We start from the raw sequence: 59,860 nt of genomic DNA on the forward strand, positions 1-59,860 counted from the left end.
TATGCGGACAGCGTCTCTCTGTGAGGCAGTGCAGGTCGAATGAGGGAAATGGGGAAAATCCTCTCTTCCGTATATTATCTTCTCCTGGTGACCAATAATTTTGTATCTGTTTGTTTCATGTCCATCTCCCCAGCTAAAGGGCAAGCTGTATGACAGTGGTGGCCATGCCTTGTTCGTTCTCTGCCAGATCCCTGGCCCCTAGCATCGTATCTGACACATGGTAAGTGTCCTATAAATGTTTGTAAATGAATGAAAAATTAATGAATTAACTGAGACCTAAATCCTGACAGGATGTGGCTGGAGACTAGCAAAAGGGGTGAGCAATCAACTGAGTTCTTCACTGGCAGCCGTGGGATGGCTGCGGGGACAGAATTGACCGTGGCAAGCAGCAGGACAGGCAAGTGGTAGTGGTTGGGAAGTGAGGGCGAGGGCAACGAAACTAACATTTGTTTAGCATCTTCTAGGCGTCTGGTGCTTTAACACGTCTGAACTCATTTACCCTTCACCACGCCAGGGCGGAGGTACTATTCAATATACAGCAAAACCTTGGTTTGCGAGCATGATTCATTCCGGAAACATGCCCGTCATCCAAAGCACTTATATCAAAGCAAATTTCCCCATAAGAAATAATGGAAGCTCAGATGATTCGTTCCATATCCTAAAAATATTCATATAAAAATGATTACAATACTATAATGTAATACAGAATAATAAAGAAAATGCAAAATATAAAGAAAAATAAATTAACCTGCACTTTGAGAACTTTCGTGGCTGGTGTGAGGGAGACCAGAGAGAAGAGGGTTATTGTGTAGGACGACTTTCACAATCACTAACGGGATCACTGCTATCTATTGGCTCAATGGAATCTTGTTCCGCATGGGGGCAATTGTAGACGCTCGCACGGATGTTGACTACAGTACAGTGTTAATACTCTGGTCCTGGGGCGCCTGGGTGGCGCAGTCGGTTAAGCGTCCGACTTCAGCCAGGTCACGATCTCGCGGTCCGTGAGTTCGAGCCCCGCGTCAGGCTCTGGGCTGACGGCTCGGAGCCTGGAGCCTGTTTCCGATTCTGTGTCTCCCTCTCTCTCTGCCCCTCCCCCGTTCATGCTCTGTCTCTCTCTGTCCCAAAAATAAATAAAAAGCGTTGAAAAAAAAATTTAAAAAAAAAATACTCTGGTCCTATGCTGTATTTAATGTAACTGGCAATAAGGCAGCAGAGGAAAGGGCTATATCTGCCGGCAGCCTGACCTAGAATGAAGCAAAGCATTCCGATGCTTCCTCTTGTCTGGAGAAGCAAAGGACTGTCCAGAGGTGCTTTGAAGGTACAAAAAAATACACTAGTGCCAGTTATGGGCACCTTCCAGCGTTCTGAAAAATCACTGATTTCTGCCAAACACCGTGGCTTGAGACCAAGCATCCGAGCATGAGAGGTGATCACCCATAATCCTGCAGTGAGAGAGAGAAAGAGAGAAGAACCATTGGCTCAGTTGTGATCATATGATATTTGGCATCTTGTGCTACTCATATTGCAAGACATCACTCATTTATCAAGTTAAAATTTATTAGAAATGTTTGCTCGTCTTGCGGAACACTCGCAGAGCAAGTTACTCGCAATCCGAGGTCTTACTGTACGTGTTACTGATGAAAACAAGATGAGACTCAGAGAGGTTGGAGCTTGTTCATGATCACTAACTAGTGTTGAGGCCGTCGTTTCCCACGGATCTCTCATGCTCCTGTGCAGTTCTGAGCTGACTGACACTGTTCTGGAGTAGCTTTTCAAGAGGATTTGTGGCGTGAACGGCTTTGGAAGACCCGGGGTCTCCCTCTGGAGCAAAGGAAAGGCACACTTACCACCCACCGTGAAAGACTCAGGTTCAGGCAGCTCAGTGTTGCTCTCCTGCAGCACAAGTCACAACAGGTGTTGGGTGTCCCCTGGCCCTTTGTGAGGAGCTCCTGTGAAATCTGGACACAAAGGGAATTGACCCAAGAAAATCTTTATACTCTGGCTACTACTATTGCTGTGACAAATAAAGTCCCTCATCACTGACCTCGGAGTCAGGCTTTTGTCAGGCAGATTCGTATTGACGGGCAGGAATTCCCAGAGGACATAAAAGCTGGAGTACCTTAGATACTTCATAAATAACCAGCTAGTTTTAGCTCTTTGGGGGATACCATACAGTGGTGAGATCCCAATATCACATTCTTGTATATTTCTTTTTTTAATGTTTATTTATTTATTTTGAGAGAGAGAGAGAGAGAGAGAGAGAGAGAGAGAATCCCAAGCGGGCTCTGTGCCGACAGCACAGAGCCCGATGAGGGACTGGATCCCAGGAACCATGAACTCGTGACCTGACCGGAGATCAAGAGTCAGATGCTCAACCGACTGAGCCACCCAGGCTCATTCCTGTCTCTTTCTAACCCCCAGATATATTGTATAAAGTGGTGTCAGTAAAGACTTCTAATCTCAGGGATCTCAAGTAGCCCTTTTGTTTAATACAGGTCTTTTGCTGGCGTCATTTACAATCTCTTTTTATCTTCCGCAATGTCGGGATGTTAGGCAATCATTTTCTCCGTTCACTGAAGCAACAGCTGCCCGCATGGGGCGGTGAAGAGGAGAAACGGGAGGCTGTGGAGGAGTGAGGCCACTCCCACTCGGCACGTCCCCGGAGGACGGCTCTACCAGAAGGCCTGATGATTTGCCTAGCGCTTCCCCCAGAGCGATTGCCCGCTCTCCTCCTAACAGCCCTTTGAGAAAACCGGGGTCTTGAGTGTCTATTCCAACAGCAGACTGTGTATTTATAGCCGGTCTGGGGCCAGCAGTCCTTTCCCTGCCGCAGATACTTAGCGAGCTCAGAGGAGAGTGCTTTGGTTTCGAGAGGAGGACGAGCAGGAGCATTGGGATGAACCCCTTCCTTTTGACAGCATCCGGTCATCCTGCCCGGAAGACCGAACCTCAGGAGACACAGGGCGGGGCAAAGTCCGTGCCAAGCCGAGTGGCGCTTCCTCCCACAAAGGCAGGGTGGAAGACTGGCACAAGGCACTGGTGTACTGCAAAGAGCCAGGGACCGAGAATCCCCCGCGTCTGACTGGACCATGACTTTTTCTTTTTCCCTGCGTCCAAAATCTGCAATAGGTAGGGGTCTCGTGGCCTGAGATGGTTAGTCTTTCCCTCCTGGAGTCCAGCCAGGTGGCTGGTCCCTCTGGCCGAATGGCCCACTGGCAGGGTTTCTGGCAGTGGAAATGAGCTCCCCACGGCCTTCGGCTGGCCCTTCCCCCCTCCCCCCCCCCCCCCGCCCCCAGCAGCTGTTGCCCTTGTCCGAACAGAGGACGATTGTTTCACTTCTTGACTTCTGGGCATAGATTTACCAAGCTGAGCTCTGCTTGCATCGCAGCCAGAGGTGGTGGGAAGAAACCGGTGCATAAAAGGACTACACAAGTTGGGGTTTCCACCATCCTGAACCGAGCAAGGAGGACCGGGGATCGGAAAGGGAGGCCTTTGAGACACAGGCATGTATAACATAGAAAGGGTCTCGAGAAAGTGGGCTCGGGGTGTCTTTTCTTGACTTGTGTGTTTACCTAAAGAGACAAGAGACAGGAAACGAGGAAACAATCGGCTTATTTCTGTCCTGCCCGCTCCTCAGGTGAGCCGCAACATGCCCTAAGGACACTTTCTTTTCTTAGTGTGGGCATTAGGCATTCTCTAAAACAGGGAACCTCACAGAAGGTGCATTAATGTAACCCCTTTATCTTAGGGTTATCAATCCACTTAGGATGCCTCAAGAAAAGGAACATTATGTGAGGATACACATAGCCTGGGAAACACTAGATTCCAAAGCTGCTCCAGTATCAGCATCTTGTGTCCTTTCTCTTGTATAATGTCCCTGCTTCACACTATAAGTCTGCTCTGTTCTCCCCTCAGCACTCTGGAAAATTCTCTCCAGACTCTATAGAAACAGTTCCACAGGGTGCTGGTCCGATCGCCTTAGCTTATTACTATAATCCTATTGAGCAGAGCCCTTTGTCCCTGGCCGTGTTATCTGTCACCAAATTGTGGGGCCCATTCCTGGTACGGTTTTGTGCCACAACTAGCTGGATTTGCCTTCCTGAGCAGGAAGCAGTGAGCAGAGTATTGGACATGGCAGGCGCCATGACTCACGGGTCTAGTACAGAGGGCTTTCTTCCGAAGGTTTACGTCAGCCTTGGTGACAATTCCCCTATGACAGATTCAGCTGACCGGGAGACAGACAGAGCCAGTTCTCTATGTAAGTGAACTAGGCAGCTGCTCACGTCAGCGTGTCCCAAGTCGTGGTCCTCAGACCTCTGCATCAGATTCATCTTAGGGCTTAAAAATATATTTTAAAAAAAGAATCATGGAGGCGCCTGGTGGCTCAGTCAGTTGAGCAGCCGACTTCGGCTCAGGTCGTGATCTCACGGTTCGTGGGTTCGAGCCCCGCGTCGGGCTCTGGGCTGACGGCTCGGAGCCCGGAGCCTGCTTGGGATTCTGTGTCTCCCTCTCTCTCTCTGGCCCTCCCCTGCTTGTGCTCTGTCTCTCAAAAAAAAATTAAAATTAAAAAAAAAAAAAAGAATCACGGATTTCACTTAATTTGGTTTTGGTTTTGGTTTTGTTTTAGTCTTTAATCTAGATCCTAGAACAGTACCTTGGCTGTTTTCCTTAAAGATACTGATATTTTTGAAGAATCCAGGTCAGCTGTCCTATTTGTAATCTGGACTTGTCTGATTGTTTCTTCATGATTAGATCCATATTCAACACCTTTTCCTTTTTTTAAATTTTTTTAATGTGTATTTATTTTTGAGAGAGACAGAGACAGAGCACGAGCAGGGGAGGGGCAGAGAGAGAGGGAGACACGGAATCCGAAGGAGGCTCCGGGCTCTGAGCCGGACGCAGGGCTCGAACTCAAGAACTGCTAGATCATGACCTGAGCCAAAGTCGGACACTTAATGGGCTGAGCCAGCCAGGCACCCCTCTTTTTAAAAAATAAATAAATAAAAAGTTGATTTATTTTGAGAGAGAGTGTGTGTACGAGGAGGAAAGGGACAGGGAGAGGGAAAGGGAGACTCCCAAGCAGGCCCTGAGCCGTCAGCTCAGAGCCTGATGTAGGGCTCGATCCCATGAACCATGAGATCAGGACCTGAGCCCAAATCAAGAGCCAGACGCTCAACCGACTGAGGCCCCCGCCAGCGCCCCCATATTCAACACCTTTGGCAAGAATACTACAGAAGTAATATTGCCTACTTCACGTTGCATCACATGCCATTGCCCTATTACTGGCGATGCTAAATTTGATCACTTATATAACGTGTGTCTTCCAGAACTCTTTATTGTAAAGGTACTTTTTTTTCTTTGAAATTAACAAGTGATCTGTGGAGTAATTAGGAATGTGCATATTGAACAAGCTCTTATGTTGATTCTTGAGTTCCCTGAAGTTTGAAACACTGTTTTCCATGTCGTGATGTGAAAGAAGGTCCTCAAAGGCCTTATCCACTTCCCAAACACGGACTCACCCTGGGCTTAGAATGTCTTCACCATTGGGGCCCACGAGGGCCCATTGGGGCCTTCATCCATGAGGGGCCCCCTCATGGCTCAGTCAGTTAAGCATCGGAGTCTTGATTTCCCTCAGATTATGATCTCATGGTTCATGGGTTCGAGCCCCGCTTTGGGCTGCACGCTGATAGCACAAAGCCTGCTTGGCATTCTCTCTTCCTCGCCCTCTGCCCCTCCCCCACATTCTGTCTGTCTGTCTCTGTCTCTCTCAAAGTAAATAAATAAACATTAAAAAAAAGACAAGGTATTTTTGTTTGGTTGGCTCATTGGTTTGTATCACTATCAACAGTAACAATCCTTTTTAAGTGAAATAAGCAAAGCACTTGTATAAATGATATCATCTGATCCTTATACTGATCCACTGGCTGTATAGATGGGAAAATTGAGGTTCAGAGAGGTGAGGTAACTTCCCCAAGTTTCCACAGCTATTAAATAGAGTGGGTACTGGATTCAAATGCAGTTTCAGTTGTAGAGCCCATGCTTTTAGGTATTATGCTGTCCTCCCTAAAAAGCCCTCAATTCACCTGACTTCAGAATTCCGTCACCATCGTCTTCTGAAGCCTTCTAGGCCCTCAGCATTCCCAAGAGTAAGGAAGCAGGGGCGCTGGACTTATTCTCTTTCAAGGCGGAGAGACGGTGCAACACAGAAATCAATAGGCACTCCTGTGGTCTTACGGCAAGTGAGTAACCGAGCGGGGCTGTTGATGGAGAGACCTTAAGCTCTTGCTTATGAATTTGATTTTGATTTAAGAGGCAGCTGAGAGCCACTGTGATTTCTGACTGGTGCTTGCTGAATCCAGAGTGGGTTCAGGTTGGATTAATATCACTGTCCTTTGTGGGGGGGGGGGAATGCTGCTGCTCGATAATAAACAGGTTTGCAGGGTTTGGTGGAAAAGACCAATGTTGCCTCACAGCCCCTTCTGTGCTTGGCACACGTGATGGACTGTCTTTAGGTTTACAGCTCTCTGTCCAGACTGTCTCGGGGAAAAATGCTACCTCTCAGATTCCAGTTAGTTCAAGAAAACCTCTCGCCGCCCCCCACACACACCCCATCCCCAGTAAACTGAAAACAAGCCTTGTAAAGGTGCTCCGAGTTCGTGCGGCCCACAGTTTACCCTAGTCTATCAATTCTCCAGGAGAACGCCCGCGCCACCACTGCAGTGAAAGGAAAGCGACCCCACAAACCGCCCCGCGGAAAAGCAAGACTGTCCCCTACTTGCACCCACTTGTAATTTGGGGGGTTATTGCCCAATTTATCTTTAGTTTCAGGCTGCCCATTTCCTAGCGACCGAGGTGTCAGACAAATATCTCTGCACCTGTTGCAAAGTTTCAGCCGCGGCTGGAGATAGACACAGACAAACACATATAGAGTATCATCCCAATTTTAGCTTCTGCACTGTTGAAGCAAGCCCATGTACATATAAAGTATCATCCAAGTTCAGGGTATGTCCTGATAAATTAAGCGGCGTCATATATAGACCCAGAGGATTTCAAAGTTGGAAGAGTCCTGAGAGGCCCTCCAGCAAAGCCCTCCATCCTACTCATCACCCCCTGGCCGGGATACCAAAGTTTGGGCCACTCCAGGGACAGGTTGCTCACTAGCTTCCAGAGGCAGCCGGCCTCTGTGACCAGCTTTTCGACAAAGGTCTTTTAGAAAATAAGGTGAAATCCATTCTCCCGTTACCTGCTAGCCGTTGGGGGCGACTTCCTTCCTCTGGGGCCCCTCAAAACGAGGGACCTCCTTTTGCACCCAGGCCCTTCCCCCTAGCCAGAACCCTGTCTGCAATGACTCTTCCCCTCCGACGGCTCCCTTTGGTGGCATGTGTCTCTGAGGCCCATTCCCTGGCTGGTGCTGCCCGACCTACATCGCTCTGCTCCTCCCAGCCCACCCAGCACGCACAGGGCTCCAGGGAAGCCGGGCCTCTGCGGGCCCACCGCAATGCCATCACTCTGGTTGCCAAAAGCCATTTGATGGAGCAGGTAGGCGAGCAGTTAGAGAGGTGCATTGGGTTTCTGAGCGGCGCCAGTCTAGCTAAGGCAGAAATAGGCTCTAACTTAATAATCTGCTCATCACACACAGTAAGAGACACCCTGACTTATTCAAAGACACCGTGGGCGGTGCACTCTGGCACCCGGGGCACGAAGAATAATAAAACGCAAAGAATTGTAGCCGCCTGAGTAGTAAATTAAGAGATCCGGGGCTCAGCTAGACTCTAGACATCAATGTTACCATGGCAACAAGGGCCCCAGCGTTCAGCAGCTATTACAGACCAGGCATCTGAGAGGCTGGTCTATGTCACAGCCGAAGCCCACGGGGCTAGCAAAGAAGACCAATTAGCATATCCATTCATTAGGGGCCTCTGCACACTTCTTCTCTTAATTCCAATTAGTTGTTTGTTTGAACCAACGTCTCTTGCCTGCATTATACTCAATTAGTGCCTTTTAGCCACTGGAAATAGGCTGGAATCCCCACAAGGACCTCACAATTTCCCAAGCCTTCGTGTCTTCCCCCTAGGGGTCGAGGCTTATACAGTCACAAACCCATGGCCTTCAGTCCCTCGAAATGAAAACATCTCTCACTGTAGGACTGTACTCGACAGATGGAAACTCTGCTCAGGAATGTGATGCGCTAAGGGTTCTTCCTGGAACCCAGCAAAGTAGGGATCTCGGGCCATTATCTGGACCATTCAGGTCAAGGAAACCCTCTGGCCTTAGCCAGTGAGCCTGCTGGCTACACTTGCTGGCCACTACTCAGAGGCTAGCTGTTCGGGAGGGGGACTTTCGGGCACCAGGGACCATCCTGGCATCATCAGAGTCGGGCAATAGCTGTCCCAGCTTGAAGGACTGCCCTTCAAGGTCCAACCCAAGCCCCGCCCACTCTGGGAAGCCTTCCCTGATCTCTGCAGCCCCAAATAAGTTCCCCCTCCTCCACGCACTTTGAAGACGACACCTTGTGCTGGCAGTATTCACGGGCAACTTCAGGCCCTAGGCTGGCCTGGAGCTTCCTCACCCGTGACTTCGGAGTCCACAGGTCACTACTGCTGGATGGGTCTGGGCTTCTAGAGTGTGCCCAGCACTGCCCGGGTGACCCCAGTGGCAAACAACTCTTAAGCTCCACTGCACATCATCTCCCAGAGGATCCCTGAAGATTTAGCCAATCCATAGGTAAGGAAAGCACACAACCACTCTTTGATGGCTCGGGGACACACTCCACCCTCCCCCCACCACCACCACGCATACAATTGTGGGAAGTGACCCACAGGAACAGATGTCATAAACTAGCCCATCTCATGGTAGAGGCAAAACCTCTCTGAAGAATGCCACCATCTCTTCCTTCCTTTGAGGACACGAGGACCCAGTCTATGGGCTTCTGTTCCCCATCGGCAACCCGGCAACCACGTGGTTTTACTGGAGCAGGCAAGCAGGAAAGGAGGCTTAGAGAAGCAGGTGCTAACTAACACCCGCGCCCAAGGACAGGGCATTCGGTCTGAGAGACTTGAGTCATTTGCCGTTGAATCTCCTGTCAAAGCCTCTCCTTTCTCCCTCCTCTCTTGCATCTGTAGTCACCATTCTTTTGCAGCCCCATTAGCCACTTCTGGCTCCAGTCTGCTGTACCGTTTAGCAGATGGCTTTTTTCCTCCCCAAAATCAGCAGGAATGGTTTCTCCTGTAGCTAGAGTCTCCTGGGTGTGAACTCACACCGATTTCTGTCTTTGAGACCCTATGGGATTTTGTTATTTTACCCCACCCAACAGCTGGCATTCCAGAAGGCAGCCTGAGCTATAGTCAAAATATGTCGCAAATATATAAAGTATATACCAAACCCCAAGTTACCCAGAATGCTAGGGCGTGAGAGATTCTGGAGAATGGAATATTTTGTTGCCTGAGGTCACATTACTCCAAATCTCCTTTTGTCTTCCCACTCTTGGGGTTTTCCCCCAGCTTTATTGAGATATACTGGCATATAACATAGTATAAGTTTAAGGCGAACAAGGTGAATCCACTTCTATATTTGAAAATGATTATCACCAGAGTGTTAGCCAAGAAACCCTTCATCACATCACATGATTGCCATTTCTTTTCTGTGGCAAGAACACTTAAGAGCGACTCTCTTAACTTTCAAGCATATGATACAGTGTTATTAACTATAGTCACCACGCTATGCATTAGATCCCCAGAACTTATCCACCCTATAACTGCAAGTTTGTACCCTTTGACCAACATCTCCCCAATCCCCCTACCCCAGCCCCTGGCAACCACTACTCCACTGCGTTTCTATGAATTCAGGTTTTTTTTATTTTATTCATTTTTTAATGTTTATTTATTTTTGTGTGTGAGAAAGTGTGTGAGCAGGGGAGGGGCAGAGAGAGAGGGAGACACAGAATCTGAAGCAGCCTCCGGGCTCTGAGCTGTCAGCACAGAGCCTGATGCGGGGCTCAAACCCACGAACCTCGAGATCATGACCCGAGCTAAAGTCGGGTACTTGACTGACTGAGCCATCCAGGCGCCCCGAGTTCGGTTTTTTTAGATCCCACTTAAATGAGAGCACACGGTGTTTGTCTTTCGCTGACTTATTTCACTTGGCATAATGCCTTCAAGGTCCATCCGTGTTGTTGCTAATGGCAGGATTTCCTTCTTTGTCATAGCTAAATAATATTCCTGTGTGTGTGTGTGTGTGTGTGTGTGTGTGCATGTGTGTGTGTGTATCACAATTTCCTTATTCATCCACTGATAAGCAACTTTGGTTGCTTCCATATCTTGCCTACTGTGAATAATGCTGCCTCCCACTCTTGTTTTTTGAAATCTTGTCCAGTTAACCTATCTTCTGGTTTTTGAGGCTTGCAAAGGATTTCAGGATTCCCATATTTAACACTAGGAATCAGGGGCACCTGGGTGACTCAGTTGGTTAAGCATCTGACTTCGGCTCAGGTCATGATCTCACAGTTCATGAGTTCGAGCCCCGGGTTGGGCTCTGTGTTGACAGTTCAGAGGCTGGAGCCTGCTTGAGATTCTGTGTCTCCCTCTCTCTCTTTCCCCTCCCCCACTTGCATGAGCACGCTCTCTCTCTCTCTCTCTCTCTTTCTCAAATAAGTAAACATTAAAATTTTTTTAAAAAAAGGAATCACACAAAATACTCGACTGGAGAAAGTGTAAGAGACCAGATTATCTATCCCTTGGAATATATTTTGCTTTTATTAAAACCCTAGAGGTGTGAGCTTCCCTTTTTTCATCAGTGGCCTCTTTCTCTTCAAATAAGTGTATGGTCGGGGTTGGGGACTCTGTCAAGGAAGAGTCCTAATTAGTGACATTCTGGTAAATGGAATCTTTATTTTAAATTAACCACTATTGGGGCACCTGGGCGGCTTGGTCAGTTAAGTATCCAACCTCAGCTCAGCTCCTGATCTCACAGTTTGTGAGTTAAAGCCCCACATTGGGCTCTCTGCTGACAGCTCAGAGCCTGGAGCCTGCTTCGGATTCTGTGCCTCCCTCTCTCTCTGCCCCTCCCCTGCTCATTCTCTCTCTCTCTCTCTCTCTCTCTCTCTCTCTCTCTCTCAAAAATAAATAAACATTAAAAAAAATTTTAATTAACCACTATTAAAGCTGTCTTCATTAGAATAGCCTGGGCTTGGAATTACGAATAAGTCAATCTCTCTAAGCTATTGTGCTAGTTTTCTTGGTTATGCATATGCCCAGAATCTCATTATCTCCAACATTCTCAGCCACCTGGGTGTAATGGGGGTGTGATTTATGAAGGATCACAGACTCCTCGCAGGCCTTTTAGCCACCCAGGCTCCAGTGGGGTGGACCGAACAGACCAAAACTGCTATACAATGTTTTTGGCTCTTTCTACTAATTTTCCTTTTGTTGGATCTCACATTGGCTTCAGGAGTTATATATGTCTGGGAAACTGACACTGCAAAGTTCTGGCTTGTTCCCTGCCCTGATGCTAAGGGATAAATATAGATCTCAACCACTACAGAAATGTGGCCAGGATTCCAAGGGGTGTGTGCGTGAGGGGCAGTGACTGTTCAGGCTATTCTGACGTGTGGGCTACAGAAAAGCTTCTTTATGTCCAAGACCCTCTTTGGGGAGGGGAGGGGCAAAGCAGGAGCCTGGCCCCTAAAATCAGAACACATAACCCACATTTCAAGGGGCTCATGGGTCGACACAAATAAGGAATATTGTAGGTGGCTCGGTGTGTGTTGGGGGGGTGGGCAGAGCAAAGAGAATCTCTCCTGGATCCTTTTGCATGAGATCAGGCTTATGAAAAAAGAAAGTTATTCTTGGCCATGTCCCCTCACCCCCAACTCCCACCCACGCCCCACCCCCTGCACACACTGATACTCAGCTCTCAATTGAGAAGAGCAAGACTTAAGCTTTCCATTGGGCCCGTAGTATCTTGGGCGCTGGAGGAGAGCAGAGGGCGGGTAGAGGCATGAGGTGAGGGGGATGGGGAGTCACTCATCCTCGTGACCCAGAATATCCCCCCCTCCCTGTGATGATGAGCTTGCTTTTCCAGAAGGGCTTTCCTTTGATTCAGGGAATGGGCCAACCAATGAGAAAGGGGCATGTTAGATTATTTTGGGGAAGGGCTCGTGCCAGGAGGGTGCACTTTTACTAGGCGACAAGTGTCCCCAGCAACCAGTGTCTCCTGTACCAGCAGAAGCTCGGGAACTCTCACCCCCTTGCCTGCCTCTGCCGCGTCTTTGCCCACTGATCAGCCATGAGAAGGCAGCTCCGGTCCAGAAGGGCTCCGGCCTCTCCTTACGGTTATCGCTACAGACTTGTGAGTCCCAGGGAGCAGACTATTTTGCTGTCCCTTGTTAGTGGGGTTGTTGTGGTGTGCATAGATCTTGGCTTATGGCTGCTTCTCCTCGGCATGGGCAGGAACAGTGAGGTTTATGGACGCCTATAGTTTCAAGATCGAGCAGCGACTCCTGGCACCCCACTGAACCCTACATTGCTGCATTGAAGGAAGAAGCCCCTCTTCCTGGGGAACAAAGATAAGGGAGGGGAAAGATGCCAGAGAAGAAGCGGCCTTCTAACATTGGGGGAAGGGGGGAGTCTAGAATTTAAACAGACCTTTTGGAGTCTGAGAATAGAGATTTCATTCCCATAGCAGGAAATTCAGCCAAGGGAGAGGGAAGGGGAAAGAGGAAACCACAGACCCAGCTGTCTTGGTCCCTTTGGGTGGGAGCTTCTCAGGAACCCGGCTGCTCTTTTCCTAGAGCGGAAATTCCAAACTAGCGCTAAAATCACAGAATCGTTGCTAGAAGCTGGGAGTAATCTCAGACATCATCTCTCCAGAAGCCCTCGGTGTAGAAAGGAGGCTGCCGGGGCTCAGAGCGCACGAGTGACTCACAAGTTAGCAGGAGAGCCACAGTGAGAATGCAAGTTTCCCCACTTCTAATCTTGTGCTCTCTCTGTTATACGTGCAGTGTGCAACTCCCTAGCCCCCTGATCCTCCGCCACCCGCCGCCACCCTACGTGCCACCCCACCCTGCCCAACACACACACACACACACACGCCCATGCACAGGCACACGCACACATGTGCACACACACCTCCCTCTAGTTGCCATTTATCTCCAGGGTGCATTACAGAGTTCTTTGAACCCAGAGTTTCTTTGAATTTACTTTGCTCTAAATCGTTATATATGCCCCATGCAGTACTTTTTTGGGGGTGGGGGGAGTGTAGTCTGAAATCTCCCCTAGAGAGGGCTGTGATCCGAGCCCCAGGAGGAAACAAAGCTTAATCCATTTTTCTTTGGAAATGGCCACTTGTATAACCAGGGATTTAAGTAAAGACTGTCAACAGCCAGCAGAGGAAAACACGAATCCTTCTAACCCCAAATCACCCTACAGAGGGCTTCCCTCAGCTTTTCAGCCATACGGTGTAGAAGCCTTCTTTTCACATTTCCAAAGTCCCTCCCAGCTTTCAGAGTGGTCACGATCCGCAGGGCACATATAACTATTCCTTCCCTGGCTTCTTTTCTATGTAATGTTGCTAAAATGTTGTGTATAATTTCAATTCTTTGTCAAGTGCACCAGAAGATCTTGCTCTTTGTAAGAAAGACTTGATTTTTTCAATCTTTTTTTTTTTTTTAGTAGGATTCGAATTTTATTTTTTTTTTAACACGAAATGTATCGTCAAATCGGTTTCCATACGACGCCCGGTGCTCGTCCCAACTTTCAAATGCGTCGGGGGAATCTCGCTCTTTATGGGGAGTACTCGATCAAATTTGAAAACAAACTCTTTGACGCCGTGAATAACCGGATGCTAATTTCCCTTTTTAAAATTAACCAACCATTCAAACGTTTACGGGGTGTTACTCAATGCAGGGCACAAATTTATCCTTTGGGTCATACTGTTTGTTTATGTGTTTATATGTTTATATATTTAGAGTGCTCAAAATGGAGCCACCCTCTGCCCTTCAGATCTTCCCTTTTAGGGCAACAGGATGGCCACAGCACACACCCACTACTATCTTCCAACACATTCGCACACACCATCACATGAGGGCAGCGCCACTTTAGGAGACCGGCAAAAACAGACCCTCCCATCACCGAAGGATTCCCCGCAGGATCCGGTTAAACAGTTGCACAAGAGGGTCTCTCTTGCACCATATGACGTTCTCCTTCACTTGGAAGCAGAGGGGAGGAAAAAAAAGATAGTCGAGGTTCCCGAAGCCCGGGCACTGTGAGAGCCGTGGGGGAAATTAGCTCTGAGAAGGTTAATTCTTCCCGGGAGGGTAAAGCTTTAATGACAAGCCATCTTTAATGGGATTATCACGAAAGCTCATATCTACAAATAAGATCAGGCTGAGGCCAAGGCCAGCTGCCTCTTCTGCGGAGCGGAGGTGGAGGGCGGGCACACAGGCGACGTGGCGAAAAAAAGGAAGTTGTGCGACAAATATAAAGGCGATACAAATCCCTCCGCGATGCACTGTTACACTTCAAATTCCCCGAGGTTCCCAGACGCAGGAGATTCTTCGGGGGCCCTGATGACCACCCACCACAGCGCCCAGTCCTGCTGAGGTTAGGGCGACAGGCTCTGTGGGAGCAAATTTCCCCGGGGTCCAGCCTCAGAAGTTTGAAGTCAGGCGGTTATCCCCGGCACTTGTTCAGTACCTGCTGGTCACCTAGCTGTGGGCTCCGCACTGTGGAGGGCCGTCCAGGAGTTACAAAATACTGACTCCGGGGGCCCCTGGGTGGCTCAGACGGTTAAGCGTCCGGCTTCGGCTCAGGTCATGATCTCGGGGTCGGTGAGTTCGAGCCCCGCGTCGGGCTCTGTGCTGAGCGCTCAGAGCCTGGAGCCTGCTTCGGATTCTGTGTCTGCCTCTCCCTCTGCCCCTCCCCCCCTCAAAAATAAGTAAACATTGAAAAAATTAAAAATTAAAAAAAAAAAAAAAAAAGAAATACTGACTCTGCCCCCTGGGTGCTCAGAATGTAGTTTGAGAAGCTAGATGTGTACCTGTGTTCACGCACAAGTGAAAGAGATTTACGAACATTTAATTCACCCATTCAACACAGAGTCCACGTTAGAGTCAGAAATCCTCGATTATAGGCACCTGCAATCTCTTGGGAACACAGAACCTAACACGTTGTGCTCCAGAAATCTGTTAACCACCTCTAGGCACTTGTCTTCGGTGCGACAGAGGAGAAACGTCATCGTCCAGGGTAGCAAGACCTAGGTTCTGAGATTGTCAACTCTATCACACACTTGCTGTGTGGCTTTACCTACATCCAGTCCCCTCTCTGGGCCTCCGATGGGCAAGGGGATCTTCAAGGTCCCTGTCAATTCTGATACGGTGTGTGATATGAAGCTGTCCATTTATACAAATTAGAGAGCAATTCAAGAGTGCTTATAATCAGGAGCCAGACAGCGCCGGGCAGACTGAGTACCGAGCCTTGTCATTCTGTGTCACTTTTACTGATTCTGAACAACCCGATTTTCCAAGTATCGCCCCCGCCTCCCCCCCCCCCCCCACAACTAATGGCAGCATTTTTAGCTGAGTGTCCTCTAAATGGCCTTTGAGGAATCAGACAGGGAGGGGGAGGCACGGAGCCCCTGGCCTCTATCATTTGACACATCCAACCCCAACAGGTGCACAGGCCCGGCCACTCTTCAGATTTGGACAGCAAGAGAGAAGGGAGGGTGGCCTCATTTTCTGCGGCCGCAGTGAGCCTTCGCAGAGCCACAAAGAGCAAAGAAAGATCCGCCTCTCCCGCCTATGGCCGGGAGGCATTTGAAATACCGTTGGTGACGTCTGGGTTTCTCTTTTTTTGTTTAATTTTCTTAGAACCACTCAGAGAAGATTACGGTTTCAGATCTCCATGGCTACAGTCAATCAACAAATATGTGCTGAGCGCTCACTACGTGCCTAGATTTTTGCAGAGGGTTATGGGGTGCGGGGGTGGGGGTGGGGGTGGGGGTGGGGACTAAGGAACTATCTGTTGAAGTTCCGGCCCTCAGGTGGTCTGTTCAACCAGCTTAAGGCAGGAAGAGGTTCCAGCTCAGGGGACAGAGAAGTGACCAATAAACCCCTATGTTCTTCTGCTGGGAAGGGAGTCTAAGTTTTGAGGACGGGCACAGCAGCTGGCCTCTCCTCCTGCTGTCTGTCCCAGGCTACTTTTTGCACAGCTTGGGCTGGTAAGGTTGAGCACCCGCAAGGGTGCAGGACCGAGGGTGGAGCTGGCTTAGACTCAGAATTTGCCATCATGGACTCAAGTGCCTAAACTGACTCCATCCTCCGGGCGCCCGGCTGACTCAGGGGGAGCACGCGACTCTTGAGCTCGGGGTTGTGAGTTCGAGCCCCACGTCGGGTGCAGAGATCACTTGAAAATAAAAATCTTAAAAAAAAAAAGTCAATAAAATAACTCCACCCTCCAGTGTCGAACTCAGCTCTACCCTGAAAAGCCAGACAAAGGGAAGCGGGAGGCCGAGGCCCCAGGACAGAGTAGTGACATAAGCAGTCCTAGGGGAAGAGCCAAAAGGCACGAAGGCAAGAATAAAACTTACACCTCTGCGGAAAGAATATTGGGTCAAAAGTGGGTCAGAGAAGGAATATTTCCTCCCAATGAACAGAGAAAGAAAACGTGCCTCTTGTAACAACGGGTACGTGAATGGGGAAGTGGAAATTCGAAGCATCTCCAAATCTTGAGTCACTTTCCATTTATTTTTTTTCAATTTTTGAAACATTTTTAAACATTTTTTAAGCTTATTTATTTATTTTAAGAGACAGGGTGAGCAGAGGAGGGGCAGAGAGAGAAAGAGGAGAGCGAGAATCCCGAGCAGGCTCCGCACTGCCAGGGCAGAACCCAGCGCAGGGCTCAAACTCACGAACCGTGAGATCATGACCTGAGCGGATATCCAGAGTCAGACACTTAACTGACTGAGCCACCCAGGCGCCCTGTTTTCCATTTCTTTTTGGCTGGCAGGATGTGCCGCTGGAAGTTTTTTTGTCAAAAAGGGGATTGTGTTTTGTCACCATTCCAGGACGATCAGGATGAAGTAAACCAGAACTACTTGGCAGATGAAGAGGAAGAAGCGGAAGAAGAGGCTCGGGTGATGGTGGTACCCGATTTGGAGGAGGAGGAGGAGGAAGAAGGACAGGAGGAGGAAGAGGAGGAGATAGAAGAGGAAAAGGAGGAGGAAGAGGGTCAGGGTCCGCCAACAGGCAATGCCTGGTGGCAGAAATTGCAGACCGTAAGCGAATACCTGTGGGATCCGGAGAAAAGGATGTCTCTGGCCCGAACAGGTCAGAGTTGGAGTAAGTCCCAGTTGTCCCCATGCCCCAGTCGGGTGTCCTTTGCTTTTGGCTTGGTGTCCAGGACTCCTTTACCATACGTTGGATGGGCTTGTGTGCAAACTTCTCTTAGATTTCGTGTAAAGGGCTCAGTGCCTAGGGACATGCCTGGATGTGGGCAGATGCCATGGGAAGAAACTCCGACCGAGTAGGTAAACACACTGGCTTGTGGAGCTGAAATCCGCTGGGCTCAACCTCATTCGCGATACAGAGACAGGATGAGTTGAAAAGGCACAGATTTTTTTTTTAAGGAAGTCCCAGCCCTGTCACTCTCTATCTGTGTGGCCTTGGGCTCATCATTTACCCTCTCTGAGCCTCCGTTTCCTCACCTGCCAAATGAAGGAAATGATCCCTACCTTGTCTCTCTCACCCGGTCGGCCTGAGGCTCCGATGAGATGTTAAAAATGGAAAGTTGAAAGTGCAGTTGACTGTTGAACAGCACAGGTCTGACCTGCACGGGTCCACACAGGGTTGCTTTTGGTTTTGTTTCTGTGTTTTCCGAGAAGTACGGGCTAGCGCTGTAAACGTTAAGAGTTTCTTTCCTCTAGCTTACTTTATTGGAAGAAGACGGTATATAACACAGGTAACATACAAAATAGGTGTTAACGGACTGCTGACGGTATTGGTAAGGCGTCTGGTCAACATGAGGCTGTTAGCACTAAAGGGTTTGAGGATAGTCAAAAGCCAGACACAGATTTTCGACTGCACGGGCCTGCCGCCCCTGAGCCCCACATTGTACAACCGTACGGCACAGGGGACCGTTTCTAGGATACAAGCCCCAAGTCCCTGCCGACTTGAGCAAGGGTTTACAGGATCTCATCATTTCGCTCAGTGACGTCAGAGAAGGAAAGCCGGGGGGCCTGCCCTGGGCGCCAGCCTGTGGGTGCCTCGTGCTCCCACGGCGTGTGCACAGAGAAATCGGGTTTAAAGGGAGCGTTTCCAGCGATTAAGGCTGAGCCCCCGTCACGCTTCATCAACGGCGGAATTGCATTTCTTAGCTTTTCGTCTTTGTGCCACACGCCGCCACCGCTTGTACCTCACAGCTTCCCCAGACTCCTTTCCCAGGGCCTTGCTCACCTCTTGCTCTACAAATGCAAGAGCCTTCTCCTCAGGAGGTTTAGCCTGGGATAAAATTCACACTTGCCACAGTCTCTGCATGGCCCAGAAAAAGAGCGGCCGCTGGTTTGGAACTCAGTTAACCCACAGGAGAAGGGCAAAATAGATGACTCTGTGGATGAAATAAGAGTCCCCTAGCGCCCAGGGTCTGGGTTGCTAAAGTTGATGGTCATGCCTTCTAAAGTCCCCTCTGGCTGAGAATTCTCTCCCCTCCTAGTTTACGTCTCTAATTCAGCTCAGTCAAGGTGAACCGGCCAGCCCTCCTTCCTGGAATTAGGAATAGCAGGTGTGGCGCCGTGAGCAACACCCACCTCCCTCCACCCCTCCTCAGTTCCCAGCCCCACCCCTGCCCATCCCTCAAACTCTCAGCTGGAACAAATGTGCCATTCAAGGTACATTCCGACATTCTGGAAGCTGTAGGCAAATGCTGGACGCTCGCTCCAAAGGGGGCACAGCTGTTTCTCCCTTGCCTAAAGAAGACTAGAGACACGGGCTGTGAAATGCAAGTGTGATTCTGGGAGAGAGAGCCATGCTTTAACCCCTAAACAGCCAGCCATTGGAACCTCACCAGAGAAGCTGATCCAAACTGCTCCTGTGGAGAATAACCCGTAGGCCAAGAAAGAGCGATGAGGGAGAAAGGTTCGAGTGCTCAGGGAAGATAATGGCGCTGGGAACTCTGCATGGCAGGCCATATCCAGGCCTCTGGACAGGAGGTCTGAGGAGAGCCCGGGAACTCAGGCTTCTGCTGTTGGGCTATGCCTGGGCCATGGGCAAATGGCGATGTTAATGCATAGACCACCAAGCGTATGCTTTGCTGTCCTCTTGCTTGAAAACTAGGTGTCCACTTGGGCATTTACTAACCCTATCCCAGCCTGGACATCAACATGACCAACATATTCACCCAGCCTATGATTACATTCTGGGCTTTTTCTTTGGTAGCTGGGTAGCCTCTATTTTTAGGAACTATATGTTATTTTATTGGATACTGACAAGAACCATATGAGGTAGTAATATTATTATCCCCATTTTACAGATGCAGAAACTGAGGCTTAGAGAGGGTAAGTAACTTATCTAAAGCCCCGCAGTCAATAAGTGGCAGCATTGGGATTCAAACCCAGGTCAGATGAACACGGGGGTGTAATTCTCTTGCCGGAACACCACACTGTCTTCGTGAACGGCAGTGATGAGCAAAGCCCTGATGGGTAGGGTCTCAGGACCTGATGGGATGTTTTGGTGGGGGGAGTAAAGAATCTGGATCACGGGTGCCTACTATATCCAAGATATCCAGGTCTGTACAGGCTTGGGGAAAGCATTCAGGAGAGAACCCTGGATTACCTAGAGGAGTGGTCCAAGTAAAACTTGGATGTCCAGAGCAGAAAAAGTTGGAGCGACCAATAGGCTCTGATGGGTATGGTGCTTGGTTTTCCTTGGTGGGGACGGGGGTGGGTGGGAAGCTGTGTTAGCTTAACCTATGGCAGACTTCAGGGCACCCATCCTGGGTGAGGCTCAGGGGACTCACTGCTAGTGCCATTCTCCTACCTACAGCTTCCTAGCCACACATTCTAGACAAAATGGAAGCTGTACCTCCGAGGGAACGTACCTGTATTCTATTGCTTTCCTTTCGTTCATGAAACTGAGTCTTCTAGTCCCCCAGGATGGCTCCAGCCATCGGCCCATCCCCAGGATGGGGATGGGGGTTGAGGAACGGAGGCGAAGACACAGGGCACATCCCATTAGGGCAGCCAAGGGGCAGTAGCCCAGGATCACACAGGTGCTACCGTGTCCTCTCCAGAGACTCCAGCTGAATCGATGCGCTCATGTTCCCGTTCTGCTTCAGTTCATCTTCTAAAACATCAAGCTTCCATTTCCAGTTGGGTTACTAAGGATCTTTCTTCTCGTTTCCTCTCCACTCCCCCCCTCTTTTTTTTTTTTTTTTTTTGGCAAATTTTATCTGGTTCATGGTTCAATTTAAAAATTATTATTCGGATTCAGTTTTGGGTACAGCAAAGTTACGTGGTTTGTTCCAGTTTCTGGTTCACGATTCAGTTCAAATCTGTAGTTCCGACATCGTGTCACTGCTGTGAGCGGAGCCAGATACCGTTGCCCGAGAGAGAGCCCCAAGGAGACTTGAAAAGAGTTTCTCAGCTGCAATCTCATGCTCGTTCACCTCGCTCAGGGCTGCCTCTAACGGGGGCAAACCTAATCCCGATGCCACCCACAGAGGAGGGGCTCACACAACCGTGCTTCTGGTCCGACAGCAAAAATGATATTAATAATGACAATGGTGAGGGCTGCCATTTAAAGAGTACTGGGTAGGGGCGCCTGGGTGGCTCAGTCACTTAAGCGTCCAACTTCGGCTCGGGTCATGATCTCACATTCGTGGGTTCGAGCCCCCACATCGGGCTCTGTGTTGACAGCGCAGAGTCGGGAGCCTGCTTCGGATTCTGTGTCCCCCCCCCCTCTCTGCCCCTCCCCCCACCGCTCACGGTCCGTCTCTCTCTCAAAAATAAATAAACATTAAAAAAAATAAAGAGCACTGGGTATCTGCCAGGCTCTGCGCGCTGCTATTTACATGCATCTTTCAAGGCTAAGAAGTAAGTACTGTTACTGTCCTCGTTTTACAGATGAGGAAATTGAGACCCGGGAGGGTGAACGGCATGTCCAAGATGAAACAGCTAGGAAATGGTCAGGTCAGGATAGGATGTAAGGAAAAGCAGAATTGCCGGGATTGTTAGGCATGTAGATCAGTATATGAGGTTAAGTGCTAAACTTATTCCCATTTTACCTGTGAGGAGTCGGCGGTACGGAGAGGTTCTGTCACTTGGCCAGGCGCACAGGTATAGAGCGTCCAGGTAGCAAGAGTCAGTAAGTAAGTACGGCTTCTTCCTCCTTCCCTCCCCGTCCTTGTTCCTTTTGAAAAGTCGAGCCACTTAAATATTTGCTAAAGATGAGTAAGATTTGAAATAAGTAGGGTGAAGCCTCACTTTGCCTTGATTAGAGACAAGTCCAGTGGAAATTAATCAAAAGTTTGAATTATAGGCTACGTGAAAAGAAATGCAGTTTTCATCACTTGCAAATACATATAATCACTGGAACCAAGCTGCTAGGACTCTTCAGGGCACCTGCTTTAATGAATAGCGAAGAATGATTTGTACTTAGGACATCAACCGTTGCCCAGAGGGCTCCCAAGCAATTTGCCCTCCGCGGTACATTCAACTCCGCTCCCCTGTGATCTTGCCATCGGTCATCATCTGCTCAGCAAGCCCTTCCATCGGAGATGCCGTAAAGGTACACTGCGATCAGATCTCCGACACAATTCTCACGAACTCCAAATTGGTGACATCTGAATAAGCCAAGGACATACTGAATCTGGGGAATTTGAAGAGACAAAAAACAACCAAAAAACAAAAATAAAATGCCAACGTGTTTGGGTTGGTTCTGGCTCAGGAGTTCGAGTGAGGAGGCGGGGTCTGTTGGCAAGCACTGATCACTCTCCTCTCTGATTGTTCTGCAGGCCTGATCTTAGTCATTTACTTCTTCTTCTATGCCTCCCTGGCTGCTGTGATTACCCTCTGCATGTACACGCTATTTCTGACCATCAGTCCTTACATGCCGACCTTCACCGAGAGGGTGAAGCCTCCTGGTGAGTGCCAAACGCCCTGTGCTGTCAGAACTTGCTGGACGGAAACCTGCCTCCGCAGCATGTTCAGCCTCAATTAACTTTGGCTCTTCCCGGTAATGACTTAGGGATTCAATTATTAAGAGTAAAAGTAAAATGGTATTTGGCAAATTACGGTCCTTTTTATTTTGATTGCCTGGGAGGGTGAAGGTTTCATGGGAATCAATACAAAAAAAAAAATTATCCCAAGAATGGGTTAATATACCTAAGACCTGTTTTCATTGCCAGGAGTGATGATCAGACCCTTCGCCCATAGCCTTAACTTCAACTTCAACGTTTCCGAACCTGACACCTGGCAGCATTATGTCATTAGCCTAAATGGCTTTCTCCAGGGTAAGTTCCTCTGAAGGGGGGAAATCTCTTTGGAAGGATGATGGGGGTGGGGATTCAAAATTCGCAATGCACCAGAAACCCCACTCTTATTAACCCCAGCCCATCCCGGTCTTTCTTTACCTTGCACCTCCCTCGGCAACTGTACATACAATCAAAACTGCTCTAGTTTGGGATGTATGTTGCCTTGAAAGCATATAAGCCAACTCTCCAGCACTCTGCTAAGTTCACTGGGGCAGAGAACTTGTTTTCTTTTCTTGAACATTCTAGGGCACCTACTTATGTCCTGGGCTCATCCAGATGAGTCCTGGGCTCAGTAATTATGAAAGATAATTCGAGGTGGGGGTAGTGTTGAGAAAAGAAGGGTGTTTTCCAGAACGGGAAGATTCCTGCCCCCCTATACTTTCTCAAGGGAAGGGAATTCATTGCTTGGAGATGGGCCATCTTCAAGGAAGAGAGCAAGGGTCTTCATTTAATAGCATCCCAACAGGGAGTTAGAGGAAGAATCTCTCTGGGTGACAGTCACTCCAGCATTTTGATTGCAAGTGTTTTCAAGATGCCTATCTCTATAGCGTCATCAGATACACTTTCAGGGACAAATGAGTGGCTTCTTGAGAAGCCCTTCCAAAGAGTGAAAACTGAGGTAGCAATTTGTTGAGGGTTCAACACAGAGCACACAGGCTCTAATTGACCAGCTATCAAAAAGGAGCCCCAGTGGGTTTACCTTGCTGCACCAATTATTTGTGGCAAAAAGCCAGTTGGATCGGTCTGGTTGTCCCTTCCTGGCCAAAGGGGGTACAGATAGGGAGTGGTAGAATGTGCACTGAATTAGGAGAAAAACAATCTCTTACGTGGTGGGAAGTGTTATGTAAATGCATAAATTTTGTCATTTAACCTTAATTCTGCATAGCAGAATCTACTGTCTCCAGTTTATGAATGGGGCAACTGAGGCTCAGAAAGGGGAAGTAACAGGGCGCCCGAGTAGCTCAGTTGGTTAAGTGTCCGACTTCGGCTCAGATCATGATCTCGAGGTCCGGTCTGTGAGTTCGAGCCTTGCATCGGGCTCTGTACTGACAGCTCAGAGTCTGGAGCCTTCTTTGGATTCTGTGTCTCCCTCTCTCTCTCTGCCCCTCCCCCACTCTCTCTCTCTTGCTCTCTCTCAAAAATAAATAAACATTAAACAAATTAAAAAAAAAGAAAGAAAGAGGAAGTAACATGATAAAAAGTCTCCTGGCAGCTGAACCAGTGTTTAAACCCACATCCGTGGTTTTGACCCCCTTGCTATTCAAAGTGCGATCCAAGACCCGCAGGCAGCATCGGCATCGCCTGGGGGGTTGCTACAAAGCCGGCTCTGGGGCCCTGCCCCAGACCGGTTGGGTCAGGATCTGCACTTAAACAAGATCCACAGGTGATCTGTATGAACTTTATAAAGATCGAGAAATACTGTTTTTCATAATTCTTTGCTGCTGCCATATGACCAGGAGTTAGAAACTCAGTTTTGTATCTATCAGTCATGCTCAGTGTCATTTTGGGTAAATCTGAGTTTCAGATCCCTCACTTGTAAAATGAGGGGGGGCTGGGTCCTCTCTGAGTCCATGTAGTTCCTTTTTGAGCTAAAAAAAAAAAAAAAATGTTTTGGGCATCTTAGCCGGCGCAATATCTTCTTTTCTTTCAAAATACTTGTGAGATATTACAGGCGTGTTGCCAGAATCTCTGCTGAGGAAATCCCTCCGAGAAGCTAGTAGATGGAGAAATACCGATTCTGACCTGATGACAGAGGTGGAGAACAGTAGGGAAAGCACTGGGTTTTTAGTTCCTAAGTGTAGATAACATGCCCTACTTAAAAGCGACACATCTCTGAAATAGACATCCCAGAGTATCAATTTCATTCCCAGGAGGACTGGGATTTTGCAATAAGGGTCATGCCCATGTCACATTATTTTTAATGGAACTATCTCAAGAGAAACAATGAGCATGTGATTAGAGCTTCTATTTAGAAACTTATTATTTGCACATAGTTCTTGTTCTAAAAAAAAGATTAAAACAAAACCTTGAATTGAATGTAGCTTTGTCAAAGGCAAAATAAAGGCTTAACCATAATTGGAATAGATTTTAAATTCCCAGTTGCTCCTGAACAATATTAAACCCAAGTCACAACCTGTCTAGATGAAAACCCAGCAGGACATTTGGAGTTGTACCACTGGTAGAGCACAGGTGCACAATTTCCTCTGAAAAATGAAGCTACTGGAGGGGCACCTTGGTGGCTCAGTCGGTTAGGCATCTGAATTCAGCTCAGATCATGATCTCACAGTTTGTGGGTTCGAGCCCCACGTCAGGCTCCACACTAGTAGTGTGAAGCCGACTTGGGATTCTCCCTCTCCCTCTCTCTCTCTGCCCCTTCCTCTGCTGGTACTTTCTCCCCCTCTCAAAAGTAAAAAAAAAAAAAAAAAAAAAAATTAAAAAAAAAAAAAAAAAAAAAACCTAAGATACTGGGAACATGAGTGCACAGAGGCTGGATCTAGCAGGACTAACTAGATTCCATCATTTAAAACAAAACTGGAAATGATGCAGTAATTTCCAAAGCTCAGTTCCATGGCATCTGGTGGGCCAAAGAGTGAGCTCACAGACAGCCCCTTTTAGCTCTCTCCCTGATGTGCATGCCTTGTGCACATGTTACGTTCCATCCAATGTAAAGGGACGTGAACTCTGAGTGCCTCGGGTCTACTGAGTGCTTCAGTAGACAAGATCTTACCCTCTCAATGGAGGCGCTATGGTTGTTGTTAGTTTCTGTCTTTCTTTTTTTCTTTTTTGAAAGTTATTAGAGAGAGAGAGCGCGCACGCGCATATGCTAGGGGCAGAGAGAGACAGAATCCCAAGGAGGCCCCTCTGTCAGTGTAGAGCACCACAGGGGCTCTAACTCATGAACCGAGATCAAGAGTCCCATGCTGGAATGCCTGGGTGGCTCAATCGGTTAAGTGTCCAACTTTGGCTCAGGTCATGATCTCACAGTTCTTGAGTTCAAGCCCTACATGGGGCTCTGTGCTGACAGCTCGGAGCCTGGAGCCTGCTTCCGATTCTGTGCCTCCCTCTCTCTCTGCCCCTCCCCTGTTTGTACTCTGTCTCTCTCTCAAAAATAAATGAACATTAAAAATTTTTTAAAAAGAAAAAGTCTGGTGCTTAACCGACTGAGCCACCCAGGCGCCCCTGGTTTCTGTCTTTCAACCTAAGCTTCTGTTTTGCAGTGCTAACTTCCCTCGGTAAGGGATGAGAAGCTGGTTTTATCTCCTCTTCTTCCTCCCTCTCTTCTTCTTCCTCTCCCTTCCTCCTGTCCCACAACACGCACGTCTCATTCTCTTGCATCAGGTGGCTCTCATGGACCTCAAAGGGAGATGTTTCCCAGACTGAACTTAAAGAGATTTAGTCCAAGAGTTTCACTCCTTTATATAAGCCATGCCATGACATGATTCAGTCCCTCTTCCAAGATCTGTCCACCGTGTACCTATTCCTCTTCCAGAAGTGGAAGAGGCCGCCCCCCACGCTTACAATTTGCTATAGCTGAAAAGAAATAATGGAGAATAGAGAGAAGTTATAAGGTGACCAACACATGACCCAGAGGTAGACATTCCAAAGTTCCGAGGCAACGAGAAGCAATCAGATGATGGGCTAGCCCCATCAGATGGGGACTAGCCCCAGAGGCTTCCCGGAAAGATGTTACTGATGAAAGTCCCCGGGGAACGGAGGCCCGGTCACAGAGCCTGGGCCAGACTGACTGGCCTTTCAGAGGCTCACCAGCAAGCTGGAGAAAGGAAACTAGGGAGGAGGACTACTGAAAGCATGGCCTTCCCCTGTAGCACCCATCTAACGTGACCCTTTGCCACCCATACACATGCTTTAGGTTACAATGACAGTCTTCAAGAGGAAATGAATGTGGATTGTCCCCCGGGGCAGTACTTCATCCAAGATGGCGACGAGGATGAAGACAAGAAGGCCTGCCAGTTTAAGCGCTCCTTCCTGAAGAACTGCTCAGGCTTGGAGGACCCTACTTTTGGCTACTCTACTGGACAGCCCTGCATCCTTCTAAAGATGAACCGGGTATATTGGCCCTTGATACTCCGGCGATGATAAGTTGGATGAGCTGGGTAGGAGGGCTCTGGCCACTCCATTTCTCTTGGGCTCTGTCTTCATACACTGCAAGTTCGGCCATTTTTACTGGCAGCATCATTAATACAAACAACCAGATCAACCTATCAAGCAATAATAGCTTTTTCTCCCTGAACACTTCCTATTTCCACTCATCTCCCCCACCCCCAGCCTGCCCTTTGATGCCCTCTGTCAGTAATGAGGTCCTAGGCTGTTTGGAACAGGGGACTGACATGACGTGGGGGGACAATTCTTATAGCATAAAAAAATGCATTTTCCTCCTCTCCTGCCATGCCTTAGGTGGGGTAGAGCCTTACCCAGGCACATCCCTCTTAAAACCAGAAAGTTCTTTACATCTTCAGGATTATCTTGCTGCAGTTACCATCGTATGAACACCAGTCACAAACACCACTAGGGGAAAGCCAAGCTGCACAGTTCTGAAGATATTTTGCATTCTTTGCCCTCTGTAACATTCCTGAGAGGGCAACATAGATGAACTTTATGCCTAAGGAAGGGATGGCTTAAGGGCGGTTAAGAAAAGTCCCATTTTTTATTGTCAAATCTGTTTTCTTTTTTTGATTTTATATATATATATATATATATGTATATATATATATACATATATATGTATTATAATATACATATATATACATATGATGTATGTATATACATATGACATATAATATACATAATATACATATGTATATATACATATGACATATAATATACATAATATACATACATATACATATATATACATATATATGTATATGTATGTATATATATAAACAACGCTGGCTTTTCTTTTCATAGATTGTAGGCTTCCGTCCTGAACTTGGAGATCCTGTGAAGGTTTCCTGCAAAGTTCAGGTAAAGTGCCTTTTTTTTTTTAAGTTTATTTATTCATTTTGGGAGAGAGAGCGCACAGGACAGGGGCAGAGAGAGAGGGAGACACAGAATCCCAAGCAGGCTCTGCACTGTCAGTGCAGAGCCCAATGCGGGGCTCGATCTCACAAACCGGGAGATCATGACCTGAACCAAAGTCAGATGCTTAACCATCTGAGCCACCCAGGTGCCCCTAAAATGCCTTTTTGAATAGGTACTGTTAGCACATCTATTTTATGCAAAAAGATGGCTCATCCCTTCCAAGGGCTTCCCCATGGATGATTGGCTATGGGTTAGGGAAAGGGTTAGTCTTTTCATAACTACACCTCCCTTTAGTACCTTCAGGCCTCCGCACTGCCAGAAAGCGTTCAGGTCATGTGGGTGCGTGTGTGCCTGTGCTGATATATACCTGTGAAAGCCGAAGAAGAGCCTCAGCCAAGGCCCACAGCAGGGAACGACAGTGTGCCACGTCATTAATTGGGATTCTGTTTACGCTTTTGCTTTTACCTCTAATTACTTGTTTCTTTGAACTAAACAAACAGCTTTCATTAGAGTCATTAGTCCCTGCTTTTAAAACAGAATTTCACTTTTTGCAGCAATGACCAGTGGCACTGGGTGTTGCAATAACAAATGACTACAAGGGAAGTAGAAACAGAACTCCATTAATATGCTAATTAACTGTCCTTCGGGAGACCATTAACTCCTATCTCATCTGCGCCAATTAGCTCCTTTGTAGGAAAAAGCCCTAGATCTTGGGTTTGCTTCCCAGACCGGAAGCAGTAGCTCCCTCTGGTTTCGTTACATCGACTGCACCCCCCAGCCCTGGACAGTTGCAAGACCTGGTGTGTGAAGCTGGGTGATCCCATTCTCAGTACTAGAGATACAGCTCAAAGCTCCAGGCTGGACGGTGACAGATCAGAAAGCAGCAAAAGGCGGCATGTATTCAGCAAGCGTGTATCGATCACTTATTATATACCAGGTACTTTGCTAGGCGCTGGGGGTGCCAAGATAAATACGACTCTGTCTCCGAAGTCAGGGCAATTGCGTATTACAGCTGCTATGAAAGGTGGAGCGGGGACATTGAAGAGGGAAAGGTTCGTTCCATGTGGGAGATGGTGACACTGAAGATGAGGTTTTTGGGTTTTTTTTTTTTAAGTTTATTTATTTATTTATTTATTTATTTTGAGAAAGCGCAAGCAGGGTAGGGGCAGAGAGAAAGGAAGAGAGAGAACCCCGAGCAGGCTCCGCGCTGGCAGCCCGGAGCTCGATGTGGGGCTTGAACTCACGAACCACGAGATCATGACCTGAGCCAAAATCAAGAGTCACCGACCGAGCCACCCAGGCGCCCCGATGATGAGTTTTGGGTCAGGCAGGGGTTTGCCGGGTGAACAAGGTAGGAAGGACATTCATTGTGTGCACACGTACATGGGTATGTGTAAACACACACACGTGAGGTGTGACTACAAACTAGTGGGACCGATTCCACAGAGTATTCACACAAAAAAAATGAATTTCATTGCTTTTTAGAGGAATGTGTAACTAAATCATAAAGACCAACTCAGTCCTAAACTAGCGTATTAAGTGGATAGAATCCTGTTTACGGTTCCCTAGTGGAAGCCATTCATTTTTCAGCTTACACAGACTCTTGCTGAGAACTGTCCTTTCAAAAGACAACAAGCAATATTAAGTCTTTACACACTGTATAGTAATCAATATTGGTCGAAATCCACACCCACTTGTGGAAATCAAGCAGGATAAGGTAATTGCTAGAATGAATTAAGGCGTATCGTATGAACGATTACACTATATTGACAGAAGTAATCACATGCCCCCCGTAAGTGATTTGCTGCTGGTGATGCAGTGTCTGTCCCTCATCGGCCCCCAGCCCTCTGCTATTTAGGACAAGCCTAATGCATAGTCAGACAGGTCAGTTCCCTACCTGATATGCTATGATGATGGTAGAGTTGTTTATTTAATCATTTCCAGTTATGGGTCCCCTCTTGCTTATCATCCTGACGTCACCTGCTGTGCTTAAGCAGAGAATATGGTCAGAGACATGAGTTTAGGTGGGCCAGACTCTAGGCTGTGTCCCTATGAGTCAGGTGCCTGTGCACCTGGTGTGACATGCCATGAACCGAGCCCACAGTGTACGAGTCGTCGTGCAGTGGGATTATCTAGACATGGTGTAACTTACACCTGCCTCAAGGTCCAAGACCGGGTGCCAGGCCCAGTATGAGTTCTTTGGAGAGGGCCTGGTGTGTAGGCTCTTGTGCTGGAGCAGCTAGGGCAAGCCCTTTGGAGTCCTCCGTCTGGCTCCTCTAGGAGCCAGTGCAGAACCATATGGAGCACCTTGGGACTCCCCAGTCCAGACCTTCCATTCAGTAATCTTGGAACTGGAAACCAAGGCACAATCTCTTTCTGGAAACGCTCTGGAGGATAGGTCTGGGGTAAACTATGCCCCATTCTGCTTTCGTGGGTCTTCCTGGGACAGTTGGTTGTGGGTCACACAGTGATTTCACCTGGGGCGCAGGCCCCTTGAGCTCAGGCTCCAACTCACCGAGAGACCCGGCATCCGACATATACCTGCTTTTACTTACAGAGAGGTGATGAAAATGACATCCGATCCATCAATTACTACCCAGAGTCGGCTTCTTTTGACCTTCGCTACTACCCTTACTACGGCAAACTGACTCACGTAAGCCTGTATCCTTTTCAGTCTTTGCTGTCAGAAAGGGCTCAGAGACACAGGAAGGAAGGGCTGTTTGGTATCTACGGGAATTAGGAGGCAGCCTAATTAGGAATTAGGAATTAGGAGTCAGCGGGGTGAGTAGCTGCCGGCCAAGACCAGCAGCCCCCTCTACCAATTCCCAGTACAACCGCTGCTTTCCATATCTGAAGGAATCTCAGATAGGGTCTTGGTCTGACTCCTTCAGTTTACAGATGGAGAAATTAGGGTTCAGAGAGGGACAGTGACTTGCCCGACACACACAGCTAATTAGTGACAGAGCCGGGAGCAGACAAATCACTGTCGTTGCACTCAGCTGTGCCCAAATAATCACACTTGCCTGTTCCGCCCAGTGGAAGCCCCAGGGCAGTGGTTGTGGGTCATACAGTGAGGCTTCATCTCTGGCGTAGAGGTTTGAAAGATACTAGTTCTGCTTTGACTCATGGTCTGATATCCAGGAAATCATATCACACAGAGGCAGAATTCGTTTTCCCCAGAGGACAGTCAGACATCTGAGAGGGACTTACAAGAGAAATGTGTGATTTCCCCCACTGTCCCAGGGCAGAGCGGGCATGTCACTGGCTTTAGCCATCTGTGACTTGGCATCATGGGGTTTGCTCGCTTCCCTTTGCGAGGGGTTATCCCATCCCGCACTGACTATCTGATCCCTTCCATCCTGTGACCCACCCCCGCCCTGTCCCCTCCTCACACTGAGGATTCATTGTTCTTCCGCCTACAGGTTAACTACACCTCCCCACTGGTGGCCATGCACTTTACAGACGTGGTGAAGAACCAGGCGGTGCCCGTGCAGTGCCAACTGAAGGGCAAGGGCATCATAAATGATGTCATCAATGATCGTTTTGTGGGGAGGGTAATCTTTACTCTGAACATAGAAACCTAAGAACTTCAGGGGCCACTTCCGCTAGTTCTGTTTCTGTTCTATTTCATGGACCCCTGGTAGTTCCTGAATTCTTTTTCTTCAATCAGGACACAGCCAGACGGACACTTAAGACAGCATATGATTTTTCCTTGCCTTTGACATATGTGTAAAATGACATTGTGGCATTGATTTTTTAAAGGTAGTCTCTCCTGATGACAAATAGATTCTATTAATGTCCTCCCCTCGCCCCCACTTAAACGAAAACCGTTCTTGCTGCTACAAGCCTCTCACCGTAGTGTAAACATAGTGTCTGATAAAATTCACAAGGGCCATGAAGGAGACTTTCTATGATGGTTTGAAATTCATCGTGTTTTGTAAGGTTCTGTTGTTTTGAGAGGTGAGATTCCTCCCAACCAGGCTGATAACTAACCTTTTTTTTTGTTTGTTTTTGTCTTAACCTGCCTGGCAAGTTCCTTCCCTGGGAATCGCCGATCAGACCAACCCAGAATACACCTAGGGCTACCGGGCCTAGAGAACTCTATACCCAAGGGTGCTTGAGGGACTGGCTGTCTCAAATGGGCAACTAAAACAAATACTGATTTGAAGACTAGGTTATCTTCAACTGGGACAGAAAGCAGTGCTAACTGGATATCGTTCTGAAATAGAAACGAAGACCTTTCCTATGACTTTTTTGGGAGGCGGGGTCCATAGCGACTGGGGAGAATACCTACCATGTGGATGTGACCGGTATTTGATTCCTTGCTCTGTGGTGTCATCATCCAAAGGCCAACATTCTTGCATGCAGGTCTGCCTCGGCTTCAGGGAAAGGAAAAAACAAGGAAGATCTCCGCCAGCGAATTATTCTTGGGCTGTCTGCTTGACAGTACTATAATGTTCTTTGAGACCATCGGGGATGGGCGTGTTGACCCCCGGCTACAGCCCTGGGGATTCAAATCATGGTCTGCCAACTGATACGTGGCGAGACAGAGAGCTCCTGCCGGGTCACCCTAAATCCAAGGCCCGTTGCTAGCGTTCCATTTGGCTAGAAAACGACATGAGGCCGATGTTTACCCAGGTTGTGGATCGGCCAGGCTGCTTTGTCTTATGCTTTGGCCATGGGATCATTCCACTGCGTCTTAACACCTCCACCAGGGGGAGGGCTGGGACAAGGAGAAAAAGCGAGCATTTGAGAATGGCATAGGGTCTCAGGGTCCAAAGTAAGCTGAAATGCCATCTAGAAGCATCCGGAGTCTGAATGTCCTCTATACTGTTTATGCTCTCCCAAAACAGGGAACTGGCAGTCTGGTAGTGAAGACATACAAACAGAGAAGTGACTAGGAACTCGTGTGACGAGTTATAAAACCAGTATGTGGAAATGCTATGGGAACATGAGGAAAAGTAACTAACTTGGGCTGAGAAAGTAGCAGAGGGAATATCACCTGCAAAGTCACGATCACGAAAGACCACGGTGTGTTTGGGTAACTGGGGGCAGTTCGTGTGGCTGGAGTGTAAGGGGCTCAGAGGAATGACCAGGAGTGGCAGGGGATTAGACTAGAGAGAGATACCGGCACTGAAAGAGGGCTGGGGTTTAATCCAGTAAGTGAAAAGGAGTCATTAAAGTCTTTTAAGCAGGGAAGCTCTGTGATCATATTCGCACTTCAGAAAGAGCACTTTGGCAGCCACGATAGGAAGGGTGGGTCGGAGAGGGCAAGCCTGGGGAATGGGCCGTGAGGGAGAAGGAAGAGTCGAGAATGACTCCACGGTTTTGAGCGTGGCTGGAACCGGCGTGATGGTGATGTTGTTGATCAAGACTGGGAACACAAGAGAGAAGCGAGATTGGAGAGCAAGATGTGGTCCATTTTGGACATTTAAAGCTCATGATTCCTATTGGTCGGACACTGATCACAAGCCGTAATCACAAGCGGGGTGGGGGAGAAGGAAATCTGAGAACAAAAGCAACATGTGCCTAAGTGAACTCTCTTAAGAAATTCTAAGCTATTTAATCTCAGGAATCTGAGCCAGTTCTGTAAACACACCACAGCGATCTAGTCTCTCAGATACTGTTTTTCTCTCCGCTTGTGGCAGGAGACGCTACTAGGGCGTTTCAGAATCCCCTTCCCACCTGCCAACTCAGTAGAGGGGAGCTGACCTCTACTAACAAGCGACAAAAGATATTCGATGGCAGATCTGTGGAAAATACAAAACAAAACAAAACAACGAAACTGTCTTCCCCCAACCCCTTTCCTTACCAGATTCGAGTTTCAGAGCGAATCTTTTAAAAAAGAAAGAAACAAAAGACTTGAAGACTATAACTTGAAAACCACTTAAAAAATACCTCCGAAAAACCAAACTCTCAAGATTCAGTTCAAAAGGTCATAGAACATTAGGTCTGGAAAAGGATATTAGAGTGTTTAGAGAAATCAACCTGCCTCGCATCTGACTCCAGGTCCAGTGCTCTTTCTACTCTGAGCTGCTGCTTACCAGGAAGCACCGTCCTTTTTAAAAATCAATGGGTGATCCCGAACATTTTGAAGCATATGTCAAATTTGAGTTCGAATAGTTAACATTTCACAGGAATTCAACTACTGGTGCTATATTTTATACATAATACATTATCCCATTACATCCGTTGACTATTCCACAGACAAGGAATTATGAATTTTTTGTCATACAGTAGTTTTCATTCAATGGAATCCATTGGATCCACAGTTTCAAAGCAGTATTGAATAGTACTGGGATGGTTTGGGTTGTTAGCTGGGACATGAAAAAAATAGCTTTATTACACAGAACTGGATATAATTATATATATATATGTATATATATATATATATATATATTGATGAAAATAGAATTCTAACAGTTCAACCAACTTGAGGTGGGTTCATTTAAATCATCCCCCACACAGCAAACGTGCCAGGATTTGATTTGTGTCCCATTGGCCGCAATGCACTTGGTTTTACTTAGTTGTCAATGAGAATTACTACTTCAAATGCCTTCATGGTTTTGTCCATGCTAGATTTATGATTTCTCACCCCTCCAAAATCATTACCCTAAAGTAACTTTTCTCAGGCATCTATTTGCTGGGAATCTTCATGTAGAAAACATTACTATTGTATTGAGGAGTTGTTGACAACAATAAATTGAAATAAAAAAGAAGTGTATGGTTTCCTCTTTCCAGACTGTACCACTGATTTCCCCACAGGAATACCGGGCAGCCATGTGGGTGCAAAACTTGACAGGTAACAGCCAATTCGTTTAAAACTTTTTTTTTTTTCGGGGCGCCTGGGTGGCTCAGTCGGTTAAGCGGCCGACTTCGGCTCAGGTCATGATCTCGCGGTCTATGAGTTCGAGCCCCGCTTCGGGCTCTGGGCTGATGGCTCAGGGCCTGGAGCCTGCTTCCGATTCTGTGTCTCCCTCTCTCTCTGCCCCTCCCCCGTTCATGCTCTGTCTCTCTCTGTCTCAAAAATAAATAAATGATTAAAAAAAATTTTTTTTTAAAGAAAGGGAGTTTGAAAAGAGAAAGAAGCCACTTGGATTTATTCTGCTTCATCTTTACCAAAAAAACATTCTATAATTCAACTCTGCATTGAATGTCTGGCTTGCATAAGACATTTTCTTTCCAGAACAGAATGATACAACCTTCATAACATAGTGAACTTGAATGAGAAAAGGATTTGTCTTCCATTAAGGACAAACATGCTCAGAAATGAGAGTCAGGATAAGCTGACATCCTTTCCCTCCTCTCTAATCCTCCAGCTGATGATGTCATCTTGTAGATAGAAAATCCTAAGGAATCTGTGAAAAGACTATTACAGCTAATGAACAATTCACCAAAATTGCAAGACAAAAGATCAGTATACAAAAATCAGTTGTCCCTCTATACACTAGCAGTGAACAACTAAAAAAAGAAATTAACAAAACAATGCCATTTACAATTGCACAAAAAATAAAATACTTAGGAAAAGATTAACAAAAGAAACCCAAGACTTGTACACTGAAAACTACACAGCATTGTTGAAATAAAAGAGCTAAGACAATGGAAAGACACCTATGTTCATGAATTAGAAGATTAATATTGCTAAAATGGCAATACTTTCCAAATTGATCTACATATTCAATACAATCCTTTCAAAACTCCAACTTCCTTTTTTTCCCAGAAATTGATATGGTAATCCAAAGTTTCATGTGGAAATGTAAGGGACCCAGGAAAAGCCAAAATAGTTTTGAAAAAGAACAAATCTGGAAGACTCATACATCTCAATTTCAAAACTTACTGCAAAGCTAGAGTAATTAAAACAGTGTGGTACTAGGGAGCCTGGGTGGCTCAATCAGTTAAGCATCTGACTTCAGCTCAGGTCATGATCTCACGGCTTGTGGGTTTGAGCCCTCCCTCAGGCTCTGTGCTGGCAGCTCGGAGCCTGGAGCCTGCCTCATATTCCCTCTGTGTCTCCCTCTCTCTCAGCCCCTCCCCCACTCATGCTCTGTCTGTCTCTCTCTCTCCCTCAAAAATAAATACACATTAAAAGTTTTTTCAAAGTTAACGCCCAATGGATCAAAGATCTAAATGTAGGAGCTAAAATTGTAAAATTCTTAGAAGAAATATAGACATAAATCTTTGGGCCTTGGATTAAACAGTGGTTTTTTAAATACAAAATTGTGCAGTGTAAAGAGATATTTCTCCAAAAGAGATATACAAATGACTAACAAATATATGAAAATGTGTTAAATGTCACTAGTCATCAGGGAAATGCAAATAAATCAAAACCACAATAAGATACCATTTCACATCCATTATAATGGCTAATAAAAAAAGGACAATAACAAGTGTTGCTGAGGATGTGGAGAAATTAGAACCCTCATAAACTGCTGGAGAGAATGTAAAATGGTGGAGCCACTTTGGAAAAACCAGTTTGGCGGTTCTTCAAAAGGTTAAATACAGAGCTTCCCATTTGACCCAGAAATTCTTCTCCTAGATACACACCGAAGATAATTAAAAACATATGTCCACCCAAAAGCATGTGTGCAAATGTCCACAGCAGCATTATTCATAATAACCAAAAAGTGGAAATAACCCAATGTCTATCAACTGATGGATGAATAAACCAAGTGGGGCATATCCATATAATGGAATCTTACTCAGCTGTAAAGGGTATGAAATACTGATCCGTGCTATAGCATAGATAAACCTTAAAACATTATGCTAACTTAAAGGAGCCAGACACAAAAGGTCACATATATGATCCCATTTATAAGACATGTCCAGAATAGGCAAGCCCATAAAGACACAAAACAGATCAGTGGTTCGCAGGGAGGGGCTAGAGGGAGGTGGGATAGAGAGTGACTGCTAATGGGGATGAGAATCTCTCTCTCTCTCTCTCCCTCTCTCTCTCCATCCATCCATCCATCCATCTGTCTATTCATCTATGTATCTATAGACAGAGGGAGGGAGAGAAATCTCTGGGTCTTACGGCAACTTCTTCTTTAACTTTTACAGGAACTGCCAAAACTGTTTTCCAAAGCAGCTGCACCATTTTACAGGCCCAGCAGCAATGTATCAGAGTCCAATCTCTCCATACCCTTGCCTACACTTGTTACTGTCCATTTTTTAAATTATAGTCATCCCACTGGGTGTGCAGTTGTATTTCGTTTTGGTTTTGATTTGCATTTTGCGTTTCCCCGATAACTGGTAATGTTGACCATTTTTTTCACATGCTCATTGACTGTATCTGTGCTCATTTTCAGTTGGGTTGTCTTTTTACTATTTTTGTTAGAGCTATTTATGTATTGTGGATATTAGACCCATATCAAGTATAAGATTTACATAACTTTTCTCCCATTTTATGGATTGTCTTTTCAATTTCTTAATAGAATCCTTTGAAGTAAAAAAACTTTTAATTTGGGCGAGGTCCAATTTATAGAGTCTTTCCTTTGTTGTTTGTGCTTTTGGTCTCATATCTAAGAAACTCTTTCCTAACTCAAGGTCATAAAGTTTATTCCTATGTTTTCTTCTGTTTTAGAGTGTTTGCTGGTCCACTTAGATCTATAACCATTTTGAGTTACGGCACTCTTTTAATTACTATAGCTTTGTAGCAAGTTGTAATTGGAAAGTGTGAATCTTCCAACTTTGTTGTTGTTGTTCTTCTTCTTTTTAAGTTTATTTATTTGGGTGCCTGGGTGGCTCAGTTGGCTGAGCATCCAGCTTCAGCTCAGGTCATGGTGTCGTGGTTCGTGGGTTCGTGGGTTCGTGGGTTTGAGCCCCACACAGGGCTCACTGCTGTCAGCACAGAGCCCGCTTCAGATCCTTTCTGCTCCTCCCACACACACGTGTGTGTATGTGCTCTCTCTCTTTTTCAAAAATGAATAAACATTAAAAAAATAAGAAAGTTTATTTTTGGAAGAGAGAGCATGAACAGGGGAGGGACAGAAACAGAGAGAGAGAGAGAGAGAGAGAGAGAGAGAGAGAACCTCAAGCAGGATCCACGCTATCAGCATGGAGCCAGATGCAGGGCTCGAACCCACAAACTGTGAGATCATGACCTGAGCTGAAATTCAGAGTCGGATGCTTAACCAAGTGAGCCACCCAGGTGCCCCTGTTTTTTTCAAGGGCGTTTTTTTTGGATTTTATGCATCCTTTTAATTTCTATGTAAATTTTTGGATCTGTTTGTTAATTTCTACAAGAAGAGTTCTATTTCAATGGTTGCTTTAGGATTTATAGCAGGTTTTTCTCAACCTCAGCATTGTTGACCTTTGAGGCCAGCTACTTGTTTTGGGGGCTGTCCTGTGTATTTTACAGCATCCTTGGCCTCTATCCAATAAATACCAGTTTGGGAAACCAAACATGTCTCCAGACATTGTTGAATCTTCCAGGGTTCAAAATCACCCCTGATTGAGAGCCACTGGTTTAGAGTTTACATCTTTCACAACACAATCTACCTTTAAGTTATATTCTACCATTTTTCTCATTCAGACATTCTGGCTATTGTTATCAGACATTTTACTTATTCATATGTCATAAGCCCCACCACACATTTTTACTATTTTTATGTAAACGGTTTTTTAAAGAAATTTAAATAAGAAAAAAAGTCGTGTATATTTAATCATGGGGTTGCCATTTCCAGGGCTCTTTACTCCTTGGTCCTGCAGACCCAGGTTTCCAAATAGCATCATTTTCTCTCTGCTTGAAGAACGTCCTTTAACATGTTTGGTAGTGCAGATGATTTCTTTTGGCTTTTGTATGCCTGAAAGCCCTTATTTTTGCCTTTGTTTTTGAAAAATATTTTGATGAGTACAGAATTCTTGATTAAGAGTGTTTTCTTTCACTTCTTTAGAGATGTCGCTTCACTGTCTCCTGGCTTGTTTCTCCACATGTTAACCTTTGCACATATCATATCTTTTTTCCCCTTACTGTTTGTAGGATTTTCTCTTAACGCTATTTCTAAGCAATTTGACATCCTGTGCCTCGCGTAGTTTCCATGCTCCTTGTGCTGAGAGTTCACTGATCTTCTGGGAGCTGTGGGCCTATCGGTTCCCTAAAATTTAGAAATAACTCGGCCATTATCTCTTCTCCAAATATTCTTCCAGCTACCACCCTCACCTCATCCTCTCTTTCTGGGACTCCAAATACATGCATACATAACTCTTTCTCTCTCTCTCTCTCTCTCTCTCTCTATATATATATATATATATATATATATATATATATTTGCCTGAAATTATCCCACAACTCACTGATACACTGATCTTTTTTTCAGTTTTTTTTTTCTAAATTATTTCGTTGTGACTATTTTCTATTGTTACATCTTCAAGTACACCAACACTTTTCTCTACAACTGGTAATCTACCATTAATCCAATATAGTGCTTAGTTCATCTCAGATATTGTAGTTTTCATTTCTACAAGTTTGATTTGGGTCCTTTTTATATCTCCCATGTCTCCACTTATTATGTCCAGCCTTTCTGTAGTTTATTGAGGATGTGAAATACATTTATAATGACTTTTTCAAAAAGATTAGATGCTTAAAGATCTGTGGGCAGTGGTACACTGCCCGGCCCACTGGTTGGGAACCCGGGAGGAAAATGATCGGAAGATTGCAGGCAAAAGAGTTTGGGCTATTGATGAGCATGTGGCAATGTCGACAAAGCGTGAAGATCTTTGTATCACTTGTTAATGCTCACCAAACAGTGTCTGCCACGGAAGAGGTACTAAAAAGCCAAGTAAACAAAATGACTTGGTCAGTTGACATCAGCCAGTCACTTCAGTGCCAGCATGTTGAGCATACGAACAAGGTGACTTTCGTGCCAGAGGTGGAGACTAAATATGGGCCCAATGGCATGGCTTCATACTCACCAAGACTGGTCTGGCTATTGCTACCTCTGAACCTTTAACCTGCCAGCCAATTAGGGCAACAGGGAGCATCTGGTATGGCATCATCACTTTACATGTCCAACTGACCATTTGGTGACAAGTTGACTACAATGAGCCACTTCACTCTTGGATGTACTAATAGTTCATTTTCACAGCAATGGATGCATATTCCTGGTATGGGTTTGCCTTTCTTAATCACAAGGTCCCAGCCAATGCTGCTATGTGAGATATTACAGAGTATTTGATCAATTGGCATGTGATAGTACATCAGATTGCATTAAACGAGGGGATGCATTTTATAGCAAAGGAGATACAAGAATGGGCTGATGACGATGGGATCTACTGGTTCCATACCATATGACACCCCCTAGAAAGCTGATATCCTGACAAAGTAATGGAATTGCCTGCTGAAGAACAACAGCTGAAGCGCCAACTCAAAGGCAATGTTTGTGAGGACAGAATCCTATTCTCCAGAATACGTTAAATCCAATGAATCAAACTTTTTTACACGGTGTGTGTCCTCAACTAGAAGAATACATGAGTTTAGGAACCAAAGAGTGGAAGCAAGAATAGCCACACTTATCATCACTTCCAAGGACACACTTGGGGGACTTTGTGTTTGCCATCCCTGCAATTCTGAACTTTCTAAAGTTAGAGGTGTTAGCCCTGTAGGGAGCCTACTAGATCTAGCCCAGCATTTCTCAACCGTGCCACTAATGACGTTGGGGGCTAGGTAATTCTTCATTCACAGGGGCTGTCCTGTACATTGTAGGATATTTAACAGCATCCCTGGCTAGATGCCAGTAGCACACTCTTCCCAGTTGTGATGAACAAAAATGTCTCCAGATATTTCCAAATGTTCCCTGGGAGGCTGAAGTGCCCCAAGTTGAGAATCACTGCTCCATCCAATGGGGGAAAAAGAAGATTCATATTGAACTACAATTGGTGGCTGCCACCTGGGCATTTTGACCTCCTTATGTCCAGGATCCGGCAGGCAAGAAGAGGAGTCGCCATTTTAACTTGGTCAATTGACCCAGACCATTAGGAGACAGGGATACTATTTTTTTTAATACTTCAGTTTATTTATTTATTGTGAGAGAGACAGAGAGAGCACAAGCTGGGGAGGGGCAGAGAAAGAGAGAGAGAGAGAGAGAGAGAGAGAGAGAGAGAGAGAGAAGCCCAAGCAGGCTCTGCAGAGTCAGCACAGAGCCCAACATGGGCTCAAACTCACAAAAACATGAGTTCATGATCTGAGCCGAAATCAAGAGTCAGACACTTAACTGACCGAGCCACCCAGGTGCCCCTGGAGATAAGGCTACTATTGTACAATGGGAACAGGGAGCAACTGTTGGAGGATAAAGTAGTCTCTAAGGAGAAGCATCTGCTAGGTTAAACTGCTATTCTGTTAGAGATCTGTCCAGTAAGGAGAAAAGTCCAAATGGATACACATAGTTTGTTATTCACATAGATAAAATAAGCAAGATCAGCACAGTGTCAGCTCCCCACATCCCTAATCACGTAGGATGACACTTGAACCTCAGGGATCAGATAACAGACTGCTAGATCACTGTTGTGGAGGAACCAATTCTAGACCACAGCTAAGAGGTGTTAGAGCCTGTATCTATATGCTAAGGAGGCCGAGGTAGATAGCCCATGTCTCACTGAAACCAGAGAGTAGACAAGAGCCTGATTCATGGCATCCTCCTTCAAGATAGGGAAGTTCATGCAAAATAGCCTTGTGACAGCTCCTCACAAGATTTCTATCTTGCCACGTTCTTTGGTGCTCTGCCAAGACTTAGGTCAAACCAATTGAGCCTTGCCTATGTGGCCTACATAGATATATGCAAGGTTTCCAGGGTGCCATGGTTGAGCCATTTCCCTACAGGTGTGTGTGTGGAACCCAGGTGATCCACTTGAATATTTCTAGGTACTGCCTTTCCCAGTTAGGACGATAAATGGACAGGTGTGGCCATCTTGGACTGAGAAAGATGTGGTGAGAAGATTGAAGCCACTCAAAGACAAAGGCCTGGGTCATACCTGTAGGTGAGCCACTGAGACAACAGAGGTGGTAATTGGGGGTGAAAGGAATTTAAAATGGATATTAGAGGAAGGTGATGATGACCGCCAATTGTGAACCCAAGACCAATGTCTGTAGGGTTGACTGTAGTTTGTAACACTAACCTCCCTCTTCTAAGTTTCCCCTCAGGAGGAAACACCTTATAGAGTCCGGTAGAATCTGCCCCCCCCACACCAAAATACAGAAAGAAATGTATCTGGGGCACCTGGGTGGCTCAGTCAGTTGAGTGTGACTTTGGCTCAGGTCATGAGCTCACGGTTCGTGAGTTCGAGCCCCACATCAAGCTCACTGCTGTCAGCGCAGAGCCCACTTTGGATCCTCTGGCCCCTCTCTCTCTGCCTTTCCCCCACTCTCTCTCTTACTCTCAAAACTAAATAAAACATTAAAAAAAAGAAATGTATCCCAGTGGCACAAATGGTACATTGTGGTAGACAAAGACATATACGACCTAGATGCATCTTCAAGGAAAAACTTGCTGCTCAGCTCTGGAAAGGGCAGTCAGCAGACCACATATAGCTGTCAGTGTCTTCAGGGTGTGCCTCAGCTGCAGAGTCTCTCTTTGCCCAAGTTACACCCTTCCTGCGACAGCCCACATCTAGTAACTGTGAGTTTGACATGGGAGCACTCTGACTGGCAGTATTCATTCCAAAGCTCTTTGCTGGATCACCAAAGTCTTTGGCCTATATCACATTTCAGCTTCTCCAATGGCCCAATCCTACTTCATCTGCCTTTCGTGGGTGTTGATCCCTAACAAACGTCTGATACCCTAACTCCATTTCAGCATTTGTTTCTGCAGAACCCAAACTGGAACACCAATGATGATATTCAGATCCAGACTTAGAGGAAACAACATATTCTTGATACGTTAAAATATACTCTGCATTGTCGTTTTTTGTGACATAAAGTTGTTCCCTTATAATCCCTTTAATGTCTGTATGAATCTGTAGTGATGAATCTGTCTCTCGTTCCTTACACTGGTAACTTGTGTCTTTTTCACCTTTTTTTCCCTAGTGAGTCTGTCTGGAAGTTTATCAGATTTCCTTAAAGACCAGCTTTATATTTCATTGATTTTCCTCTATTTCACTGTTTTCTACCTCGTTGATTTCTGTTCTGATTTTTTAAATTATTTTGCATTTAATTTACTCTTATATTTTTGGTTCCTTAATTGGAAACTCAAGTCATTGAATTGGACTTTTCTTCTTTTCTAATGTAAGCATTTCATTCTGTAAATTTCTAAGTATATTTAGATTTAAACATAACATATTTAAACATGTTTAAACTTTCCTGGGGGCACCTGGGTGGCTCAGTCAGTTAAGTGTCCAACTCTTGACCCCAGGGTCGTGTGATGGAGCCCCTCGTTGGGCTTGGTGCTGAGCGTGGAGTCTGCTTGGGATTCTGTCTCTCTCTCCCTCTGCCCCGCCCCCAGTCTCCCTCTCTCCCTCTCTCTCTCCCTCTCTCTCTCTTTCTCTCAAATAAAATTTAAAAATATTAAGTTTCCCTCTAAGTAAGCTTATGCCTTAGCTACACCTCAGTAATTCTGATACGTTGTGCTTTTATTTTAATTCTCTTCAAAACACTTTCTAATTTCCTGTTTGATCTTCCTTAATTCATGAAAAATTTAAATTTTTTATGTTTATTTTCGAGAGAAAAAGAGAGAGACAGAGCATGAGTGGGGAAGGGGCAGAGAGAGAGGGAGACACAGAATCCGAAGCGGGATCCAGGATCCGAGCTGTCAGCACAGAGCCCGACGCGGGGCTCGAATTCATGACCTGAGCTGAAGTCGGACACTCAATCGACTGAGCCACCCAGGTGCCCCAACTCATGAAATATTTAGAAGTAGTATTACCTAGTTTCCAAATATTCAGGGATTTACATATATCTTTCTATTATTGATTTCTAATGTAATTCCATTGTGGTGAGACAACATACTTGATGTTATCTGAACGATTTTAAATATATTGACTTCTTTTATAACTCAGAATATTGTCTCTCTTGACAAATGATCACTTGAAATGTGTATTCTGATGCTTGTGGGGAAAAGCATTCTATAAATATCAATTAAGTCAGTTGATTAATCATACTTTTCAAGTCTTCTTTGTGTTTGCTGCTCTGCTACCTACTCTGTTTGAAATTAAAGCTACTATTTCAGCTTTATTTCGATTACTGTTAGCATGATGTATTTTTTTTTCAATTTTTACACTCTAGCCTATTTGTGTCTTCATATTTAAGGCGATTTATTGCAGACCACACCTAGTTGGGTCTTGGATTTTTTTCTTTTTTTTAAAGTTTATTTATTTTGAGAGAGAAAGATAGCACACGCAGGGGAGGAATAGAGAGAGAAGGAGAGAGAGAGAATCCCAAGCAGGCTCCACACTGTCAGTGCAGAGCCTGATGTGGGGCTCAAACTCATGAACTGGGAGATCATGACCTGAGCCAAAACCAAGAGCTGGATGCTTAACTGACTGAGCCACGCAGGTGCCCCAAGGGTCATGCATTTTTTCTTATCTTGACCATCTCTATCATTTACTTGAGTTGTTCAGACCATTTATAAATAATGTGATTATTGATATGATTGCATTTAAATCTCCATCTTGCTATTTGTTTTCTGTTGGTCTTGCTTGCTTATTGTTCCCCTTTCTTCTTTTTCTGCTCTAATTGAATTAATTGGGTCTTTTTCAGATTTTATTTTTGAGTAATCTCTGCACCCAGTTTGGGACTTGAACTCACAATCCCAAGATCAAGAGTTGCACGCTCTACCAACTGAGCCAGCCAGGCACCCCTGAATTAATTGGGTTTTAAAAATGATTCCACATTATCCCCTTTATTGATTTATTAGCTATATTGCTTGGTTTATTTGTTTGGGTTTTTTTTAGACTTTGCTTTAGGGTTCATAGTAGGTATTTTTGACATTTCACTGTCTACCTTGAAGTCACATTATACAACTTTTCATATAGTGTAGGGAAGTTACAACAATATACTTGCATTTTAATCTTTGTGCTATCATCATATGTTTCTCTTCTACATATATTGCAAACACTACACTAAAAATGTTACCTCTTTTTGGCAACGTGACTTTTAATAACTGAAATGCATTATGTACTATTCAGAGTATGGATGCATCAACATGCATTTAACCAATTCCAAACTGTTCATTAAGGTTATTACCAATTTTTTTGTTGATATAACAAATTATATAGCAATAAACATTCTGGGGCAAAACATTTCTATGCATATTTCTTGCTTTTTTAAAGATTTTATTTTTAAGTAATCTCTACACCCAATGTGGGGCTCAAACCCACAACCCTGAAATCAAGAGCCACACGTTCCACCAACTGAGCCAACCAAGCACCCCTCTTTGCACATTTCTGATTATGTCTTTAGAATAGTTTTTTATTGTGGTAAAAATGCACATAGCAAAATTTAACATCTTAACTATTTTTAAGGTATAGTTCAGTAATGTTCAGTATATCTACATTGCTGTGAAACAGCTCTCCAGAACTTTTTCATCTTCCAAATCTGAAACTTCATACTCATTAAAACAACTCTTCTTTTTCCCCCTCCCCCAGTCCCTGGCAACAAGCATTCTACTTTTTGTTTCTGTGAATTTAGATACTTCATATAAGTGGAATCATACTGTATTCGCCTTTTTGTGGCTGGCTTATTTCATTTAGCGTCATGTCCTCAAGGTTCATCCATGTTGTAGTATGTGACAGGATTTGCTTTATTCATTTCTTTGGATGCCTTTTCTTCTGAGTGTATCATCTGGAATAGTTTCCATTGCTACATATTCAAGTTTCCTATTTTTTTCCTTCCGCAATGTCTAATTTGTTGTTAATCCCATCCAGTATATTTTTCAAATTGCACAGTTCTCATCTTAGAATGAATCACCTGTCTTGATTCCAACATACGCTGTGACGAATGCTAGGCTCAGGAGAAAGAAAGGTTTTACCCTGGGACCATTTGTTTGTGTGTCTCGGTCAGGCATTTGGCTACCATTCTATAGAGCACTCATGGGAAAGAGTACACCCTGTGTAATATACAGGCCCCTTGAGTGATTGCTCATGTGGAGGAAGATCGGTCACTACTAGAAAAGCAGTTATTATTTAAATATTTTAGTTATCTAATCCACATTTCTAAAGGCAGAGGGCTCACTAGGACCCTACAAAATGTTTTATTGCTGTTGCTGTTGTCATTGCTGCTGCTTCCTGTGGCACAATAAAGATCTTGATCCCCAGGGTTATAAGGAAAATCCCCTCTAGCACCCCTGTGCATAATGAAAGGGTAAATTCAAACTCAAGACTGAGGTCCTTAAGCTGTATAAAGCAACCACTACCATGGGAGAGGCTCTAACACTAATGATATTTATCTGAGGTTTTCTGGAGAAAGAAATTTATAAAAACAGGCAGGGTGCAGGGGGGGGGCACCTGGGTGGGTGAGTTGGTTAAGCATCCAACTCTTGATTTCGGCTCAGGTCATCATCTCACGGTTCGTGAGTTTGAGCCCCAAGTCAGGCTCCACGGTGACAGTGCGGAGCTTGCTTGGGATTCTCTCTCTCTCTCTCTCTCTCTCTCTCCCTCTCTCTCTCTCCCTCTCTCTCTCTGCCCCTCCTCTGCTCATGCTCTCTCTCTATCTCAAAATAAATAAACTTTAAAAAAAAAAAAAAGCAGGCCGGGTAGAGAGAACTTCTCCAATATATATCCAATAGCGAAAGAAAGAAAGAAAGAAAGAAAGAAAGAAAGAAAGAAAGAAGAAAACCAGGAAGGAAGGAAGAAAAGAAGGAAGGAAAGAAGGGAGGGGGGAGGAATCTGATCTGGATATAGGGAAAGAAACAAAATAATGAAACAGGTCCACAATTTGACCCAAATGAGGATCTAAAAAGTACTAAAAGAATTTATAAAACAAAAAATATAGAAGTGTGCTGATTTGATTTTGCACCTCTGCAGCACAGCTTCTGGATTAACTTTAATATCTGCTGAAATGCATTTTTTAAGTTGCATTTTAAGTTGCAACTGGCAACTTAATCAATACTTGGGGGCAAATTGTAGTAACACCTAAGTATCCTTCTAAATCTGAACAGCACAACCCCTATAATCTTAGGGGAGTTACTGTAACATGAACTAGAGGACAGTTATGCCTCATTTTAACTATTAGGACAATAGCCTTGCCTAAATTCCCTGTGATGCTAGCACCCATTGTCCTAAAATATCCAATAGTAAAGACCCAGATGCTCAGACCTAATGGGAAGTAAATTAAAATTAAATATTTGGCACTTACAAATTGGCTCTTAAAAGTGAGACCCAGGGGCGCCTGGGTGGCTCAGTTGGTTAAGCGTCCGACTTCGGCTCAGGTCACGATCTCGCGGTATGTGAGTTCGAGCCCCGCATCGGGCTCTGTGCTGACTGCTCAGAGCCTGGAGCCTGTTTCAGATTCTGTGTCTCCCTCTCTCTCTGACCCTCCCCCGTTCATGCTCTGTCTCTCTCTATCTCAAAGATAAATAAATGTTAAAAAAAAAAAAAATTTTTGAAAAAAAAAAAAAAAAAAAAAAAAAAGTGAGACCCATTTTTTAAAAAGTGGGGGGTTGCATGGGTGTCTCAGTCTGTTAAGTGTCCAACTCTTGATATGGGCTCAGGTTGTGATCTCACAGTTGTGAGATTAAGCCCTGAGTTGGGCTCTGCATTGAGCATGGAGGCTGCTTGGGATTCTCTCTCTCTCTCTCTCTCTCTCTCTCTCTTCCCCTCCCCTGCTCATGCTCTCTCTCTCTCTTTCTCTCGCTCTTGCTCTCAAAATAAATAAATAAATAAATAAACATTTAAAAAATGAAATCACGGGGTGCCTGGGTGGTTCAGTCGGTTAAGTGTCTGACTTCAGCTCAGATCATGATCTAACGGCTCCTGAGTTCAAGCCCCGCGTCAGGCTCTGCACTGACAGTTCAGAGCCTGGAGCCTGTTTCGAGTTCTGTATCTCCCTCTCTCTCTGCACCTCCCACACTCGTGTTCTCTCTGTCTCTCTCTTTCTCTCACTCTCTCTCAAAAATAAATAAACATTAAAAAAATTTAAAAATGAAATCACATGCACCTTCTCCCTTCTACATGCCTGTTAAAAAAGCTAATAAGGCCCAATGTAAATTTAAATAGGGCCTTCCAGGATTGAAACCCTTTATATACAACCTATTTAGAGAAAGAGTGATTGTTAACCACTGCTCCTCCATTTAACAGTCCAATTTGACCTGTTCTTAAACTTGGAAAGAATGATTTTTGCAAAAATGATTTTTGCAGCCTCAGAGCTGTGATCCCACTCATTAGGGCCTCATATTCAAATTTATTGAAATCACTGACTCTGTCCAGTCAGAAACTGGCAAATATTTTTCCACAATGGATCTGGCTAAATTGTTTTGTTTAGCGTCTATTCTAGTCTCTCTCCCCTGCACTTTGCCTTCACCTCCTAACGGACACGATATACCTTTACCTGGCTCTCTATGGAGTACCACAGTAGCCTTGCCAACACGCACAGTCTTTGCAGACATTATCTTAAGTGCATCCAGTTTTTTCCAGGGGCGCACGTGTAGCATTATATTCATGATGTCCTCACCTGAGGATGTTCATTCGACACACTTATTTGGGACATACAAATACTCACAAGGGAGCTCGGAAAGGGGGATGGGCCATTGCCTCACACATAGTGCAAGGCTCTGCCATCTCTAAATTCCTAAAAATTATTTGGGAAACCAAGGGTCCCTCCATACCCAACACTGTCAAGAAACAGCTATTGACCCTCTCAACTCCCACAGTATTACAACAAGCCCAACATCTCTTAGGCCTTTTGGGTTCTGCAGGCAACACGTTCCTCATTTACAAATTTTCCTTAATCCCATTTATGCAGTTATTTCAAAATCAGCCCACCTTGAATGGATTCCCTTCCAACAAGAGGCCCTAGACTCTGTCAAAATTGCAATAGAACAGCCACTCTCATTAATGCCCTTCCACCAGACTCCTTCCGTGGTTGAAACTTTCGCAACCTTCTCTCATGACTCCTGGAGTCTCTGGACCACCCATAGTGGCCATAAGTTACTTCAGGGCTTCTGGTGCAGAAACCTGTCCTCCTCAGCCCTGTGCTGTATGCTAGAGGAACAGCGATTGCTGGCCACATACTGGGCTTTCCTGGAAACAGAGGTCCCACAGGCCCCGAGCCCATGATCCTTCATCCCCAGCCGCCCACTATGCACTGGGTCATGGAAACGGTACCCATAAGCTGGCCGGGACCACAAAGGCCTCCTTTGCAACACAGAGCCCAACCTAGGCCCTCTGGCATATCCCACCAGCAGGCCACGTGGCCTCCTCTGTCCTCAGTTCTTTGACAGGTGGCATGGCGTTGGAAGAAGCCACCCCTCTACCAGATCCCTTGGCTGCCTGGGGAGCCCCCCTGGGATCAACTGAGTGAACAGTAATGGGAGTTTGTACATTTTACAGATGGTAATGTCACCATCACATGTGACAGAAGTTCGCTGGAGAACTACCGTTTTCGTCCCTTAACCAGGACATTCCTGGTAAAGGATAAGACGCAAGGGTCAACACAATTGGCCAAACTTCAAGCGTGCATCTCAAAACGATTTTCCCTGGCCAAGAATCAGCCCCAGCCGCACCATTTTACAGACTTGTAGACTGTTGCCAGTGGTCTGGCTCTCTGGTCCAGCCAATGCATCAACAATAATTGCTCGTCTGAGCTTTCACCCTTTCAGGTAAAGAACTTTTGCCTCATAGATACCCCACGTACAATCAAGGTCCAGCATGGCTGTACGTATATCCTGAAACCACAATACAAGCCCTTACCAAGACATTCTCTTTTTTGATGTTTATTTATTTATTTTGAGAAAGACAGAGAGACAGAAACAGCATGACCAGGGGAGGAGCAAAAAGAGAGGGAGAGAGAGAAAATCCCAAGCAGGTTCGGCACTGTCAGAACAGAGCCCGACGTGGGGCTTGAACCCACAAACCTTGAGATCATGACCTGAGCCGAAACCAAGAGTCAGACACTTAATTGAGCCACCCAGGTACCCCAGGCCCTACCAAGACAGTCTTTATCCCCTTTGGAGCGCCAAACATTACTGATAGTGACCAAGGAACACATTTTTGTTTCTCAGAAAACAAAATACTGGGCTCTTGAGCAAGATATTCAGTGAAACTTTCCCTTTCCTTACAGGGTACAGGCTTCAGGCCTCAAAGAGTGACATAATGGCTTATTTAAACAAATCCAAATTCAATTAAATGAAGCATGGTACATTTTTGTCATCACTCAAATATCCAGTGTTATTATAATGAATTATAATGAATGAATTATAATGAAGAGTCTGACTCCATTTTTTTTATGTCTGACTGCTGACAGCTTTTAAGACTCAACCCTCACTCTCTCCCTGTGTCCCACATCTGGGCAAGCTAACTAGAAATCCTGAGTCCTGGGGTGCCTGAAGGCTCAGTTGGTTAAAAGTCCAACCCTTGGTTTCACCTCAGGTCATGATCTCATGGTTCATGAGTTTGAGCCCCGCACTGGGATCTGCACTATCAGGGCTGAGCCTGCTTGGGATTCTCTCTCTCCCCCTCTCTGCCCCTCCTCTGTTTGTGTCCGTTCTCTCTCAAAATAAATAAATAAACATTAAGGAAAAGAGAGAAGGGTGCCTAGATGGTTCAGTCAGGTCATGATCTCGCGGTTTGGGGGTTCGAGCCCCATGTCACGTTCTGTGCTGACAGCTCAGAGCCTGGAGCCTACTTCGGATTCTCTGTCTCCCTCTCTCTCTACCCCTTCCCCACTCACACTCTGTCTCTCTCTCTCTGAAAAATAAATAAACATTAAAAAACATTAATAAACATTAAAAACATTAAAACATTAAAAACATTAATAAAATATGGGAATGCAAGCTGGTGCAGCCACTCTGGAAAACAGTATGGAGGTTCCTCAAAAAACTAAAAATAGACCTACCCTACGACCCAGCAATTGCACTACTAGGCATTTATCCACGGGATACAGGTGTGCTGTTTCGAAGGGGCACATGCACCCCAATGTTTATAGCAGCACTATCGACAATAGCCAAAGTATGGAAAGAGCCCAAATGTCCATCAATGGATGAACGGATAAAGAAGGTGTGTTATATATGTACGACGGAGTATTACTTGGCCATCAAAAAGAATGAAATCTTGCCATTTGCAACTACGTGGATGGAACTGGAGGGTATTACGTGAAGTGAAATTAGTCAGAGAAACAAAAATCATATGACTTCACTCATATGAGGACTTTAAGAGACAAAACAGATGAACATAAGGACATGGGAACAAAATAATATAAAAACAAGGGGGGGAGAAAACAGAAGAGACTCATAAATACGGAGAACAAACTGAGGGTTACTGGAGGGGGTGTCGGGGGGATGGGCTAAATGGGTAAGGGTCACTAAGGAATCTACTCCTGAAATCATTGTTGCACTATATGCTAACTAATTTGGATGTAAATTTTAAAAAATAAAAAATAAAATTAAAAAAAATGAATAAATAAATAAATAAATAAAATTTAAAAAGACCATAAAAAACTTTAATAATTTTAAAAAAGGAGAAAGAAAGGAAGAAAAGAAAAGAAAAAAGAAAAGAAATAAAGAAAAAAGAAAGAAAAGAAAAGAAGAAAAGGAAAGAAACCCTGAGTCCGTCCTCCTTTGGTTTCAGGAGTTTCAAACCACACGAGTCTCTGTTTCTATCTCTCTCAAAAATAAATAGACATTAAAAAAACATTTTAGGGGCGCCTGGGCGGCTCAGTTGGTTAGGCGTCCAACTTCGGCTCAGGGCATGATCTCGCGGTTCATGAGTTCGAGCCCTGCGTCGGGCTCCGTGCTGACAGCTCAGAGCCTGGAGCCTGTTTTGGATTCTGTGTTTCCTTGTCTCTCTGCTCCTCCCCTGCTCATTCTCTGTCTTTCTCTCTCTCAAAAAATAAATGAAACATCAACAAAATTTTTTAAATTTTTTTTAAAAAGAAAAGGTATTGAATATGAATCTAATCACCAAAAAATAATCAGACAAATCCAGATTACATAAAGAATAGCTGACCCAGGGGCGCCTGGGTGGCGCAGTCGGTTAAGCGTCCGACTTCAGCCAGGTCACGATCTCGCGGTCCGTGAGTTCGAGCCCCGCGTCAGGCTCTGGGCTGATGGCTCGGAGCCTGGAGCCTGTTTCCGATTCTGTGTCTCCCTCTCTCTCTGCCCCTCCCCCGTTCATGCTCTGTCTCTCTCTGTCCCAAAAATAAATAAGAATAGCTGACCTGGACTCTTCAAAAATATCAGTATCTTTAAGAAAAATAGTCGAAGGTACTGTTCTATGATCTAGATTAAAGACTAAAAAAAAAATGAAATCCATGATTCTTTTTTAAAAATTTTTATTTAGTTTTGAGAGAGAGGCACAGAGCATGAGCAGGGGAGGGGCACAGAGAGGGAGACACAGAATCCAAAGCAGGCTCCAGGCTCTGAGCCGTCAGCACAGAGCCCGACGTGAGGCTCAAATCCACAAACCATGAGATCATGACCTGAGCCGAAGTCAAAGTCGGACGCTTAACCCGACTGCGCCACCCAGGCGCTCCTAAAATTCAGTCTTCTTAATATTGCTTCCAAGGCCATTGCAAGATGACACTTTTATTTATGTTTCCAACATCATCTTATTCCACTGCCTCCCTAACTTACCAGGCTCTTGCCACACTGGGATCTTTTCTACTCCTTGAAGATTTGAAAATTTTCTACAGCAAGACTTTTGCCACTGGAATTCTGGGCCTCAGTTCAAATGTCCCCTTCTCATAGAGACCTTCCTTAAACTCTTATTTACAGGGGACAATCTCAAACCCCTGTGTAGTCTCTATCTCTCACGTCAACTTACATATTAACTTGATAACACATGCCACAACTTATAGCTGCTTTGCTTATTTACTTACTTTTTTATTTATTATTCCACCAATGAGAAGGTGTAAGTAGCACGAGGGCTGGGAACTTTTCAATATTTTGCACCACTTTTTGTCAAATGAACTTACTGTGTGCTTAATAACTATCTGATCATAACCATGGCTCTGACGATTAGAACAAAAGTCTAGGTTGGAAATACAGAGTTGTGATTTGCAAGTAGTGTTTAAAATGACGGGAGTGGGACGCCTGGGTGGCTCAGTCGGTTGAGCGGCCGACTTCAGCTCAGGTCACGATCTCGCGGTCCGCGAGTTCGAGCCCCGCGTCGGGCTCTGGGCTGATGGCTCGGGGCCTGGAGCCTGCTTCTGATTCTGTGTCTCCCTATCTCTCTAACCCCTCCCCCGTTCATGCTGTGTCTCTCTGTCTCAAAAATAAATAAACGTTAAAAAAACAAAAACGGGGCGCCTGGGTGGCGCAGTCGGTTAAGCGTCCGACTTCAGCCAGGTCACGATCTCGCGGTCCGTGAGTTCGAGCCCCGCGTCAGGCTCTGGGCTGATGGCTCGGAGCCTGGAGCCTGTTTCCGGTTCTGTGTCTCCCTCTCTCTCTGCCCCTCCCCCGTTCATGCTATGTCTCTCTCTGTCCCAAAAATAAATAAAAAACGTTGAAAAAAAAAAATTAAAAAAAAAAACAAAAAACAAAAACAAATCTAAGAGCTTCAAAAAAAAAACTTTAAAAAAATAAAATAAAATAAAATAAAATGACGGGAGTGAATGAGCTCACCCAAGGAGAGCACACAGAATGAAAAGAGGAGAGGTCTGAAGACAAAACTGGGAAAACACCAACGTGGGGTCTGTGGGCTGAAGAACAGGCAGTTCAATGAAAGATCAGCCAGAGAGATAGGACCATCAGGGGAATTTGGTACCACGGAAACCAAGACAGGATGGAGTGCCTATCAAGGAAGGAATGGTCGCTGAATTAAACGCTACTGAGAAATCACGTGAAAACGAACTTGCACAGTATCCACTTGCTTTGGTGCTGAGATACGGACCCCTCTGCTGACTTTCACGGAGAACTGTCCCTAAAGTTTCGGGAGATGAAAACCAACGTGCAGCAGGTTGAATGGGGAAGGCAGCACAATGAAGCGGACAGAGCTAGACTACTGTCCAATGGGAGGAGAGAAAGGCCAGGATAGGGCACAGAGGGAGGAAATTATTCTAAGCACAGAGGAACCTCGAACAGGTTTACTGTACGGGAGAAAAATGTCCAGTCTCACAGAATGGGGGGTGCGGGCGGGGATGCAAGAAATACGACGGTTATAAGATGCATCGAAGTCGCTGAGGAAATAAAATAGGAAGGACTAGGGTCTAGAGCTTGAAGATAGGGTCTAGCAAGGAAAGCCGAGGGACTCCACGGCTCGGTCACTCGATTTTCTCCACGAGAGGAACTCCGAGGTCATCCGCTTAGGAGGAGGAGGGTAGAGGGCAGACCCCTTGAGACCACGGAAAGTTTGATACAGCACCCGAGAGCCACGGGAGGGGGAGCTGAACCAAACAGGAGCCCCCCCCCCCGCCCATGCACGCACACCCCCGACCCCCAGGTTAGAAATTCATTCAGCGCATCCGGGTGTTGTCCTTCAGAAGCCCTTGGGAGCAAGAGTCGCCTCCGTGCTCTCGGCAGTTTCCTGCACGGCCGCCCGCCCAGCCCATCCTGTAGGAGGCGTTGTGCCAAGCAAAGCGGGCAGAGCCCAGTGCGGCCGCCAACCGGCCTGCCAGACAGGGGGCTCTCTCTCCCGAGAGACCGGTCCCAATAGACCTTGCGGCCCATGACTCAGAGCCCAGGTCTGTGACGTGCTACTCCGTCGCCCTGACAGAGGCCAGGGTGGCGCGTCGGCCTCACGCCGTGTCAGGAGAACGGGTGGGGGAGAGAGGAAGGCCGAAGGGGAGGCCAGGACTGGGCGAGGACTGAAGTAGGACCGACGGGGCAGGCGGTGAGGGGCGGATCCGGAGGCCAACGGCAGCGGAGGCCAACTTCCAGCGGCGGAGGCGGCCCGGTCGGCTGACTAGGCCGCAGCGGCCATGGCAGTGGATTTCGGCGACCCCAAGAGCGGCTTTCGCCACAACGAGGTGGTGGGGTTCATCAACGAAGAGGTGCTCAGTAATGGCGGCGGTCCAGACTTCTACGTGACCTTCTGCTCGAGGCCCTGGAACGAGATCGAAGACGAGCTGCTGTCCGTCGTGGCCGACCCGCAGGTGCCGCGCGCCGTCAAGAGGGCCTACTCCTGGAGCGCGCTGGCCTTGAGCGTGCGTGCGGCCGCGAGGCAGCAGGAGCAGCAGGGGCGCCGGATCCAGCGGCTGCAGGAGCAGCTGAAGGAGCGCGAGACCACCACCTGGGCCCTGGCCTCCCAGCTGCAGCGGCTGCGCGAGGAGCGCCAGCAGGCGCTCTCGCAGCTGCGCGGCGCGCAGCACCACCTGCAGCAGGCGCTGGACGACTGCGAGGCCCTGCGCGGGCAGCTGCTCCACACCCAGACGCGGTCCCCGCAGGTCTGGCCTCAAACACAGCAGCTCGCGACCGCGACCGAGGTGTGGCCCCTGACCTTGAAGGAGCGGAGCGACATGCTGGCCGCAGCTCGGCTGCAGCGTGAGCGGGATGCGGAGATGCAGAGCGAGGCCCGGACGGCCTCGATGACGGCGACCACGATGCCCGGCGTGCTTCACGTGCCCAGACCGCTGTATCCCTGGGCCCAGGTTCAACGCCCTGTGCCGATGCCATTCCCCATGCCGTTCCCGGTGGCGTTCCCCCATCCCCCACCTCCCCCACCCAGAGTCGTGGCAGAAGCAGCGTCAGGAGCGGCGTTCCCACCCCAGAGTTCTCCTGGGGGCGTCTGCCCCCCGGGCATGTGGCCTGCATTGGGGTCCCAGGAGGAGACGTCCCTGCCGTGGGACCAGAGGAGCCACGTCCAGGAGGAAGGTCCCGTGAGGTCCCACTTGGTAAACCCCTCAGGGGACAACTGGAGCCACGGAGACGCGATGAAGCAACCACCGCAGGGCCTGATGCCCGAGCAAGAAGATGGTAAGAAAGCCTTTGAAACCCAGTGAAAGGAGAACCCGCCTGAGACCTGGGGAGGAGGGATTGGGACTGCCCATAGCGTAGGGCGTGATTAAGCTTTCGGGATGCTTGGCTTGGGGGGGGGGGAGAGGGGGGAAAGGGGGGGGAAAGAATGCAAGGAAGTCTGTATACTAAGCCACGTGAGAAGCCTTGACCCCAAACAAGCTCCTCACCGAATTTAGGCAAGTAGGAAAGAATGGAGACATATTCCAAAGAGAAATCAATTTCTGGAAGCCCCCTCTGATCAAAAACTGCCTCTTTTATTTATATCATAGAAAAATCAAAAACGCCCCAAATTGTTCTTTATCCTACCATCAAGCAATAACCATTTTTAATTCCTTAATCTAGCTATTTCCACAGGTGGATCTCTTTCCCCAGTTTCATATTACACGTGTGTGTGTGTGTGTGTGTGTGTGCGTAATGTGTGTTTTCTTTTTAAATATAATCTATTGTCAAATTGGCTAACATACAGTGTGTACAGTGTGCTCTTGGTTTTGAGGGTAGAGTCCCGTGATTCATCGCTTCCATACAACACCCAGATTCTATTGAATATGTTAATTAATCATTTAAAGGAAAATTCCTCCGGCTGCATTTAAGTTCACAGGTGGCGGACCCTGGATGGCTCTTACCGACTGGTTGACACCCTGGAGAGGCTGTCGGGAGGAAACACTCTTTTTCTCTTTTATGTGTTCTCATTAACCTCCTCTCTCCCACAATAGCAGGCCTGCGGCTAAGAACAATCACACGTTTAGAACACACACCCGGGACGCTTTTCCTGGAGAATGCCGTGAACTGCAGCAGGGTTCGTATTTGTTTCTTGATTTGTTTTTACAACATTCACCGCTGAGGGCCTGTTCTTTGTGTCTCTAAGCTCCAGGAACCTTCCGTGAAGTCGAAGAAACTCCAGCTCCCAGCGTGTGAATGAACCCTCCTGAAATACCCGCTGGCTCCCAGCAGGCCTCACCTCAGTGAGACCTCAACGGCCTGGAGCTAGTAGAGTGTGAAGAAATCAGGGAAAAGGCGACATTCAGGCACACATCTTGGAACAAGGGAAAGCAGACAGATTTTGTTAGCATTGGAGGCTTCTGTTGCAAAAAAGGGTGCGGCAGCAGATTTCAAAGGGTCAGTGGGAGGATAGTATTAAATTTTATAGGTTATAGTGAGTTTGTTGAATTTCATTCATTAATTCATTGAACAAACAGTTCTTAATTGGTCAGTATCTGTTAGTAAGTACAATTATATGTTAGGTGTCTGGTGCACGCACTATAAACCAATGGAACGACTTTGGTTAGATGACAGAAGAGCCTAATCTGAGAGCCCGTATACACCGGCGGGGGGCGGGGGGTCTTTGCCCCACACGTAGTACGGCTTTGGGGCGGACCCAGTGGAAATAACATCAGGATCCATTTCGATGATTCTGGAGGCATCATCAGAGACACTTCCGTGGCAGGGCTGGAATGACTGTGCCGCCCAGTGCATCAATCCCAACGGAGATGGATAGGCGGTGGCGAAGATGGCGAAATTAGCCTCACAAAAGTAAAGGCGGGACTTTTCTGACAGTCCAGCTGATTCCCTCCCTTGAGAAGCACCGTTATTTTCCTGGTTGTCTGAAAGGGCTGCATACTTGAGCCCTCAGGCTCGGGCCTCCCTATCCCAAGCCTCTTTCCAGTCAAGAGTGGATGAAGAACAAAATGGATTCCGAGGGCAGACGTCGTGCCATGGACGGTGCTTCTCTCGGGAAGGCTAACTGGATTAAAAAAGAACTGCACCAACATTTTTGGGAACGCCCCCGGGCCCCTTCTCTTCCATTGGCTGTCCGCTCCCCTGAGGTGGGGGGAGCCCCGGGGGTGGGAAGTTCGACGGTCTCCAGTCTGAACAAAAGGTGTTCTTGAGTTCCCCCGGAAATCCCGGCCCACCAAGCTCAAACTCTTGTCAGAGGTTTCTGATCGTAACAATAAAGAGCGTGCACCGGCCTGCCGTGTCTCCTGGGTGCTGTGTCTCCTCGGGGCAGGCAGTTGAAACCTGCATCTTCCCACGGTCCCACCGAAGTGAGGGAAAGTTCGATCCCACAGACTATTAGGGGGCCTCTCCTCTTCCGGCCGGTCACCCAAGAATGGGAGGAGGAGGAACGTCCCTGAGGCCTTCAGTCCACTGTGATCGTCCCTGCGCCTCTCACTGTCCACGTCCTCTCACAGTCCCCTGAAGGCGGGCCTCTCTGCTGCTCCTGGGCCCGTGGGGCACTAGAGGTGAGGTGGAGAGTGGGCTTCTGTCTAGGCCGGGAGCCCGAATGCCTGTGTCCAGGCTCCCCATGTGCACCAAGAAGCCATTTCCCCGAGGCCCCGTCTCCTAGATGTCCAACGAGCAGAAATTTCCCTTCTGCGTTTCTGTCCCGCAAGGCACTGTCCCCTCCCTCCTATGCATAATCCCATCGAGGTGCTCAGATTCCGGAAAACAGCCAGGTTCTGGCAGAAATGTTCCCAGAGGCAAACGGAGTGGAGCCTGGCTGCCTGCTTGGTATAGGGACAGGGAAGGGGCAGAGAACTGATCCTACCCCACCAGCTTTTTCTCTCCCCTCAGTCCTGATAACCGGCAGGCCTTGCTTACTAGAAGGGAGCCCTAGGGAGGAAGAGAACCATCAAGGACATCAACCCAGAGCTAGGTTTCCTGGGTTACGGGCTGGTTTTGTGATACTCTTGTGTGTGCTCATAGCTCCCTGGGATTTGGGGAGGATGGGACACAGGTGGGACTTGGGAATGTTACAGTATATTCTTTTTCTTTTTTCTTTTCTTTGTTCTTTTCTCTCTTTTTCTTTTCTTTTCCTTTTTATTAGAGAGTGCACATGAGCAGGAGAGGGGCAGAGAGAGGAAGAGAGAGAGAATCCCAAGCAGGCTCCATGCTGTCAGCACAGAGCCCGACATGGGGCTCAAACTCACGAACCGGGAGATCATGAGCCGAAATCGAGTCAGATGCTTACCTGACTGAGCCACCTGGGTGCCCCAACAACACATTTTTATCTCGTGGTCCTCAGTGGGTGGTTTCTGGACCAGCAGCATCAGGATCACCTGGGAACTTGTTACAAATGCAAATTCTTGAGCACCACCCCAGACCTGACTCCAGAAGTTCAGGGAGTAGGGCCTAGCAGGGGTTTCTGGTGCCTGCTGAAGTTCAAGAAACTTTGTTTGTAATCCATAGCGTAATGTGAACAAATCACCCTAGATTTCATTACGGTTGGTTCATTTAGGGCTTCACAACTCACTCCGCTGTCCATCGGAATGTCTTCAGATCTGTGCGAAAGCAGACTCCTCCCTGGGAATAGCTCCTCCAACGCTCTGTGTGATTTACCCACTGTTGCAGGGCTTTTTTTTTTTTTTTTATAAAAACCTCCAGAAATCTTTGGCCAGAATCATTGAGGTTGGCTCTCAGTTATCCCTTGATTCTGGGCCGGGCACATGCACGTAAAAGCAGTGAAGCTGTTTAAGGGAAGAGCCTGGGCTTTGGGGCCAGAGAGACCTGGGTTCATATACCTATTCTGCCATTTACTAGCTGTGTGACCTTGAACAAACTACTGAATTTCTCAGACCCCCCCAAAAAGTGTTGGCTCCCTTCTTCTATCCTTATTGTTTTGCTCTGTGATGATGGGGTAACAGGTGTAAAGGATACCCAGCGAGTGCCCACAGACACCACTGAGTGCCGACTATGTGACACTTTATGGCCATTATCCCACTGGTGACAGTCACTGCTCTGTGAAGTATAAGTATAGTAGATTCCTCTATTAATTGTTCTTCGAGGAGGATATTTTAGTCCCATTTTACAGATATGGCAAGTCAATAACTTACCCCAAACCACTCAGGTGGGAGTTGGTGAAGCCTAGGTCCTGATCTGCCTGGCACCAAACTCCATGCCCTTTCTACCATGTTACCGAGCCTCAAACTTCTGCCCCTCCCAACTAATAGCCGTTGACAGGGTCTGTCAATACCTTGACTGGTAGAATTGGCCGTAATGAAAGGACCCTAAGTCACAGAGGCAGTCTGCTGGAGGGGGAAGGGGCGGGAGAAGGCACGAGTCAGCCTCGGTGGCTAGGGAGTGTTGGTGATAGGAAAGAAGGTGCTGGAAGAAGAGGATTGTGGCCATGGCTCCCACGGGCGTCAGCCTGGTGAGACGTGCAGGGACAGAGATACAGAAGATGAGCGTTGCGGGGCACTTACGGCTCGCAGCCCCACCTGCACAGCCCGGGGCCGTCCCCGCTCCCACTGCCACTCATCTCAGCTGTGG

The 59,860-nt window shown here is 46.6% G+C and overlaps 2 protein-coding genes and 2 long non-coding RNA genes across 6 annotated transcripts in view; 2 read left to right on the plus strand and 2 right to left on the minus strand.

The window, feature by feature from the left end:
* The window catches only part of LOC131502829 (uncharacterized), an 11,011-nt gene extending 8,812 nt beyond the window's left edge, over positions 1-2,199 (minus strand). The window contains exon 1 of one of the 2 annotated variants that reach the window (XR_009257213.1): positions 1,851-2,199. This is a non-coding gene — a long non-coding RNA (uncharacterized LOC131502829). The other variant, XR_009257212.1, reaches the window with a different exon arrangement.
* A 9,962-nt stretch (positions 2,200-12,161) lies between these two features.
* On the plus strand, positions 12,162-31,487 carry ATP1B4 (ATPase Na+/K+ transporting family member beta 4). 2 transcript variants are annotated; one of them, XM_058713850.1, is made up of 8 exons: positions 12,162-12,348; positions 17,062-17,335; positions 22,002-22,130; positions 22,395-22,499; positions 26,392-26,588; positions 27,450-27,506; positions 30,121-30,216; positions 30,986-31,487. In XM_058713850.1, the coding sequence occupies exons 1-8, from the start codon at positions 12,286-12,288 to the stop codon at positions 31,145-31,147; spliced, it is 1,083 nt and encodes a 360-aa protein (XP_058569833.1). In that variant the 5' UTR covers positions 12,162-12,285; the 3' UTR covers positions 31,148-31,487. The 2 variants fall into 2 exon arrangements, with proteins under 2 accessions (XP_058569833.1, XP_058569834.1); XM_058713851.1 differs by having other exon boundaries at positions 17,062-17,323.
* On the minus strand, positions 20,782-33,910 carry LOC131502828 (uncharacterized). Its single transcript, XR_009257211.1, has 3 exons — positions 31,858-33,910; positions 29,461-30,768; positions 20,782-21,856 (listed from the first exon to the last, which is right to left on the minus strand). It is a non-coding gene; the product is annotated as an uncharacterized LOC131502828 (long non-coding RNA).
* A 20,516-nt stretch (positions 33,911-54,426) lies between these two features.
* LOC131502817 (testis-expressed protein 13D-like) lies at positions 54,427-58,318 on the plus strand. Its single transcript, XM_058713856.1, has 2 exons — positions 54,427-55,552; positions 56,460-58,318. The coding sequence occupies exons 1-2, from the start codon at positions 54,559-54,561 to the stop codon at positions 56,507-56,509; spliced, it is 1,044 nt and encodes a 347-aa protein (XP_058569839.1). The 5' UTR covers positions 54,427-54,558; the 3' UTR covers positions 56,510-58,318.
* Positions 58,319-59,860: the final 1,542 nt, after the last annotated feature.

This window comes from Neofelis nebulosa, chromosome X, assembly GCF_028018385.1.
Source record: "Neofelis nebulosa isolate mNeoNeb1 chromosome X, mNeoNeb1.pri, whole genome shotgun sequence".
Lineage (NCBI taxonomy): Eukaryota > Metazoa > Chordata > Mammalia > Carnivora > Felidae > Neofelis > Neofelis nebulosa.

Coding starts and splice junctions, on each gene's coding strand:
- ATP1B4 (XM_058713850.1), top strand. CDS start 12,286: ATGAGAAGGCAGCTCCGGTCCAGAAGGGCTCCGGCCTCTCCTTACGGT. Junction 22,131..22,394: donor CGAGAGGGTGAAGCCTCCTG/GTGAGTGCCAAA, acceptor TTTCATTGCCAG/GAGTGATGATCAGACCCTTC. Junction 26,589..27,449: donor TCCTTCTAAAGATGAACCGG/GTATATTGGCCC, acceptor TTCTTTTCATAG/ATTGTAGGCTTCCGTCCTGA.
- LOC131502817 (XM_058713856.1), top strand. CDS start 54,559: ATGGCAGTGGATTTCGGCGACCCCAAGAGCGGCTTTCGCCACAACGAG. Junction 55,553..56,459: donor GATGCCCGAGCAAGAAGATG/GTAAGAAAGCCT, acceptor TGTGTCTCTAAG/CTCCAGGAACCTTCCGTGAA.